The 72,089-nt window shown below is 39.7% G+C and overlaps 1 long non-coding RNA gene across 1 annotated transcript; it reads left to right on the forward strand.

The window, feature by feature from the left end:
* The first annotated feature begins 42,925 nt into the window (after positions 1-42,925).
* Positions 42,926-51,490, forward strand: LOC142180668 (uncharacterized). The gene is made up of 3 exons (XR_012709297.1): positions 42,926-43,309; positions 44,240-44,331; positions 51,239-51,490. It is a non-coding gene; the product is annotated as an uncharacterized LOC142180668 (long non-coding RNA).
* Positions 51,491-72,089: the final 20,599 nt, after the last annotated feature.

Raw genomic sequence — 72,089 nt, forward strand, 5'->3', positions numbered from 1 at the left:
CCGACCCTCATTTGGAGAGACTAAAACTAAGAGAAAGGAGAGTGTGACCGAGCCCTGGTATCTAAGCTGCCTACATATCCTTGGCTATAAAGGAATCAAGCCACGTGTAGTTTAGAGGTTAGTGAAATGATGGAGTATGCCAATGTGGAGAGCTGGTCGAGCTGCCGTTCCGTCGAGGTTTCGGTCCGCAGTCCTGTTATTACATCAAAAATCAAAACATGAAAAAGACTAGCTAAGCCTATCAACTACGAGTTACAAGATTCCTATCTATAAGTCTTATGAAGCTTGATCTTGAGTCTTGAATGGTTCTTCATGCAGACTTTAGATTTGGACCTTGGCGCTTGTTAGCTGCAGGTGCTAGCTCGTTCTTTTTCAGCTTTTTGGGTCAAGACCAGACCTGTAGTGCTTGTGACTTCCACCATGTCTTAAGCAGTTCACATCCTCCATCAACTTCTGCATTTGGATTGACTTGTTGCCTTTCTCTCTTTTTCCTTTATTGTGGCAAACCTCGGTTGATCATCTGGGACTGCTGACTCGCATTCTTGACGCGAGCTTCTTCTGTTAGTGACCTGTATTGCATTCTGAATTGAATTCCCATTTTTCCCATGTGGGCGCCTGACTGCTGAACTTGAACCGTCTTCTCTTGTTACTTGACACTGTTTTCCCTTGCACCTTGAACCATTTTCCCCTGAAATTTGAACTGTCTTCCTTCGAAACTGCTTTCCCTTGAAAGTCGAGTCGTCTTCCCTTGACACTGCTTTCCCTAGAAACTTGAGTTGTCTCCCCTTGTTCTCCAGGTGGGCACCTGATTACAACAAAATAGACAAAACAAAGAAATCTTTTTGCCCCAGTTTTTACTAAGAAGATTTGTGAGTTGTTAGCAAAATTGTAAGCCACTTGTACTATTGATGCAATGATGAAAGTAAACTAAAGAATAGACTAGGAAAACTATAAACTGAGCTTGACTAAAGTAAAAACTAACCCTATTCTCCAGGCGGGCCCCCCTGACTGCTAACTTGAAATGTATTCCCTGCTCTCCAGGCGGGCTCCTGACTGCTGAACTTGAAATGTATTCCCTACTCTCCAGGCGGGCTTCTGACTGCTAAACTTGAATGTATTCCCTGCTCTCCAGGCGGGCTCCTGACTGCTAACTTGAAATGTATTCCATGCTCTCCAGGCGGGCTCCTAACTGCTAAACTTGAATGTATTCCCTGCTCTCCAGGCGGGCTCCTGACTGCTAACTTGAAATGTATTCCCTGCTCTCCAAGCGGGCTCCTGACTTCAACAAAATAGACAAAACAAAGAAAATTTTCTGCCCCGGTTCGGTGGCTGGGCATAGATGTAAGTGTAAAATGGATCACATTACCAAATATCAATAAAAACTTGAAAGCTAAAACTTGAATTGTACTCCCTTGTTCTCCAGGCGGGCTCCTGATTGCTGACTTGAAAGTATTCCCTACTTTCCAGGCGGGATCCTAACTTCAACTTGAAAGTGCTCCCTGTTCTCCAGGCGGGCTCCTGACTTCAAGATAGACAAAACAAAGAATTTGAAAGCTAAAATTTAAATTGTACTCCCTTGTTCTCCAGGTGGGCTCCTGACTGCTACACTTGAAAGTATTCCCTGCTCTCCAGGCGGGCTCCTGACTTCAACTTGAAATGTATTGCCTGCTCTCCAGGCAGGCTCCTGACTTCAACATAGAATTTAAAAGCTAAAATTTAAATTGTACTCCCTTGTTCTCCAGGCGGGCTCCTGACTGCTACGCTTGAAAGTATTCCCTGCTCTTCAGGCGGGCTCTTGACTTCAAAATAAACAAAACAAAAAAAAAATTCTGCCCCAGTTTGGTGGCTGGGCACAAATGTGAGTGTAAAGCTAAATCATATTACCAAGTATTACTAAGAATTGAAAGCTAGATCCCATTATTCAGGAGGTCCTGACAACTTTTAACTAAATGACAATTTTTAAAATCTAAGTTATGTCTTCTACAGGTGTGATTTCTGCTAAATCTTGTTATCCAAGAGGGTCTTAAACTACTCCCCATTATCCAGGAGGATCCTGAAAAATCAAACATCAAGTCTTATCTTAAGAGTGACAACTTTTACGGCTGAATTATACTACCCTACAACAGAACTTACGCTAAATGTTATTATCTAATCAAAATTTCAAAGCTAAGTCCCATTATTCAGGAGGGTCTTGGAAACTCCTAATTGAATCCTATCTTGAACATGCAAACTTCCAAGCTAACTTATATTCTTTTGGGATGCATTTATGCTAGATTATGCTATTTCTGAACTTTAAACTAGGTCCCATTTTCCAGGCTAAAAATCAAAAATCAAACCTGTTTGGTGACTACCTTTTCCACGGAGGGTTTCTTCGGAACAACCGAAATTTTCTGCCCCTGTTTCAAATTAAAGAAAAATCTTGTCAGTTTGAAAATATGGTGGTTGGTTTGTGGCCTTGACTTTGAGGGCGATTGCTCCTTCACTTCCCATGATAACTGATTTCCACTCGAGGACCTTGCTTGCTTATGGACTACCCACTTTCTCTGTCATCTTTATCATAGAAAATACCCCTTCTCCATTCAGACCCAATTCCCTTTATCTGTTGCATTGCTCATGAACTGACATTTACCAACCTTTGTGTTTCACCGAAAATACCTTTGATCCGTCCACCTAACACCCTCCACCTGTTGCATCGTGCTCTTGTGTTGATGTGTACTGCACCTTTGTGTTTCTCATGAATTCCAAAGCACGTTAATTTCCATCCACTCAGTGCGCATGCTATTTTTTCCTGACTTAAATCACTGGCCTTGGCCTTGAAGTCTACTGTTCCCTCACTTGTCACGATAACTTTGATTTCTGCTTGGAAGATCTCGCTTGTCACTACTTAACCACTTTCTTTGTCTCATCACAGAGAATACCTTTGACCCGTTCACCCAACATCCTCTATCTGTTGCACTGTTCACGAATTGAAATATACCAAATCTTTGTGTTTCTGATGGACCCCAAAGCATGTTGATTGTTACCAACTCAGTGCGCTTGTTGTTCTTTCCTAACTTATGACACTGATGTGCTGGCTAGATCCCGTTTTGTGCAATTGGGAAGCTGCTGGCGAATTTTGAAATCATTTCTCACTTATTTTGACCAAACAGACTCAGGAAGAGGAAGTAAACAAGAGTAAAGGAACAGAGTAAAGGACAAAGGAAATAGATGATTCCTAACAAGAAAACTACAAAGTAGAAACCTATCAGATATGGATACTAACTCTAATGACCATGACATGCACCTGTGGCCTATTCTGTTGAGCAAGTCTGATGTTCAACTCTTGTTATACCCTCTTAAACCGTGAAATTGGGCTTCAATGCTCCAATTATCCAATATGATTCACAATCCTTATTCGACTTGTAATGCCCGAAGGGTTTTCACCATCAAGCCTCTCTCATTTTGTTCTTTCTCTCAACTTACTATCGTCTTACGGTGCCCGCGAGGGTTTTCACCAATAAGACTCTCTCATTTTTTATTTCTCTCAGCTCCCGTCGCCTTACGGTACCCGTGAAGGTTTTCACCAATAAGACTCTCTCATTTTTGATTTTTCTGCTTGAATCAGAGTGTTGCCCCTGACATGAATTACTTTTACCTGCTTGACTTGGCATTTCTCAAAGACCGATCAGAAGGTCTTTCTTTGGACCGCAACGTGGGCTTTTGGATGGGGTTAGAAAGAAAGGGTATAAAAGGCTCAAAACAATTCAAATGGGTTAAAATTACAACTTTCGGAATCAGATTTCTCACAACAACCACAACTTCTGCCCAGTTTCTTGCTTGGGGATTTTTGGATTTTATTTTGATGGGACCGAACCGTGAGGCTGCCTACGTATCCTTAAAAGGAATCAGGTCGAACGTAGTTCATGATATAGGAATTGCTCTGTTGTTGTGATTTTTCTTTTCTTTTTCTTCTTTTCTTTTCTTTTCTTTCTTCCTTTTTCTCTTTTTGTTGTTTTGTTGTTTTTTCTTTCTTCTTTTTCCTCTTTTTTTTTCTTTTTCTTCTTTTCTCTTCTTTTTTTTGTTCAATTTTCATTTTTCTTCTCTCCCTTTTTGTTCTATTCTTTTCTCCTTTTCCTTTACTTATCTTTCACGCTTGTGTTTCTGATCTTTGCTACTGATCCCAAAAGAGGGGTATGAAAGAAAATAAACAAAGCTCAAAGGGGTAACGAAGGATAAAGTGTTTAGATAGCAGAACAAAATGCATTCTCATTCCAATCTTCAAAACATGCCAAGTACAAACAACCCAATTAAACAAACCAAAGAAAACATTCGTAACATCTTTTGATTGCGCCAGACTTGATGACCATATCCACACATTCGCCTTCTACATCTGTTACATACAAAGAACCATTGGACAACACTCTCACTCTCATTACCACGAACGGCTCCTGTCAATTTGGGCAAACTTGCCTTTAGCTTCAATCCGATGCGGCATGACACATTTCAATAAGGTTTCTTTATGCTCTATCTGCCCCAGTTTCACACAATACGGGCTTGAAGTGATCTCAAAATGCCTTTACTTATTTCCCTCAAATGTCCCTACATCTTCAACATTGTTTCATTGCTTCATGATTAAACTAACTTTTAAAACCAGGTCGAGAATTACACGTGCATGTCATGTCACTAGAGTCAATCAGGAAAAGAACTATAAAAAGAAAAGAGAACTAAATGAAAATGATTAGAAATTACAGAAAACAGAAAATTGCATTAGACAGATGATGAAAGGGCTTGAACAAAACAAACAAACTAAATTGGGGTCACAAACCTAGACAACACTAGACGGGCTACTATGACTAAACAAACTAGGCAAGATAAAAGGGTAGAAGAGTTTGAGCCACGAGACAATATCCGGATTACAACCCTGAAATAACCCGGACAACAGAAATGAAAACAACATAAACCACCAAAAACTCCTCCCTAGCTAACCAAGAAAGGAGCGTCTTTCCAATTGCCAAGCTCGGCATCTTAGCCACTGAATTCTGCATCAACATTACTAGGACCGTCACAAACTTCTATCACATTGCTCTTAACAAATTGCTTTTGGGTTCCCTTTGCTGGCTCGTTCTTAAGATCGACCTCTGATAGCACTGAAAACTTTGCAGCGCGTGGACCTTCGAGGATCTCAGAAGAATTCTCATATTCTTTTTCAAAACAAATCATACTCACCATATGCGTCTCATTATGAACAGGCGATGGACTTTGGCTAGTGTCTGCTGCATCTGGATTTTGCACGATAATGTCACCTGCATCAATAAGCTTCTGAATTGCTTTCTTCAAATTCCAACACTTCTCTATGTCATGACCCAAGGCATCTGAGCAATATGCGCACCTTTGAGAAAAATCCAACTTCTTTGATAGAGGGTTTGACATTTTTATGTGAATCGACTTCAACATGTCCAATTGCTTCAACTTTTGGAACAAACTGGCATATGATTCTCTAATAGGGGTGAAAACCTTTTCTTTTTTCAGCAACCTCTCATTCTTAAATGCTTGATTGGGCCGGAAACCTGATCCAGGGGGTTTTCGGTAGGCTCGTGGGGGTGGATAGGCATTTCGTGGAGCTGGGTACTGGGAAAATGACATACGACTTTGGGAGTTCTGTGGAGAGAAGTGGTAATGGGGAGGATCATCTAGTGCACAGGGATATCCATGGGGATGATGTCGAGGTTGGAAGTGTTGATCGGGAAATCCCATCGGATCATTTTTTCTGTTTTTCTTTCTTCCACCCAAGCTTACTGGGATGTTCTGAATGTCTTTCGAACAACTCATGATTTTACCTGACTTGATTCCCTCTTCTACTAGCTCCCCCAAGGCCGGGATCAAATGACTGAAGTAGGTGGGCCCTTGGGCTCGTAGGAAAATCTCAACCATTTCTTCTTCACCAATTGGGGTATTGACTCGAGAAGCCTATTCCCTCCATCTGAGCCCAAACTCTCTAAAGCTTTCCTCCGGGCTTCTTTTCCATTCTATATAGGGAGGAGCGGTTTGGGGTAACGCCTGATCTATACTGAAAGTATCGAACAAAATCTTGAGCCATGTCACCCAATGTAAGCCACTTACCGACATCTTGACGAATATACCAGTCCAAAGCTGCCCCAGTCAGGCTTTTACTGAAATATGCCATCAACAGGTCATCTTTCTCTCAAACGCTTCTCATTTCACCGCAATAGACCCTCAGGTGGGCTACCGGATCTCCACACCCATCATACAAGTTAAATTTTGGCACTTTGAACCCCGCAGGTAGGCGAACGTCAGGGGACACAGACAGTTCTTTGTAAGTCATGCTACCTTGGTCTTCTCTTCCTTGTTTGTTTTTCAAGGATTGTTCTATGCCTTTCAGCCTCCTGGGTATCCCATCTTTCCCTTCTCTTCCTGTGAACCTTTCATTTTCAACATGAAACTTATCCCGAGGGCCCTGCTTGTATGAGTTGGGAACCTTGTGGGCAACCTCTGAGGGGTAATATTGGGCATCATGAGCTTTGAGTGGGTGTTCATTGTTGGGGATGGTGGATAAGTCAGGAGGGCAATTTTTGGGAAAGGTAATTGGAAGATGAGTGACGGAGCTACTGGGGTAGTTGGGAAAGCCATGGTAAGCGGGTGAATCTGGAGAGTATGGGGGATCATCTGGCATTGTGACCGGTGTTTGGGTTAGGGAAGCATTTAGGAAGCTAGGTAGTGGCGGGGGTGGTGCCTTCCCAGTCATCCAGGCCTGATACATGTCCACCATGTGTTGTCTTATCATCTTTACCTCTTCAACCAACCCATTGTCCTGTTCGACCAATTGCCTTTGGGCACCTGTATCAACCAACTCAGTTTTGTTGTTGTCTGCCATTGCCTTTTGACTTTATGTTGTGGAGAGGAGTTACTACTTCGAGAACCACAAACCAACCACCTTTCTGTTTGAAGATATCAAAAGAACGAAATGGGGTCATCCCGTTAGCATTAGGGCATTTAACAACAAAAAATATCACATTGCGTGCAATACGCCTAGCAACAATTAATGGTTCTAGAATGACTTCGAGGGTCATAAGGTCACTTGGCATCATCCCAATTTCTCCATTTGAATCTTCTATTTTCTTTTCTAACACTTCTTGGCTTGCTCATTTTCCTTCCTCTTCTCCTCTTTTTTTTTAACCATCACTTTTTTCCTTTTCTCATCCCATAATTTCATCTTTTTTTTTCTCTTTTTTTTCTTTTTTTTTCTAAAAAAATGATTCGATCGAACCCTATGTAGGTTGCCTACGTATCATGACGCCGCATGAATCAAATCTTAGCGTAGTTCTGGAAGATCGTAAATAAAGTGACCAAACTAACATTTTCATTCTCTTTTCTTTTTATTTTTTATATTTTTTTTTAAAACAGATATTCTATGAGAAATTATCAAGGAAAAACCCTAAAAGAGAAAAATATTTTTTGATTCTTTCTCTTTTTTTTTGTGAAGGAAATCTAATGAATAAAAGCACAGAAAAACATTTTGAATCTTCATTTGATATCCTGACGCAAGATTTCGAAACAAGCAATAAACAAAATAAAATAAAATATTTTTGGATTTCAATTTTGATTACCTAAAAAGAAATTCTAATGATAAACAAAAGATAAAGTATTTTTTCCCATGTACAATATCCTAAAGTTCTAATAAAAGATTTTTTTTTCATTTTTCATTAATTTCCCAAAGAAACATCTCAAAGAGAATCTTTTTGGATTTTGGAATTAACACCTTAAAGAAAGCTTTTAAAGAAGTACTAAAAGAAAATTCTCTTTTGAATAAAAACAATTCATTTAAGTCCTAGATATTAATTGCCTAAGAAAAAAGAGAAAAAAAAACCTCAACATTTTTTCATTTCTAGAATTAGTATTCTAAAGAAAATTTATAACGAAATATATAATGCAACATCTCTTTTTTTTTTTTGGATTTTGAGTTATAGCATATTTTTTCAAATATAAAGCAGAAAATACAATAACAAAAGGTTTGACATTACTGTACAAAACTAGAAAGTAAAAGACGACATAAAATGAAGAACAGACTCAAAATATAAAAATAAAACAAATCTCCTTAAACAACTCCTGCCTGAGCGATCCTGACCGGATGTTCACGGGGTGTCTGTCATGCTCAAATTTCGGTAAATAAATCCACACCTGTATGAGAAAACTTTAAACCAACACTATATGAGACAATAACATTCCCTAAGACACATGCAAGACACGATTGAGGCTATTTTTGCAAAATGGCTTATTTGGCCAAAAGGTGGCTAGAAGTACAAAATTTGGCTAAGACCCCGCAAAGCCAAGAACCTAAGATTTACTAAAAAGACCAGACCCTATGTGGGTTGCCTACGTATCACGCCCCGAAAGACGAGAATCGGGTATGCATAGTTCGGGCAGATTGGATACGGACGAGAATAATAAATAAAAAAAAACAACTAACATATAGAAAACACATTTTTTTTTTCGAAAAATGATAAAACATATAAAATCTTTTTGGAGTTTCTTTTCTTTTTTTGGTTTTTTTTTATTTTTGAAAAATGATAAAAAGTGCAAAATCTTTTGAAGCTTCCATGCTCTTTTTCTTAATAAAACGTAACAAAAATATAATTGGGCCCTACTCCCTTCATCCTCACACTTCAACCTCTCTCTTTTTCTTTTTTTTTTCTTCTTTCTTTTTTTCATTGTTTTTTTTTCATTTCTTCATCTACCCTCAGCTATCATTGGTCCGCTAAATGACCCTTCTACCCTTGAATAAATGCAACATGTAGCACATAAGATGCATCAGGATGGTCTTTTATTTTTTGGGGTATACCTGTCCTAGACGGACCCAACCCCTGTGTTGAGTCCCCAAAGTCAAATGCACATGATGCAAACAAACGTGCCTACTAGGGATCCAGCATGAGGCTGAGTTATTCTAGGTTCAAAACCTGGGTTTATTGTTCTAGACCTGACTTACCCGAGCGGACAGCTCGAACCGAGGGGGGCAGCGTACCAGGAATACAGAAGCTTCGCCGGCTTTGCAACTTGTCCGAACCTCGTTCTAAATTTGGGATATGACTCTAACAGAAAAGAAGTCACATGAAGTGCACACTTTTTAATGATTTAGAAGACTCAGAGAGAAGAGGGATTTCGCAACAGTTTATATACAGTTCATGGAATATCAAAGCGGTAAAAACAATCAATTAGCACATTAGGCCCAAATCATGTAACAAAATCAGATAATGGATAAAACCAACTATAATAATTATTCTAAGCTCGAATTCTTGAACCCTGAACTAGAGATTCTGGGTTCGATCCCCAGCGGAGTCGCCAGAGCTGTCACACCTCCTTTTTACCTACACCCCGTGAAGGGCATGAATATAAGGGAGTTTTTTCAATTAAAGGACAATCGAAACGGGATTTATTGTTTTAAAAAATTCAGAGTCGCCACTTGGGATAATTTTATGGTGTCACAAGTCACCGGTTGAAATCCCGAATCGAGGAAAGAATGACTCTGTATTACAGTCCGCGAACCAGAAATCCAAGTAAGGAATTCTGTTAACCCGGGAGAAGGTGTTAGGCATTCCCGGATTCCGTGGTTCTAGCACGATCGTTCAACTGTTATAATTGGCTTAATTATCTGATTTTAAACATTTTTGAACCTATGTGCAATTTTAACTTTAAACCGCTTTCATTTGATTTTAAGAAAAATTCAACGTCATATAAAACGCGTTTTGAACCACGTCACATAAATGCACCCGCAGTTCTCAACACATTTTATATAACATTGTCGAGATTTGGATTTGGGTCACATAAATGCGCACCCGAGTTTAGGAAGGTAATATTATTAAAAATAACGCGCCTAAAGCAACTAACGCGTTGTTAACTTTACGAGGGCCATAAAAATTCGCTAAATGGCAAACCTCGATTTCTAATTTCAAAGGATTTTATTATTCGAGGGCCTTAACTAAGCTTATTTAACATGGCACGCCTCCAACTATTTCAAAAGATTGTACTCAACTAAAGTCACCTACGGATACTCCTATCTAATCCAATTTCTGATTTTCAAAGTCAAACAAACATCTCCACTGCCTTGACTAACAGGCCATGGCCCAGAAATGCAGTACAACTATTTATTCAATTAAATTAGACCAAGTGACCATACAACCCACGTAAATTAGCAAATAATGGTCTAACTATTATTTTGACTCAAGTCGTATCATTCCATCTGTGAATAAGAACCAAGTCTAAAACGTGAGAACCAACAGGGTAGAAGAAAACTAAAATGCATCAGGACTTAACGATGAGCATTCATATTATTCCAAAAAATTCCAAGCCTGTCATGATTGATTAAACTCTACGGATGCTGCATTTTAATGCCACTAATGAATCAACAACATGAACAATATGAAGCACATTAATAACACCATTTAATTTCAAACCAAACAGATTATAGGAATTTAACCATCCAAGCAAAACGATAAAGAAGAAAACAACAGACCTTTGAAGCCTCTCAATATATTAAAGACCTTTCAATGGGTTACAAGAAGAATATAGCACGATGGCTGAGCACGAACAGATCCTCGGCAAGCAACGGACTGATCGAGTTTCGCCGGAAGAATTCGAATCTGACAGTAGCTCGGACGGAACACTGACTCGGCGACCTCGAACGGGACGATGACTGGAAACTTCTCACGTTTCTATCACTGTTTTTGTTGCATTTCCGGCCAGTTATGGTAGCGGCAGATGTGGGAGGGTGGAATGGTAGCAGTGTGTGTATGTTAATGTTGTACCTTGGGCCGGGCCCGGGCCTAAATGGGCCAAACGGGCCTGGGCCTAGCGGTACCGGGCCTCACGGTCCCGGGCTTCGTGGGCTCAACGGGTGGAACCAGCCCGTGACGGGCCTAAGCCCATATGGTCCTAGGCTAAATGGGTCGGGCTCGTGGGCTTAGCGGGCCTAACGGGCTTTTTGATTTCCGGGTTTTTTTTAAGGTAATTTCTTGTAAACCATATCATGGCTATATAAATAATATATATGTAGAAATCAAATTATTAAAGTGCTTCAATACATAGAAATCAAATCATTTTTGTAAATTGGAAAAAATGGCTATTTGTGCAATATGGCCGTTGGTGGTCATTAGAGGTGGGACCCTCATTTTGAATTTTGAAAAATCTTGTCTTATATATTTTCTTGTAGTATATATTGTATGTTATGTATATATATTCCCTTATATATTTTCTAATAGTATATATTGTATGTTATGTATATATATTACCTTATATATTTTCTTGTAGTATATATTGTATGTTATGTGTATATATTACCTTATATATTTTCTTGTAGTATATATTGTATGTTATGTGTATATATTACCTTATATATTTTCTTGTAGTATATATTGTATGTTATGTGTATATATTACCTTATATATTTTCTTGTAGTATATATTGTATGTTATGTGTATATATTCCCTTATATATTTTCTTGTAGTATATATTGTATGTTATGTATATATATTATAACTTATAAATAATTGCAAGTTAAAGACCAAACAAATATTGCAAAAAGATATTCAAGGGCATGTCTTATAATTTTTATTACCAAAAATGGCATATCTTTCTTAGTCTTCCTCCCCCCAATGGAATGAGCACAACAAGGTACTAATACCACCATTAAAAGGGAAAAAAACTAAAAGAAGATATGCCAAAGTACAAGGTACACCATAATCTACATTGTATCTCTAACAAATTTCATAAATCCTTCAAGGTTCGGAGGAGGTTGCGTTGGTGGTGGTGGAAAAGAAGCTTGTTCATCACCACTTCCGGGCGAAGCAGCATCCTCCGCAATTTCCGCCATCATTTCTTCATAAGCTTCATCTATCGCCGGTTGTGATTCCGCAATTCCAAAGTTCCTTCTTTCCGAGCGGATCCAATCTGTAAACAGTACAGATTTTTCCAAGCTCTCCCTCATTGACGCTCTATGATCACCTATTTGAAGTCTTGCTTGACTGAAAGCGCTCTCTGATGCAACAGTTGAAGCTTGAATAGATAAAATATCCCGAGCCATCCTTGCAAGAACCGGGAAATGTTTTTCCCTTGCCTTCCACCATTCCAAAAGATCAAAAATGCCGTCTGGATTTTCCTTTTCAAGTCCCTACGACAAATAAACTTGAAGCTCATTTAGATGTGAAGTTTCATCATAATTATTACCTTGAGAACCCCTGAACTCCGTTCAAGATTTAAGTGCTTTTAAGCCCGCAGCTCTTTTAGACGATTGTGAACTAGACGAAGTAGGGGTTGGAACATTTGGCCTAGCATGTTCTAAGGCAAGTTGATAATCATTATAAATTGTTTGAGCATTAATTTTAATTGAGGCTTTTGCATCTGCAAGTGTAGCAAATTCCTCATTTGAAAGATCTAAAACCTTATAAATATTTGAGTACCAAAAATGAGGACCTCCTAATTTCATTGTAGGATTTAACATTGCAGCAACACCATAAATAGGAGGGATAGGGAAAAAATATTTTTTAAACTTTTCTTTCATTGCATTTATAGCAAGTTGATAAATTTCCCCACCCTCCGAAAATTCAACAAACAAATCACATAGTGCTGCAATATAAACTAAACAGTTTGAAATAGTAGGATAATATTGCCCAGAAAATGCATTTGTAGCAATTTGAAAATGTTATAAAAAATCTATAAGAATTTCAACATTCTTCCAATCTTGAGTAGTAAGCATTTCATTATCATCTTCACCACCTACCCGAGCATTAAACGTTGCATTAATTGGGTTTCTATATTCATATGCAACTACTAAACTTTGGTACATATAATTCCATCTAGTCGGGCAAGGTTTAGGAACCTTTTTTTCTCTAAGGCCATATTCATCACATTTTTTAAAATATTCTCTTAGTCTACTTCTACTGTTTGAATAAAAAAGCCAATTAAGAGCCATTCTAACCTTTTCAATTTCTAAATTTAAAATTCGCATACCATCACCAGCAATTAAATGATAAATATGACAAATACATCTAACATGAAATATATTTCTAAATGCGGGATTTAGTGTTGTTGTAAGTATGCCTATAGCACTAGTGTTACTAGAAGCATTATCCATAGAAATTGACATTATTTTATCTCTAAAGCAAAAATATCTACAAATATCTGCAACAGTGTTAGCTATAAACTTACCTGTGTGACATGAATTAATTATTCTATACGCAATAATGCGTTTTTGCATTGTCCACTCCTCATCTATCCAATGACTCGTAACAGTTAGATAATCACAATCATTACCACTTCTACCAATATCAGTAGTAATAGAAATCCGATTACTTATATGAGTAAATAAATACCGCAAATATTATTCATATTCATGTTTATATTTATAAATATCGCTCTTAACTGTTGCGCGAGGCCAACCTTTATAAGTAGGATTAAAAACTCTTCTAATATAATGAATCCAATTAGGATTAGAAGCAAAAGTATAAGGTAGGCACATAACGGTAATCATCTTTGCTAATTCTTCACGATCTCTATTAGGATCGTAATATAAAATACCTCCGGTCATAGTGTTAATTCCGGGTTGAACTAGATTTGAACCTGTACTAGGGTTAAGCGTAGAATCTACACTTGTCCCCTCTAGCTGTGCTTTCATTTGTAAAAATCTAGCTTTATCTCTAGGGTGTGTTTTTATATGCCTAGTCAAACTACCCGTGCCGCTACGGTCTCCAGTATATTTATGCGCCATTAATTTCCCACAAGTTTTACACTTAGCCTTATTTTGTTCTCTTACTTGAGTAAAAAAATTCCAAACTAATGATGTTTCTAGGCGTTTAGCAGGTTCTCTATAAAAAGTAAGAGTTTCTACAGGTGGGTCAGCCGGTGCATCAGTTGGGTTATTAACAGGACTAGTAGGTGTATCATCTAAATCCGGTGATTGGGTTTCATCATCATCCTCATTTTCCTCATTATTTTCTGAGATAGTTTCATTAGGATAAAGAGCATTCATAATTTCATCATCTAATCTTTCACCTGGTGCAACATTATGGCAAAATTCACTATCGGTAAATTGAAAACAAGGGTGATCACTATCAAGAATTACGGGAGGAGGAGGACGTCTAGGTTGGCGACTACTTTCAACTTGCTTATCTTTTCTAGGTCGGGGAGCCGGGGGAAGGGTAGTTGGTTAGCCACTACTTTCACCGGTTTTATCTTTTCCTTTACCAAATATTTGTTTCAAAGAAAATGCCATATTAATTACAATTATGCAAACTAAAACACACAAAAATATATTCTTAAAACTTAAGAGTTGAAACGAGTTTACCGGATTGCCGAACAACTTCTTGAAAATTGAAAATCGTTGAAGATTTGAAGACTTCAATTCACTAACTTCACAATTTTTTATGAAGTTTCAACAATAAAATAAGCAATTCTAGTAGAGAGATTGAGAGAGATTGATGAATTGGTGAGTAAAAATGAAAGAATTAGGGGGTGTTTATAATTGAGAAATGAGGAAAAGTATAATTATATAAAGTTTGGGGGTCAAATGGCTATTTTATAAACTACCAAACGGTAAAAAAAAGCCCCAAAAGGCTACTTTTTAAATATGGCCGTTGGGCTATTTTTTTTTAATTTTTTTTTTAAATTATAGCCGTTAGGCCCGCTGGGCCCGGACCAGGCCCGCCAGCCGATCCCGGGCTAACCGGTCCCGGGCTCGTGGGCTTAACATAGAAGACCAGCCCGCCTCGGGCTTTAAGGGACCGTTAGGACCGGCTCACCAGGCCCGTTAGGCCCGTTAGGACCGCAGGCCCGGTTCGGTCCGGCCCACAGTGCAGCACTAGTGTGTGTGTGTTTTCGCCGGCTTCAATGGTGGTCACCGGTGACGTCGTGCGTCTGGTTTCTGACGAACAACGGCTGGTTTAAGTTGTTTGGTCGCTCGTTGGTGTTGTCACTTGCCGGTGATCAATTCCGGTGAAGCAACAACTCAAGCGAAGGAGATGGCAGAAGGGTCAGGTCATGTTTATGGGGTGGTCGACCGGTGGTTGACGACGGAGATGGGGTGCTATATACTGAAGGAGAGGATGAAGAAGGGTCGGCTGGTTCGTTGTTAATGGGAAGAAGCAAAAACACGATGGTTATGGCTGCTACGCTCAGGCGTCAGAGAAGATGAAGAATGGGGACGGGGGTCGGTCGTCTGGTTCGCTGGGAAAATGACAAAAGGTGGGGAGGGATTGAAGCAGATGACGTGTGCGGGGGGGTCCTATCAAAGCTGCGCAGCTTTTTTTCGTTTCAGCTTTTCTATTTTTTAGCGTTCCTCCCTTTATTTTTAGTCTTAGCCTTGTTTTTATATTGTAGAGTCTAGGTTTTTGGTAGGGTTTTTAGGTTAAGGGGTATGGGCCTAGGAATTATGGGCTTGAAAATTATGGGCTAGGTCCAAAATTAGGCCTAAAAATGGGTTGCTCGAGCCCAAGTTCTATTCTTTCCGAGATTAAAAATATGGGCCCATTTATTAATTAATCCTACTATTCAAATAATTATTAAAATAAAACTAACCATTAAAACAAATCTATTTTTGGTATTTTCAAATATCATATTAAAATAAAAATACGATACTATTTTTTTTTAAGATTAAAAATGACTACAAAACATTAATGAACCTATTTTTGTAATTTTTGTTTTCTTGTAATAAAATAAAGTAAAAGAGTCAAAATTACTTAAAATATCTATATTATGCCTAAATTAAATATTTTACGCTAATATATAAAAAATCTTGGGGAGGGTCAAAAATTACATGTCTACAGGGACCACGGAACGGGATTCCGGTAGATCCCCGCGCACTATGAGTTGGACTACAGGACGGGATCCCGGGAGATCCACTGGACATTTATAGATGGAACTACAGGACGGTATCTTGGGAGATCCCTGATTTTTATTATTGGTGCTGAGTTGTATTTCCTTTCCATGTTTACCTTATTTCTGTGTAGTTGTTGTTGTCCTGTACATCCTGTGTTATTTTACTGCCGTACTTATTTATACTGTTCTGTTCTTTACTGTTGATCTTTACATTTTATTTAACCTCAGTAGGGCCCTGACCTTCCTTGTCACTACCCAACCGAGGTTAGGCTTGGCACTTACTGAGTACCGCTGTGGTGTACTCATTCCCCTTCTATGCATGTTTTTCATGTGCAGATCCAAGTACTGTTACTCAAGCCTATCATCCTTGAGGAGGCGACTGCTCTAGAGACTTCGAGGTACATCTGTCGCGTCCGCAGACCGAGAAGTCCCTTTCTATTCCTGCTTTTAGTATTTAGCCCTTCTGTACTTTCCTGTTCTTATTAGACATTCCGGAGTTGGAGCTATGTAGTATTTTTCTCAGCTTGTGGATCCGTGAGTTTCTGGGTTTTGGGATAGTGTATCAGATTTTGAGAAGTTATGTGTATATGTCGAGCGACATTTAAATATTGTTTCCTTCGGTTGTTTTCAGCTTTTGATTGTTTATTCCGCAAGTTTAGTTTATTTTCCGCACTTGTTAGGCTTACCTAGTCATAGAGACTAGGTGTCATTACAACAGTTCACGAAGGGCGAACTGGGGTCGTGACACCGAGCTAGGACTTGCCTTATTTAAAGGCGTTAGGATTTGGTTTCCTGCCTAAATAGATTGTTAGGTCTAACTATTTTTGATAGACTTAATAAGAGAGGACAATGGTCTAAATGGGTTCTAGGAAGATGATTGATCGTAGAGTTGGGGTGCATACTAAGCCACGAGGGATTTGCATAGAAGCTGTCTAATCTTTAAAGAATTAGATTTTTCCTAGTGCTTCTTAGGTTTAACCATGTGAATCGTGAGCCGGTGAAACCTAGGTCAACCATGTTGATATTATGGAGGCAATCTATTAGTGCATTGGCCCAATTATTATTAATAGGATTTCCCCCAAATTTATCTGTGGCGGATGTAATTTCATTAAATTCCCTACAAATAATCCAGGGTTTTGCATGAGATGCTGGGATTTGCTCTAGATTGTCCCATAACATTTTCCTATTAATAAACTAGTACTAGCACAGACTAGAGATAGAATCCAGGGCTAGCTTGAGGAACTTACCTGAACGTTTGCATGTATTTCCTGGTTTGTGGCGGCGATGGGCTCCACTTATGCAACTTCATGTTCCCTTCACAGCATGATTATTCCGCCTGAGTAACCAATAACATCCACGTGTAGCATGTTGGTAAAACCTAATTCCACCATTAGATCCTTGTGTGTAGCTTCTTTCATTTTTGTTTCTGTGAGACATGCCATAGTGGGGTTGTTCCATGATAGGACTGCTCTGTTGTACCTCTTGAAATTCACCACATTATCTCCCCTACAGTTCCATAATAATATCTTCATTAGAGGAGTGTTTTTGGGTTGATCTCTCTTGATGGGCCCTCGTGGGGGTCAGAGCAAGAGACAGTCGTTGGTAGTTGAATTCTTCTTGAAGGGGTGCTTGCTCCCTCATAGTTGGAACCATCCCAATGGAGTAAGATAGTGGGTCTACGGGGTAGATCCTCATGTTTATGGTCATTTTCATCGCCAAAGGTGACACACTGACAAGAAATTTTCTTTCTGAGTTTTGAGGCATGGAGAGCATCAGGGGCTCCGTTATTAAGATGTTCTAGAGAACTTAATCGAGGATGCTTGCCTATAATAGGCCTGTATTTGATGTCACTGGTGGTGGTGGTGGGGGTCCAAGCACTGTAGCTCTTCGAGAAGGAACTATGGTAAGAGTAGTACAACATGTTCTTCTTCCTAGGGAGCTGGAGAATCTTGATGGGGAGCCATAGTTGGTGATGAGCTCCATGAGTTGGGTAGTGGGGGTGTACTCCAGCGCATTGGTGTCTCCATTGCCTGTTGAGTCATGGTTGCTGCTTGCATGTCTAAAATCTAGTTGCTTAGTTCTAGGGAAATTGTTTCTTGGACTTGCAATAGTTGGTGCATGTTGCATCCTCATATTGGAATGCAGTCCCTGTGATACATAATGTGACAGCGTTATTGTGTTCTCCATCAATAGGGTTACCTGTTGTACCATTTATTCATAGTTCCAGTTGCGTGAGAGTGGTTCTTGTGTCTGCATTTGTGGTGTCCCTTCTTCCTATAGCTGTGGAGATGGTGCATGTTGCGTGTGACTGTGGTACTGTTGGTGGTGCAAATATAGGTTGTTCTCATACACCAAAGGGAACTGGTAGGGGTTGTAGAACTCGTTTAAGGGGTACCTGAACCCCATCGGAGCAGACGATGCTTGGAGGTAGAAAGTTTGGCTCACTGAGTGGATTTGTGTGTCAGTTATTCTCGGTAGGTGGTGAGTTGGGAAGGGTGGTCGTTGGTAACGAGTATCGTTGCCCATGGCTCTTCTGCTTGGTTCCCCGTAGTTACAGTAAGCATTGTTTCTCAGTGGCAATCGAGGAATGTTTGAGGTCTAATGGTTGTGAAAGTTGTTGTTTGGGTTGTGAGGTAATAGAGCTTGAGGTAGAGTGGGTATAAAGAAGTTGGGGCAATGGTATTGAGGTAGGGTTTCGTAGAGGGCAATCATTACAATGGAGGTTAGGATGTGACTTCCAGGTAGTGGATTTCTCTAAATCCATTTCTCCAGGAGCTAGATTTTGTGTATCTTCGCTCAGATGTGCATTCAATGCACTGATCTATGAAATGATTTGTACTTGAGTAGGGGTTGTGGTAGTATTTTTTAGGGTTTTTTTTCTATTGTGTGATATATCCGATTTGGATATATTGGAGACTTTTCGTTCTGCGTTTGGTAGATTTTTTGGCATGAGAGTTGTTTTCACTATGGGTATTTGTGTTTTTATTACTTTAAGTGGTGTAGTAATAGTAGTGGGGCTCTTTTGGAATTTATTATTGGGAAGGTCCTTTTTGGACTATTTTGGCGTATTTATTTCAGATGTTGTGGGGAAAATAATAGGGTTATTTTGGGGTTGTTTGTTGGAAAAATTGTTTTTGGATTTTAGGGGGGCAAATGTGGAGTGGCTATTTGGGGAAGAGTAGGTATGCAGGTAATTATTGCCTGATTTGGTAGTTTCATAGGTGTGGTGTAGGCTAGTGTCAGGTTGCAAGGTCTTTAATAAGACTGCGAAGGGGTTGTGTATGTGTATATGTGATATGGTTAGAGGGTTTGTGGGTTTTTCTCCACATTATATTGGTGGGGCATCCTCCTCCATGTCAGATGTAGTCATGTCATTTTACTCGCACTGAAGATTTGTTGTCCAATTTGTGGAGTAGTATGAGCCACATTGTTTAGCTGATTTAGGAATCGTGTCTCGATTTTCTCGAGTGGGTGGGTTGGTGACTAGGTGTTTTGGATACTGGAATGGATTTTTGGAGACAATGCTTGATTGATTGTTGAGTAGTCAAATCCGTTGGAGTGACATCGTCTATCTTGAGTTGGCATAGAGCTCTCTTCTTTGCAGTTTTGGTAGTATTTGTAGGGTCGCAGATCTTTGATAAGCCTCGCTTCCCATCAGTTGTGTTGCTTGCCTTTGTGTTGACGTATGAAATTGTGCTTGATTGGGGACTGGCATGCTTTTTGCCTTTTCATTTTGGATATACTACTATTTTTCAAGGTCCGTCGATTATTGGGTCTTGTTTTTGGCTATCGCCATTTTTTGGTGTATGGACATGTGGTCCTCTTTTAGTTGTGCATTGATTGTGTTTGTGTCCCAAACATCCACACAGAGTACATAGCGGATTTGTGCCTTTGTAATGGATTTGTTTGAGATGGGTTCCCAATAGCACTGATATTGGCAATGTTTTGCCTATTGTTGCTAGGATACCTAGTCTTGCATATCGCCCTCTACTAGCTTGAGCCATACAATTGTCTATTTTAAGGAGTGTCCCAAGCATTTGCCCAATACTTGTAAGGATGGATATGTAATAAAATTCAGTTGGTAGGTCTTGTAGTCTTATCCATATTGTTGCAGTGAGTGGTGTTGCTTCATATGGATTGAATTTTGGTTCCCATTGTCATATAGATAGATATTATGATCCAATTGTCACGACCCGGATTTTCCACCCTCGGGAGTCGTGATGACGCATACTAATACGAGCTAGGCAAGCCAATTATTTGTACAATTTACCTTTTTACCCATTTTATATTCATTAACAATTTCGAAATAATAACATTTAAACAGCGAAATTTAATATAAGCGGAAGAAAAATAAAGCAATAAGCTATCAGAACATGAATCCAATACATTTGTTTGAATCTCGACTACTCAGAACTGGTGTCACAGTTTCACAGACGATCTAAGAACACTACAAATAAAGGTCTGAAAGAAATAAATACAACACTATCTCTAGAAATGCATGAAACAAACATGAATAGTATATGGAAGGAGACGCCAAGGCCTGCGGATGCCTGCAGGGCTACCTCGGGTCGCCTGATAAACAAGAATCAACAATCCCACCGCGGTTCGAAGTCTACAATACTGGGGTCTGCACAAAAAAGTGAAGAGTGTAGTATCAGCACAACCAACCCCATATGCTGGTAAGTACCTAGCCTAACCTCAGCGAAGTAGTGATAAGGCTAGGACCAGACTACCAAATAAACCTGTGTAGTATATAATGTACATCGGAAAATAAAACAGAAATGAAAAAGTAAGGATGGGAGGGGATATATGCTATATGGGTATAATAGTATTAACAGTAAATCAAGAGTAATAGTCTAAGGGCAGCTTAGAATTCACAGCAAAACAAAAGAAACTGATATCCAAGCTAAACACACTTGTATCAATAATTGTTGCGGCGCGCAACCTGATCCCAATATATAACAACACTGTTGCGGTGTGCAACCCAATCCATATCATTTATCATTGTTGCGGCGTGCAACCCGATCCACATATATCTTTGTTGCGGCGTGCAACCCGATCCATAACATTTATCATTGTTGCAACGTGCAACCCGATCCACATATATCATTGTTGTGGCATGCAACCCGATCCAATCATATATCACTTGTTGCGGCATGCAACCCGATCCACATATATCATTATTGCGGCGTGCAACCCGATCTACATATATAGTATTGTTGCGGCGTGCAACCCGATCCACATATAATATTTACAATTATAACAAGAGTCTCAACAAGGGATTAATAAGGTCTACACTATCCCGGTAATGGATCTGACAACATAAGTTACGTCCCGGCAATGGAGAAACAACTATAACCAAACTTGTTACAACATCTTACTACCTCAGCTATAATCAAACTTGTTATAACATCTAACTACCTCAGCTATAACCAAACTTATTACAACATCTAACTACCTCAACTATAATCAAACTTGTAACAACATCTAACTACCTCAGCTATAACCAAACTTGTTCCCCGAGAATAACCATAATCCATACCCAACGCAAAGAATCATCAACCTAAGCATCTGTAATATCAACTAAGAACACATTGCAAGGGAACCACAACCCAACAATAATCCGGCAAGGGGGCAACATAATAATCTCTTCTCTTTCTCACCTTTACTTCACAATTCACTTCACAACTCGAGCCAATGCTCTAGAGGTTCAATTATCACTTATACTTTTCACAATTCGTTATACAACTTGAGCCAATTCTCCTCAATGTTCATAGGTCACAATTCTTTCCACAAACTTTACACAACAATAGAAACCTTCACCAAGGCATGAATAACACAACGAAGTCATGAAAATCACAATATAAGACTCATGGTCATGCTCGACACCAACGTATAGATACTCGTCACCATGCCTATACGTCGTACTCAACAAGAAACAAATAGCAAATAAGACACAACTCCTAATCCCTCAATCTAAGGTTAGACCAAACACTTACCTCGATGCCACAAACACAATTCAAGCCCCAACTATAGATTTACCTCGTGATTCCACCACCAATTCGCTCGTATCTAGTCACAAGTTACTTAATTACATCAATAAACGCTAAATGAATCAATTTGAATGCATGAAAATGAGTTTTCCAAAGTTTTGCCCAAAAAGTCAAAAATCGCCCCCGAACCCACATGGTCAATACCCGAGGTTCAAACCAAACGCGTTTACCCATTCCCCCACGAACCTAAATATATAATTTGTTTTTAAATCGGACCTCAAATCGAGGTCCAAATCCCCAATTTTTGAAAAACCTAGGTTCTACCCAAAACACCCAATTTCCCCCCATGAAAATCATTGATTTTAAGTTGAAATCATGCTAAAAGATATTAATGATTGAAGAAAATAAGTTAAAAACGACTTACAATTGATTTGGAGAAGAATAAGCCTTTGAAAAATCGCTCTAGTGTGTTTATGTTTTGAGAGGATATGAAAAATGGGTTTAAAATCGTCTAAGTATAAAAGTTGCAGGTATCAGATGTGGGAATTGCGAACCTCCACCTCTGCTGGCTTGAAAATTGCGAAGGAAAGCTCACATTTGCGAACCCTTAGGAAATCGGGATTTTCGCATTTGCGAAAGGGATCCTCGCATTTGCGAGGTCGGAATTGCGGAGCACAACTCGCATTTGCGAGATAAGGCAGGCCTGGGCTAGTTCGCATTTGCGACCAAGCCCTCGCATTTGCGATAGCATTTGCGAGCCAGGTTTTGCAAATGCGAAGCTTGCAGGCCTGATCACACCAGCAAAAATCCTGCAATTTTTCTAAGTTCAAAATGCACCCCGTGGCCTATCCAAAACTCACCCGAGCCCTCGGGGCTCCAAACCAAATATACACATAGCCTCAAAAACATCCTACAGACTTATTCGTGTACTCAAATCACTAAAATAACATCATGAACATCAAATTAAACCTCAAGATCAATGAAATTTTCTCAAAACTTCTTTAAACATCAAATTTGAATTTAAGGTCCGAATCACGTCAAACGAATTTCGTTTCTCACCAAACTTCATAGAATTATCTTAAATCCCATATAAGACATGTACCGGGTGCCATAACCAAAATACGGGCCTGATACCAACATGTTCTAATCAAGATTCATTTCCAAATCCTTTAAACAATTTCAGAAAATAATTTTCTTTAAAAATTCATTTCTCGGGCTTGGGACCTCGGAATTTGATTCCGGGCATACACCAAGTCCCATATTTTCCTTTGGACCCTCCGAGATCGTCAAATCACGGGTCCGGATCCGTTTACGTAAAACGTTGACCGAGGTCAAATTAATTCATTTTATAGTTAAAATTTATCATTTTTCACAGATTTTCACATTTAGGCTTTCCAGCTATGCTCTCGGACTGCGCACACAAATCGAGGTGATGATAAAAGAGGTTTTTAAAGCCTTGAAATGCAGAATTCTTGTTAAAAACAAGTGATGACCTCTTGGATAATCACATTCTCCACCTCTAAAACAACCGTTCGTCCTCGAACGGACAGGAGAAGGAAGTACCTGAGTTAGGGAAAAGATGGGGATAACGGCTCCGCATATCAGACTCGGACTCCCAGGTCAATGCCTCAAGAGGCTGACCTCTCCACTGAACACGAACAGAATAGCTACCGGCTCCTCATCATAAGACAAGTCCTTGTCCAACTGGACAGTGCTGAAATCTAACACGTGGGATGGATTGTCGTGATACTTCTAAAGCATAGACACATGGAACACTAGATGCACGGCTGCTAAGCTCGGCGGCAACGTAAGTCTATAAGCCACCTCTCCCACTCGGTCAAGAATCTCAAACAGGCCAATGAACCTAGGTCTAAGCTTGCTCTTCTTCCCAAATATCATCACGCCCTTCATAGGCGACACTCGAAGCAATACCCGTTTATCGACCATGAATGCCAAATCATGAACCTTGTGGTCGGCATAACTCTTTTGCCTGGCCTCCTAAACCTGATCTGTACCTTGTCTAAGGCCTCCTGAACCTGATCTGTACCTAATAACCGAGCCTCTCCCAGCTCAAACCATCCAACCGGAGATAGACACCGCCTACCATATAAAGCCTCATACAGAGACATCTGAATACTCGACTGGTAGTTGTTGTTGTAGGCAAACTCTGCTAAAGGCAAAAACTGATCCAATGAGCCTCCAAAGTCAATGACACAAGCTTGGAGCATATCCTCCAAAATCTGAATAGTCCGCTCGGACTGTCCGTCTGTCTGAGGATGAAACACTATGCTCAACTCAACCCGTGTGCCCAATCCTCGCTGAACTGCTCTCCAGAAATGGGAGGTAAACTGCGTACCTCAATCCAAAATGATAGGCTTGAGCACACCATGAATACGAACAACCTCCCGGATATAGATCTCAGCTAACCTCTCAGAAGAATAGGAGACTGCCACAGGAATGAAATGCGCTGACTTGGTCAGCCTATCAATAATAACCCACACTGCATCGAACTTCCTCTAAGTTCGTGGGAGACCAACAACGAAGTCCATAGTGATACACTCCCACTTCCACTCAGGAATCTCAATCTTCTGAAATGAACCACCGGGCCTCTGATGCTCGTACTTAACCTGCTGACATTCAAAGACCGAGCCACATATGTAACGATATCCTTCTTCATTCTCCGCCACCAATAATGCTACCGCAAATCCTGATACATCTTCGTGGCGCCCGGATGAATAGAGTACCGGGAGCTATGGGCCTCCTCTAAAATCAACTCTCGGAGCCCATCCACATTAGGCACACAAACTCGACCCTGCAATCTCACAACTCCATCATCACCTAAGGTAACCTGCTTGGAACCTCTGTGCTACACCGTGTCTCTAAGGACACACAAATGGGGATCATCATACTGCCGATCACGGATACGCTCCAATAAAGAAGAACGAGCGACCGTGCAAGCTAACACCCGGCTGGGCTCAGAAACATCCAACCTCATGAACTGATTGGCCAAGGCCTGAACATCCAAAGCAAGTGGTCTCTCACCGATCAGAATATAAGCAAGACTGCCCATACTAACTGACTTCCTACTCAAAGCATCAGCCACCACATTGGCCTTTCCCGGATGATATAAGATGCTGATATCATAGTCTTTCAACAACTTCAACCACCTTCTCTACCTCAAATTCAACTCCTTTTGCTTGAACAAGTACTGCAGACCCTTGTAATTCGTAGACATCTCACATGCCACACCATATCGATAGTGCCTCCAAATCTTCAACGCGTGAACAATGGATGCCAACTTCAAATCATGAACCGGATAGTTCTTCTCATGAATCTTCAATTTCCGCGAAGCATAGGCAATGACCTTGCCATCCTGCATCAACACTGCGCCAAGTCCAATACGAGATGTATCACAATAAACTGTATAAGGCCCTGAACCTGTGGACAAAACCAACACTGGTGCCGTAGTTAGAGCTGTCTTGAGCTTCTGAAAGCTCGCCTCACACTCGTCCGACCATCTGAACTAGGCACCCTTCTAGGTCAACCTGGTCATCGGGGTTGTGATAGATGAGAACCCCTCCACGAACCGATGATAGTAGCTTGCCAATCCCAAGAAACTCCGAATCTCTGTAGCTGATGCTGGTCTAGTCTAGTTCTTGACTGCCTCAATCATCTTCGGATCAACCTGAATACCCCCTACTAATACAACATGACCCATAAATGCAACTGAACTCAACCAGAACTCACACTTCGAGAACTTAACATATATCTGACTATCCCTTAAGGTCTGAAGAACCACTCTAAGATGTTGCTCGTGCTCCTCCCGACTGCAGGAATATATCAAAATATCATCAATGAAGACTATCACGAATGAATCTAAGTAAGGTTTGAACACTCGGTTCATCAAATCCATAAAAGTTGTTGGGGCATTTGTCAACCCGAATGACATCACCAAGAAATCATAATGCTCGTACCGAGTGCGGAAAGTTGTCTTAGGGATATCGGATGCCCTAACCCTCAATGGATGGTAGCCAGATCTCAAGTCAATCTTCGAAAATACCTTGTCACCCTGAAGCTAATCAAAAAAATCATCAATACTCGGAAATGGATATTTATTCTTGATTGTAACCTTGTTCAACTGCCGATAATCAATACACATTCTCATCAATCCGTCCTTCTTCTTAACGAACAACACCGGCGCACCCCAAGGCGAAACACTCGGCCTAATGAAACCCTTCTCAAGCAAGTCTTGCAACTGCTCCTTCAACCCTTTCAACTCAAGCGGGGCCATACGATATGGCGGGATAGAAATGGGTTGAGTGTCCGGAGCCAAATCAATGCAGAAATCAATATCCCTGTCGGGTGGCATACCCGACAGGTCTGAAGGGAATACCTCAGGAAACTCACAAACAATGGGCATAGAATCAATAGAAGGAACCTCAGCACTAGAATCACGAACATATGCCAAATAGTCCAAACATCCATTCTCTACCATACGCCGAGCCTTCACATAAGAGACAACACTACGGGTAGAATGACCAGGAGTCCCTCTCCACTCTAAACAAGGTAAACCCGGTAAGGCTAAGGTCACAGTCTTGGCATGACAGTCCAAGATAGCATGGTAAGGTGATAACTAGTCCATCCCTAATATGACATCAAAATCGACCATGTCCAAAAGAAGCAAATCTACACGAGTCTTAAGACCTCCAATCACAACTATACATGAACAATGGACTAGATCTACCACAATAGAATCACCCATCGGTGTAGACACATAAACATGGTCACTCAAAGAATTACTAGGCATGACCAGATACGGTGCAAAATAAGAGGACACATACAAGTACGTAGACCCTGGATCAAACAACACTGAAGCATCTCTATCACAAACCAGAACCATACTTGTAATAACTGCATCAGAAGCCTCAGCCTCAGGCCTGGCTGGAAGAGCATAACATCGAGGCCGATCCCTACCACCCTAAACTACATCTCTGGGATGGCCTACTACTGTCTGGCCTTCACCCCTAGCGGTTTGAGCTCCACCTCTAACACATCTACCTCCACCTCTAGCACCTTTACCCCCACCTCTAACTAGTTGGGCGGGCTGTGGAACACTCTGTGCCTGAACCATGGCACGAGAACCCTACTGCTGAGAACTACTCAGTGCTCGAGGTCAATACCTAGCAATGTGTCTCGTGTTTCCACAAGTAAAACAAGACCTCGACTGCTAGGGCTGACGACCCTGGAAACTCTAAAGTAGCAGTGCATTGATAGGAGCTGCTGGTGCACTGTAGGACTGCTGATCAGAATACTACATCTGAGAACTACGGCCACCTGAAGTACCATGAGAAACCTGAAGTGCTGACTGAAATGGCCTAGGAGGATGGCCTCTACCATATGAATTCCTACCTCCAGACGAAGTATCACTAAATCTGCCTGAATGACGGGGCCTCTTGTCCGACCCATGACCACCTCCTTGCGATAGAACCATCTCCACTCTCCTGGCCATATTGGCCGCCTCCTGAAAAGATATCTCACTCCCAGTCTCCCTAGCCATCTGAAGACGAATCGGCTGAATAAGTCCATCAATGAACCTCCTCACCCTCTCTCTCTCGGTGGGAGGTATGATAAGAGCATGACGAGCTAGGTCGATGAATCTGGTCTCATACTGGGTAACAGTAATAGAACCCTATTGGAGACGCTCAAACTACCTCTGATAGGCCTCTCTCTGAGTGATGGGAAGGAACTTCTCTAGAAATAGCTGAGTAAACTGCTCCCAAGTCAAAGCTGATGATTCGGCTGGTCTAGCCAAACAGAAATCCCTCCACTATGTCTTGGCGGATCCAGACAAGTGAAAAGTGGAAAAATTGATCCCATTGGTCTCAACTATCCCCATGTCCCTAAGAACATCATGACAGCTATCTAGATAATCATGGGGATCCTCAGTAGATGCACCGCTGAAAGTAGTAGTGAAGAGCTTGGTGAACCTATCCAACCTCCACAAAGCCTTCGAAGACGTAGCTCACCTATCACCGGTCTAAGCTGTTGTTCGGCTGAAGAAGCGGTATGTGACCTCGCCATGCGCGAAAGGACACTAGTAGAGGTTTCAATTTAGCACTGAGAGAACAAAATTTCACAACAGGAAAGAATGAATGTGAAGTTTTTCCTAACTCTGTAGCCGCAGGGGGATAAATACATCCGTCTCCGTACTAATCCCTCAGACTCTAATAAGCTTGTCTATGAACTGTAAGACCTATGTAACCTAGAGATCTGATACCAACTTGTCACGAGCTGAATTTCCCACCCTCGGGAGTCGTGATGATGCCTACTAATATGAGCTAGGCAAGCCAATTATTTGCACAATTTACCTTTTTACCCATTTTATATTCATTAACAATTTCGAATTAATAACATTTAAACGGCGGAATTTAATATAAGCGGAAGAAAAAAAAAGCAATAATCTATCAAAACATGAATCCAATACATTTGTTTGAATCTCGACTACCTAGAACTGGTGTCACAGTTTCACAGATGGTCTAAGAACACTACAAATAAAGGTCTAAAAGAAATAAATACAACACTGTATTTGGAAATGCATAAAAGAAAAAGGAATAGTAGATGGAAGGAGACGACAAGGTCTGCGGACGCCTGCGGGCTACCTCGGGTCACCTGATGAACAAGAATTAGCAATCCCACCGCAGTCCGAAGTCTACAACACTGGGGTCTGCACAAAAGAGTGCAGAATGTAGTATCAGCACAACCAACCCCATGTGTTGGTAAGTGCCTAGCCTAACCTCAGCGAAGTAGTGACGAGGCTAGGACAAGACTACCAAATAAACTTGTGCAGTATATAATGTACATCGGAAAATAAAACAGAAATGAACAAGTATGGATGGGAAATGATACATGCTACGAGGGTATACCAGTATTAAAAGTAAATCAAGAGTAACAGTCGAAGGGCAGCTTAGAATTCACAGCAAAACAAAAGAAACTGATATCCAAGCTAAACGCACTTGTATTAATAATTGTTGCGGCACGCAACCCGAACCCAATATATAACAACATTGTTGCGGTGTGAAACCCGATCCATATCATTTATTATTGTTGCGGCGTGCAACCCGATCCATATATATCTTTGTTGCGGCATGGAACCCGATCCATAATATTTATCATTGTTGCGGCGTGCAACCCAATCCACATATATCATTGTTGCGGCATGCAACCCGATCCATAACATTTATCATTATTGCTGTGTGCAACCCGATCCACATATAATATTGTTGTGGTATGCAACCCAATCCACATATAATATTGTTGCGACATGCCACCCGATCCACATATAATATTTACAATTATAACGAGAGTCCCGACAAGGGATCAATAAGGTCTACACTATCCCGGCAAGGGATCCGATAGCATAAGTAATTACATTCCGGCAATGGAGAAACAACTATAACCAAACTTGTTACAACATCTAACTACCTCAGCTATAATCAAACTTGTTACAACATCTAACTACCTCAGCTATAACCAAACTTGTTACAACATCTAACAACCTCAGCTATGGTCAAACTTGTTACAACATCTAACTACCTCAGCTATAACCAAACTTGTTCCCCCAGAATAACCATAATCCTTACCCAACTCAAAGAATCATCAACCTAAGCATCTGTAATATCAACTAAGAACACAATGCAATGGAACCACAACTCAACAATAGCCCGGCAAGGGGGCAACATAATGATCTCTTTTCTTTCTCACCTTTACTTCACAATTTACTTCATAACTCGAGCCAATACTCTAGAGGTTCAATTATCACTTATACTTTCACAATTCGTTATACAACTTGAGCCAACGCTCCTCAATGTTCATAGGTCACAATTCTTTCCACAACTTTACACAACAATAGAAACCTTCACCAAGGCATGAATAACAAACGAAGTCATGAAAATCACAATATAAGACTCATGGTCATGCTCGAAACCAATGTATAGATACACGCCACCATGCCTATACGTCGTACTCAACAAGAAACAAATAGCAAATAGGACACAACTCCTAATTCCTCAAGCTAAGGTTAGACCAAACACATACCTCGATGCCACGAACATAATTCAAGCCCCAACTATAGCTTTACCTCGTGATTCCACCACCAATTCGCTTATATCTAGTCACAAGTTACGTAATTACATCAATAAACGCTAAATGAATCAATTTGAATGCATGAAAATGAGTTTTTCAAAGTTTTGCCCTAAAAGTCAAAAATCGCCCCCAGGTCCACATGGTCAAAACCCGAGGTTCGAACCAAAACCCGATTACTCATTCCCCAACGAACCCAAATATATAATTTATTTTGAAACCGGAACTCAAATCGAGGTCCAAATCCCCAATTTTTGAAAAATCTAAGTTCTACGCAAAACACCCAATTTCTCCCATGAAAATCATTGATTTTAAGTTGAAATCATGTTAAAGTATGTTAATGATTGAAGAAAATGAGTTAAAAATAACTTACAATTGATTTGGAGAAGAAGAAGCCTTTGAAAAATTACTCTAGTGTGTTTATGTTTTGAGAGGATATGAAAAATGGGTTTAAAATCGTCTAAGTATAAAAGTTGCAGATCTCAGATGTGGAAATTGCGAACAGGGGTTCGCAATTACGAACCCCGACCTCTGCTGGCTTGAAAATTGCAAAGGGAATCTCGCATTTGTGAACTCTTAGGAAATCAAGATTTTTCGCATTTGCGAAAGGGACCCTCGCATTTGTGAGGTCTAAATTGCGGAGCCAACTCGCATTTGCGAGATAAGGCAGGTCTGGGCTGGTTTGCATTTGCGACCAAACCCTCGCATTTGCGAGCCAGACTTTGCAAATGCGAAGCCTGCAGACCTGATCACACCAGCAAAAATCCTACAATTTTTCTAAGTTCAAAATGCACCTCGTGGCCTATCCAAAACCCACTCGAGCCCTTGGGGCTCCAAACTAAATATACACACAACCTCAAAAACATCCTACGGACTTATTTGTGTACTCAAATCACCAAAATATATCATGAACATCGAATTAAACCTCAAGATCGATAACTTCTTTAAACATCAAATTTGTATTTAAGGTCCGAATCACGTCAAATGGATTTGTTTCTCACCAAACTTCACAGAATTATCTTAAATCATATATAAGACTTGTATCGGACGTCGGAACCAAACTACGGGCCCGATACCAACATGTTCTAATCAAGATTCATATCCAAATCCTTTAAACAATTTTAAAAAATAATTTTCTTTAAAAATTCATTTCTCGGGCTTGGGACCTCGGAATTCGATTCCGGGCATATGCCCAAGTCCCATATTTTCCTACGGACCCTCCGGGACTGTCAAATTATGGGTCCAGATCCGTTTACCCAAAACGTTTACCGAGGTCAAATTAATTCATTTTATAGTCAAAATTTATCATTTTTCATAGATTTTTACATATAGGCTTTCCGACTATGTGCCCGGACTACACACACAAATCAAGGTGATGCTAAAAGAGGTTTTTAAAGCCTTGGAACACAAAATTCCTGTTAAAAACAAATGATGACCTCTTGGGTCATCACACCAATGAACCATGGCCCCTGATGTAATGCTTTATTGTAATTGTCTTGTGAGATAAATTTGATTAGATAAAAATCATTGCTCAGATCTATTAGATTCAGGGCTTCCGACGATCTCCATAATCGATGAATCTTTTCCCTTAGTTGGGTGTATCCTAATCTTTTCCCAAGTAGCTTGATGATGATATATTGTTTCCATGGCTTGTAAAGTCTTTCTTTGTCTTGTACTGTGATGAGGATAAAATTTTGGTGATTTTCTTGGTTTGTGTTTTTATCTTTAAGAAAGATGTTGCCGAAGGACTTGCATTCAAAATCGAGATGTTGATGTATTTCAGAGGAAATTAGTTTCTCTTTGAAACTATCTTTCCCGATTGTATTATTTTTTTTCCCGTTTCTGCTTCGTAGTAGTTCATATGCTTCTTTTTCGTTCATGACTTTGTCATTTGATTCTTCAATTTCTGGTTGAAGTTGTCTAGTTTGATTCGTGTGTGGCTATTTTCTCTGTCTTATTTTTAGAGAGAAGGTGGAGCATTTCTCTCCCGATATTGGGATAAGATAAGTGAGTTTTGATTTCTTAGTATTCAATAAGAAATAAAATAATACAAAGGGATAGGCTTGTACAGTTTGATAGCGGCAGGCAAAAACTCATTACCCGCTTCGGGTATTATTATTTGGTATGCAATTTCAATTTGATCAAGTAATAGTGATAGCTAAAAATGAAAGAATTACAAGAAAATACACATGACTTCACACCATAACAAAAAATGACCTATGTTTTTAAGTTTTACCCAAACTAGCCCATATTGTACATACTTTTAAAAGCACTAGCAAATTCAAAACTTGTGTTCTTACAACCATGCTTCAAAAAGCTATGGAATTAAATATGTGTTCTCACAACCATTGCTATCACTCTCTCTTATTCTCACATTTCTTCTCAATGGTGGTATTAGCACCTTATTGTGCTCATTCCATAGGGGGAAAGAAGACTAAGAACGATAGTGTCATATTTTGTTAATGTTATAATAAAAACTATAATGCATTGCCTTAGATATTTTTATTACCATTTTTTTCTAACTTCTATAAAATTTAAAAAAATAGAAAGTTTATCTGTTGGGCCCACTTAGGCCCGGCCCACTTGCCAGCCCTAGGTTCATAGGTAGTCATCTTTTGTTGCAAAACTGCCCATATTTCTACTAAAGTAACTCATGTATGGTTGATGAATCCAAAAGTGGGAAGTTTCCCAATCCAACTTCTGCATTTTCCTTGCGTGTGTCTCTACCATGATCTTCCTTAGAACGAATTGCATCTTCTATTGCAAAGTGTATTGCCTTGTAATTCCATTGTTATTCTATTTTCATATTGTAATTATCTTTGTCTTGGTCAGTCCAGCTCCGCAGCATTTGATGTTCCTCTTGATGTCTATGATCTCCCATCATGTCGTAATAGTCCAACAATTCCAACGTGCGCACTCTATATCGATGGTACCATAGGCCGTCCCTCGCCAGGTTCTTAGTGAGAAGGAACTGACGTAATACCTCACGTTGCATGAGTATATATCTCGCTCTTAGTCCAACTGGGCGTAGTCTGTAACAGTGGAAAATAGTGTGTATCGCCAGCTCCCTAGAGAGAAGGAGCGGGTGTAATTCCTCACGTCGCCTGGTCATTGTTCTCGCTCCTGGTCCATCTTGGCAAGCTCTATAGCGAGGAAGAGTAGGCCATAGAATGTGCGTCGCCAGGCCCATAGCGAGGAGGAGCTGGCGAAATCCTTGGCATCGCATGTGTCTTGATCTCGCTAATTGTCGAGCTAGGCAAGGTCTAAAGCGTGCTAAAAAGCTCGCTAAGCCTGTTGCTTGTTGCACCACTAAGTCTAATGCCTGGGATAATAGGTGACATTGCCATGTTTGTTGCTTGTTTTTAAAATTCCTTTTGCCTCCTTAATTCCATGCTTGTGCATGCCATCTTTCCTCCTTCAAGAGAATGAGCACATAGTGCTAATACCACCCATAGAAGTCGTAATAAATGGCAAGGCATGAATACAATAACATCTCCTGCAAAAAGAACACAAGGTTAGTAGAAAAAATGATCACCATGTACTCCTCCCAAAGAATTTGTACATGATGACCTAATGAATTCTCCAGCTCTCTACTCCACCTTTCCTCTTTACTCCATAATTCTTTGCAACTTTCACCCTTAAATATGGACATTGGAGCTTATCATCATTCACTATCCTCCTTCCTTATACATCCAGTTGTGCAAAACATTCAGCTTTAATATTGCCATGATCAAGTGTGTAATTAGCAAGGTGGTCTCCTATCTTGTTGCCTTCACTAAAATATATGGAGGTGCGAGGAATTAGCAAGGTGATCTGCCATCTTGTTGCCATAATCACGTGCGTAATTATCAAGGTGGAAGTTGAGGATCAAGGTTGAAGTTTGGTGTTAACGAGAATGTCACCAGCTCGGACGATCAGCGAGAAAGGATTCAAATGGTTAGAGTAAGCTGGTATTGTCTTTAGCGTCACCTGAGACCGGTGCCCTGTGTAAGAGGCTTTGTGTACTAATTGCAGATTCTTGATTTGCCTTACAGCATTAGTGTGGCCGGTGGTATGGACGTGTAGACTTATTACCTGGTGCGGAAGGTCATGAGAGCATATCTCATGGTAAGATTGTATAAGTGTGATATGTAGTCACTTGATTGATTGAAGATTGAAACCAAGTATGGAGATTGCGGTACTATCATTAATGTGAGAATTTATGCCTTAAGGGTGCTCAGTTCATTGGGTTGTGGACTATGGAAGTTTGTTCCGGATTTAATGGATGTTCTTGTGTGTCATGGGAAAAATGGTTATGTGGATCCTTGAAAGGTTATTGGCCCAGCGTGGTACGATCAGAATCGGCTTGAGGCCCGTGGATGGATTTAAAAATATGAATGTGGGATCTATATCAGATCGGATGTGTTCACTTCAGCATATCGCTCCTTATGGAGGAGTATTTGGACGTTGGATGTTATTTCATCATCGGCTAATTCATGTAATACTATATTGTGTTGTGTGGGTTATGAAACAGCTTGATTAATTGCATATGTGCTAAGGTTCCGCGTAGCGATGGTGTTATGTGAGCAAGATGGCTCTCGAAACGCAGATCATATATCGCACCTTAGTCGTGCTTGGGATTTGTAGCGTATGGCGCTATCTGTCTCCCCAGGAATTGCATTATGCACTTCGCATGCTTGTGGCCGATATTCGGATATTTCGTAGTTATGAGCATTTTAGCTCGGTAAAGTACTTCCTTATAGGTTATCATGTGTGGATCGAGTGGCACGCCACCATGGGGTATATTGCGGGTGGCACGCCACTACGGGTATCATGGTTGGATCGAGTTGCATGCCACAACGGTATTATGTGCGGATCGGGTTGCATGCCGCAACAGTATGATGTTAAGTAACAATTTTCCTATATCTATTATTGTGTGTTTTGCTTCTCATTTTATGAGGAAGGTTCATAACACTTTTTCGGTTGTTTCAATTAGTTACGTGGGTTGAGTAGTTCTTTCCAGAGTTCATTTCTTTATGTATCACATTCGAGTTGTAGCTTGTTGGTACACTGCAGCATTATATGAGATTTTTGGTAGTATTTGAGGTGGCTTATTGCCTGGGCAGCTTATACTGGGTGAGACAAGATTATTGGACCCGAGATTAGTGCAATCGGGTTTATATGAAGTATATTAAAGAGCAATTGTCGTTGCGTGGTTCAGAATGAGGTGATGGTTATTGTCAGGAGAATAGACTCAATGATTTGTTGATTCGGTAGTTGGTTATGAGTTTCTACACATCTCTTCCATCGTGGCAGTATTGCAAGAGTTGGAACATGACTTATATGTGTCATGAGGTATGTTGTGAGCATCAAATTCGGGGAATTTCGGCTATTGTTATCAGAGGATATTATTATGGTCATGTGAATTATGCAGTGCATGGTATGGATTTAGCAAAGGTATGCAGTCATGTATAGGTGCATCGTGTATTAATTAATACAGTTTCAGATGATGGGAACATTCCTAGCAAAAAATTCCGGATGTTGGAATTTGGCTCTAAGGCTAATATGACTAAATGAAAGGGGGATCTTAAAATTTTCTCAAAAAAATGTGCTCAACTGAGTTGTGGTAGCACGGGTAGGTGCAAGAGGTGTTAAACAATGATTTCAGACAACTCCAGCGCAGTTCTTAACAGGTTTGAGGACGAACGTATGTTTAAGTGGGAATGTAACAACCCGACCAGTCGTTTTGAGCTCTAATGCATCATTAGGCAGTTTGAGGCCATGAGCAGCTTCACTTCAGGTATTATGACTTGTACGCGTGGTCGGAATTGAAATTCGGAAAGTTCGGAGATGAGTTGGAAAGAAAGTTCTCATTTTGAAATCTTTAAGTTGGAAGAATTGACTAAGGTTGGATTCTTGAGTAAACCACCTCGGAATCGGAATTTAAAGGTTCCAGCAGGTTCGTATGATGATTTCGGACTTGGGCGTATTTTCAGATTGGGTTTGAATGACCCAGGAGCGTTTCAGCGCCTATTGTGGAAGTCAGTATTTTGGAAGAATTTCATAAATGTGGGTTGAAGTGCATTTCAATGTTATCGACGTTAGTTTGGGATTCCGAGTCAGAGAATAGCTCTGTATGGTAATTTTGGTACTGGGAGCATGCCCAGATATGGATTTGGAGGTCCGTAGGTCATTTCCGGGTCATTTGGCGAAAGTTAGAAATTTGAAGGTTTTTGAGAAGTTTGATTGGGTATGGACTTTTTGATATCGGGGTCGGATTCTGATTCCAGAAGTTGTAGTAGGTCCGTAATGTCGAATATGGCTTGTGTGCAAAATTTGAGGTCAATCGGACGTGATTTGATAGGTTTCGGAATCAAATGTAGAAGTTAGAAGTTCTAAAGTTCATTAAGCTCGAACTGGGGTGTGATACGTGATTTTAGCATTGTTTGATGTGCTTTGAGTCTTCGAGAAATTTCGTGTCATGTTTTGGGACGTGTTGGTATAAATGGTTGAGGTCCCGAGGGCCTCGGCTGGATCCCGGATGGTTAAAGTGTTGGTTTTTGGACTTTAGAATTTTTGAAGCTTAAGGCTTCTGGTGTAATCGTACCTGCGTGAACAGGTGCGAGACCGCAGGTGTGGCGTGTTGGTCGCAAAAGTGAGACCGCAGGAACGGTCAGGGCACCGCAGAAGTGAGACCGTAGGAGCGGATTTTGTTCGCAGATGCGATCCTGGCTGAGCTTAGGGCAGATTGTTTTAAAGACGGGACTTGGCCCATTTTTCTTCCATTTTTCACTTGGTGAAAGCAAATTTGGAGAGCTTCAAGGAGGGATTTTCATCAAGCTACACAAGGTAAGTGATTTCCATCTATTGCAAGTTAAAAACATGGATTCAATAACGATTTGAGGATGGACATTTGTAGAAATTGTGGGGTTTTGATAGAAAATCTAAAATTTGGTACAATTTGAGTTTGACCACAAAATTGGACATGGAATTGGGAATAAGTTATATATTTGAGTTCGTGGTGTTATGGATAAAGTTTATTTTCAAACAATTTCGGAATCCGGGCACGTGGGCCCGAGAGTATTTCTATCGACTTTTCAAATGGAGTTGAAAATTGTTGTAAATAGGATTATAATGAGTATTAAAGTATATATTTATGGATTTGCTCATTTATTGACTAGTTTTGGAGTGTTGGGCATCGATTTGAGTCGTTTGAATGGCTTGGGAGCCAACTATGGAACTTCGGAGCGAGGTAAGTCTCCTTTCTAATCTTGTAAGAGCGAATTAACCTCATAGGTGAACTAAATTAATACATGTTTCTCTTTGTGGGGGATATGTATACACGAAATGACGAGGGTCCGTACGTAGCTACTAATTATGTCTATGTCCGGGTAGTTCTAGGTTTACACAATGATTTGTTGATGTCGTTATTTGATCTTGTTTATTACTTGCCTTTAAAGGAATTTAGATAGAGTATGCTTATAAAATGCCTTGAAAAGAGTTGAAATTGAGGATATCGGGACATGAAAGTTTTTATTTGGATTTTATATGTCAAAAAGAATTAAAGAATATTATAATAATAATTATTTGAGAAATTCTATGTGCAACCGCGTCGCAAATATATTTTTGCGAGAGGGGTAAATTTTTACTACTCTCATGGGAGCGGGCCGTTCGTCTCAACTGGTTAAATAGATGCATCTATAGTTCGTGTCATTCGACCCTCGGTAGTGCACAGTTTATATTTATATGGTGGTTCGTGTCGTTCGACCCTCGGCAATGCACGATTTAAAAATTTATTTTGGATAAGGTCGTACGACCTCGGCATGACTTGCACATGAATGAATTGATTTCTTTGGAATTTATAATAAATGATATTGCCTCATTGGCCTGAGATAAATTGTTAAACGATGAGAAATAAATTTGGAGATTTCTTAATTATAAAAGAATTGCTTACTTACTTCAAAATAATGAGCTTACAACCGTTTTATATAACTCATGTTTAAATCATATCATTGGAATTTTATTTATAGCTCATAGTAAGTGTCGGAGTCGACCCCTCGTCACTACTTCTTCGAGGTTAGACGTGATACTTACTGGGTACGCATTATTTTTGTACTCATACTACACTTGTTGTACCTTTTTTTGTACAGGCACATGTATGTCTAGTGGCCTTGTGGGCGCAGTGGCGTGGTTGATACGAGGATTTAGGTGAGCTGCATCTTATGTTACAATCCGCAGCCAACAGAGTCTCCTTCAGAGTATTTATATTTCTCTCTCTCCTGTCCAAGTTGTATTCTGGACAGATGGTGTATTTTATTTTATTTTTCCTAGTTGATGTTCATGCACTTGTGACACCGGGTTTTGGGATGATATTGAGTTACCAAGAATTGAGATTGTGAAAAATATTATTATGTACTCTGAATCTTTTTCACCTTCTACTATTTAATTGAAGTAATACTATGATTTCAACAATATTAAAAGGGACCTAAATTAAGTATTTAATTGTTGGCTTGCTAGACAACAGTGTCCGGTGTTATCACGACCTTTAATGGATTTTGGGTCATTACAGAAGAGGGGGGAAATGCAGTTCTTAGGTGCATTATTAAAAATGAATCTTTGAGCCTCATGAATTCTGTGTAGTTGCTTAGCAAGTCGAGTCACTATAATAAAAAATAAAAAATATGGATTTGTGGAAATGCGAGTTATATTTAAAGCTTGTTTGGATGGTTGTTACTTATTATATTGTATTATATTGTTACTTTAAATACAATGGTTGTTACGTAGCATAATTTTTTTAAATTAAAAAAAAATTAGATATTACATGTATAATGCAATTCAATCTCATTATAAATCATAAAAAGAAAACAAATTCATCTCTATTGTAAAACCTATAGTAATTGTGGATGTCCACTACTCCCACTACTTTCATCCATGATGTAAATAACCTCCCACTACCCATCACTATTATGATTGTAACTCTTACACCTCCATAACCCCTCCCCATGATCTTCTCCCATGATCTTCTCCCATGATCTCAATTGTTAATGCCATGTTTAAGACAATCCCTTTGTAACCTTCTATGTAATTGTATAAATAAAGGCATGAAATGTCATATGGGACACACTTGAACACTTGATGAAATAAGAAAGTGTCATGACCCAAAAATCGACCCGGTCGTGATAGCACCTATCGTAAAACTAGGCCAGCCGACACAATTTCTGAATCAACCATTATTCAATAAAAGTCATTTTTATATCATTTATTAATCAATAATCTCATGATGTAAGTCTAATGAACAGTGCGGAATAAATACACAAGCCCGACATCGGGTGTCACTAGTCATGAGCATCTACTATAACTGTCTAACAACATAAAGATCAACATGGCCGGAAAAATCATAAGAATACATTAAGGAAGAATAAGGAGGGAGAAAAGCAGGGGCGATCGCCAGGTAGCTACCTTGCTAACTCCGATAAACCTGCCACCGAGCTCAGAAATACCTGAATCTGCACACAATGTGCAGGGAGCAATGTAAGTACGCCAACTCAGTAAGTAATAAAAGTAAATAAAGACTGAGCAGTAAGAAATCACGTAAACCAAGTCATAGCACCACAATGGTTATAGTATGTTCCCAAAACAGGGTACCATTCAAATTATTTCAATAAATTTCCAACTTTAGTAAAATCCTTTAGAAAATATCTTTCTAACCTTTTCAATAGAGGTTTAATGAAATATATATATAGTGAAATATATATATAATGAAATATATACATAGTTCGTATACAGCCCCTCGGCAAATAGAAATTCATAACCATTTCATAACTTAAAAATCTCGGAAGGAGTAACAAAGCCAAATCAGTGACTAAATTCCGAACACCTCGTAAAAATTTCAGTTTAAATAAAAGTTGTTTAAAGCATTTGTACAACATTTTCAATAGAGGCTCAGTCTAAAGATGAGTGAAAGCAGTAATTTAATCAACATATTCAACAGAAACACACTTTAAGGAGGAGTGAAAAACAGTAAGTCATAACAAGCCCCCCAGGCAAATCATCACTCGTAATGTGTATATATATAGCCTCTCGGGCAAGCCACTCAGTCACTCATGACTCAACTCTCAGCAATCAGCGCTCACACTCAGCACTCACGCTCAATAGGTACCTTATCATAACCGCTGCGGCGTGCAGCCCGATCCATATATCGCTGCGGTGTGTAGCCCAATCCATACATATAGTCGACTGCGCTTACTGGGGGTGTGCAGACTCCGGAGGGGCTCCTACAGCCCAAGTGCTATATCACTGCGGCGTGCAGCCCGATCCACACACACACACACACACACACACACACACACACACACACACACACACACACACACACACACACACACACACACACACACACACACACACACACATATATATATATATATATATATATATATATATATATATATATATATATATATATATATATATATATATATATATATATATATATATATATATATATATATATATAGTGCAGCCCGATCCATAAATATATAATCCTCACAACCAGGCTCTCGGCCTCTCTCAGTCATTAACCTCACAATCAGACCCTCGATCTATCTCAGTCATTAATCTCACCATCAGGCCTTCGGTCGCTCTCAGTCATCAACCTCACAAGCCACTCGGACTATCAATAAAACAGGGCGTTCAGCTCAAAATATCATCTACAGTATTAAAATTTAGTAAATAAGGCTGAGTTAAGAAATCAATAAAATACAGCATGACTGAGTACAATTAGTAAGTCAAACAGTAAGGAACATTAGTTAAAAAAAAACCATAAGGGTCCAAAACAGTTGGCACGAAACCCAAATATGGCATTCCACCCAAAACATAGCAATACTTTTCGAACACAATGATATCAAATAGTTTTCAATCAAATACGTGACTTAACAGTCGTACGGGACGGACCAAGTCACAATCCACAATGGTGCACGACTCCACGCTCGTCATCTAGTGTGTGACTCACCTCAAAGTAGCACAACGATGTGAAATCTTGGGTTTCATACCCTCAGGACAGCATTTACAATCATTACTTACCTCTATCCGATCCAAATTCTAGTTCGCGATGCCTTTACTTATCGTATTGGCCTCTGGATGCTCCAAATCCAACCAAAATCAGTACATAACCATCAAAATATGCTAAGGGAACAAAGCCCACTCGAAAGAAATCAAATTACAACACCAATCCTGAAATTGGCCACACCCGGCCCCTGGTCCCACATCTCGGAATCCAATAAAAATTACATCAATAGAATCCTCATCCTCCCACGAGTATATACATACCAAGAACATCAAAATCGAACCTCAAATGACCCCTCAAATCCCCAATTCAACTCTCCAATTTTTCTTCCAATTTTCATTCCAAATTCCCAAATTAAATGATAAAAATTAAGACAAAATCATGGTATTTAACCAAATTTGGGTGAAGACACTTACCCCAATCAATCCTCTGAAAATCCACTCCAAAATTGTCTTCTCTCGAGCTCCATAGCTCCAAAAATGCAAAAATGACCGAAATCCTCGAAATAGAGTACTTTATAAAGCTGCCCAGGCTTCCTTTTTCGCGAACGCGGGACGACTATCGCGTTCACAATATAGAAAAATATCGGCTCCAAAAATGCTCTATGTTTTCGCGGCACAAGCCTCGCGAACGAGATACCTACTGGAGACATAACTACGGGAACGCGACATCCAAAGCACGAACGCGAAGAACACAACATCAATACATCACGAACGCGACACCCAAAGCACGAACGTGAATAATTGAATTCACCGCCTCAGAGAACACCCTTCACAAATGCAATTCCCTGACCGCGAACGCGAAGAACAAATTGTCTGCAACAAAAACCAGCAAAACTGTCAAGTGCAAAGTCCAAAAATTGATCCATTTACCATCCGAAACTCACCCGAGGCCCTCGCTGTTACACCCCATATTTTCGTACATCAAAATACGCCATAAATAAATTAATGAGAGCCCGAAAGTGAGGTGTCACGTCCCGCAGTATTATATTACGGTGATATCACGTTTTGCAGTGTTAAGTTACGATGATGTTGCACCCTAAAGTATTGCACGTTAAAATTTTATTTTCAGTTAATCGATGTAAGACTCGGGGATGAGATCATCTTGATGTTAACGTACTTGCGCTATTTATAGCAAGCAATAAATAAGTGTTATGAAGAATAAGGGGGTACACAGATTAAAGAAAATAAGTTTCGTTGAAAGTGGTCAATTTGGAATAGAATATGGGTCGAGCAATAATACACGATAATTATGAAATACTACCATGTAAGGTACCACATGACCATGATAGTAAAGTATATAAAGTGTATTAAAAGTGAGTAGTATTTTAACTAATTTGAGATAATTGGTTAATTATTCATTTAAGTGGGTAAGTGTAGGAATTGTCTTGTCCACGTGGGAAAATGACAACTAAACTAAACTATGACTAATATGTGTGCTACGTTGGTGTCATACTTTGGGAGAAAGAAGTCTTGCTAAACATTAATTATAAATGGGGCCTACCAACCAAGACACTTAAAGAATGCATTTTGAAACTAGAGAAATCATTTTTGAAACTCAAGCCTTTGGATTTAGGCTTGCTAAGAATGGTGGAACTCACCATTTTTCAAAGACCTCTTTATCTTAGAACTTTTTCATGCGAGATATCATATGACCACGGTAGTATAATATATAAAGTATATATGAAGTATTTTAAAACAATAAATAGAATTTTAATTAATTTGTGATAATTTTTAAATTATACGGGTAATGGATTAATTACCGGGTAACAAAATATTACCCGGTTAACTAATAAGTGGATAAGATTAAATTCCTTCCCCTAAGAAAACGTGGCAGAAGGCCACTACTTAAGAAAATGACTCATATTGATTATGAGTAGGTGGCTGCCATACATCAATTAATTGTTAACAAGGCAAGACTTGGTAAATGTCTTGGTTCCATGTTCTTTTGGAGGAGTCAGAACGTTCTTTAAGTTCCAAATATACATCATATGTCAAAGTCTCCATTTTTCATTTTGAAAAAGGATTAACGTACTCATTCCTCAAAGAAAGGCAAGAAAATCAAGAAGCTTGAAGCTTGAAATTGGAGTTGCATTCTTTCGTTTAGTGCTTCAAGAATCCAGAAGCTTAGAAATTTTGTTCAAAAATATTCAAAGAGGCAGAAGCAGTTTCGTTCAAGAATTTTAAAAGCAGAAGCTTAATTAGATTTTTGGGTTCTAAATTCAATCCACGAAGGTTTCCAATGGGATAATTATACGGAGTTGTTCCTACTCCAGGTATGTTAAGGCTATCCCTTCTTTCTTTTGGCATGATCAATACGATATGAATGAAACGTGCAAATGCACAAATTCCATAAGTGAATCTACTCATAGAAGTAATAGAAATATCTATGTTCTTTAATTCCCATGTGTCATAATATTTTATCATCTGTTCATGGGTCTTAGAAAAATATGAAAGTTGAAAAGAGTTTACTTTATGATATTACTCAGAGGCAAAATGGTCTTATGACGTTCCGAATAATTTTATTGACGTACTTTTTATGCACTGCATTCATGTGCACTAACTCATGACCAGATGGCGTTATATACGCATATATATGTAAATATATGTATATGGGATATGGGAAAAGGTTATGGCATTATATACGCACCACCACCTGGTCAGCTGGTATATGATGATGTTGTTGCCCACAGTGGCTGAAATATGATTCAAACAGCGTTATATACGCATATATGGGTATGTATTCAAACAGCGTTATATACGCATATATGGGTATGTATTCAAATGGCGTTATATACGCATATATATGTATGTATTCAAATGGCGTTATATACGCGTATATATGTAGATATATATATATATATATGGGATATAGGAAAGGTTATGGCGTTATATACGCACCACCACCTGATCAGCTGGTATACGATGATGATTTTGCCCACAGTGGCTGATATGATATGATGGGATGCCCTCAGAGGCTGATGATGTTATGAAACATATACTTATGCACGACATGACATTCATACGCATATGCATGACGCTGAAAGTAATTTATGATTTACAAAGTTATTCAGACGTACGGGTTGAGTCATGTACTCCATGTGTCTTACATGTCTCCTAGTATTTATTTATGTGTCTTACATACTCGGTACATTATTCGTACTGACGTCCCTTTTGCCTGGGGACACTGCGTTTCATGCCCGCAGGTCCTGATAGATAGATCGAAAGACTTCCAAGTAGGCTATCAGTTCAGCGGAAGATGTTGGTGCGCTCCATTTGCTTCGGAGCTGTGTATTTGGTTAGTATGATTTAGACGTCTATTGTTTGGTATGGCGGGACTCTGTTCCGATCTTTGTGACACTTATGTATTCTTAGAGGCTTGTAGACATATGTCTTATATGGGAAGGATTTTACGGCCTTGTCGGCCTATATTTTGAGTTTATAAATGATTATGTTGGCCTATTAGGACCGTATGTTACGTGTATATGATGATGTAATAAGAAAGATACGTTACATTGGTACTCGGTTGAGTAAGGTACCGGGTGCCCGTCGTGGCCCATCGGTTTGGGTTGTGACACTCGCGACCTCAACCAAACATGCTAACATATCCCATATAATCATTCAAACTTGGTCCAGCCTTCGGAACGCTCAAAAAAACATCAAAACATCAAATCATCATCTAATTCAAGCCTAAGAATTCCAAAAACTTCCAAATTTTGCTTTCGATCAAAAGTCTATCAAATCTCGTTCGAATGACCTGAAATTTTGCGCACACATCACAAATGACACAATGGACCTACTCCAACTTCCAGAATTCCATTCTGACCCCTATATTAAAATCTCATTTATCAACCGGAAAACGTCAAAATTCCAATTTCGCCAATTCAAGCCTAAACCTTCCATGGATATCCAAAATACTTTCCGAGCATGCTCCTAAGTCTCAAATCACCTAACGGAGCTAACCAAATCATAAAAATTCCAATCCGAGATCATATACTAACAAGTCAAAACTTGGTCAAACCTTTTAAATTTTAAGCTTCAAATTGAGAACTGTTCTTCCAAATTCGTTCCGATTACCTTGAAAACCAAAACCGACGATTTACATAAGTCATAATACATCACACGGGGATAGTTATGTCCGAGAACTAGCGAGCGAAGTGCAAAAGATCAAAACGATCGGTCGGATCGTTACATCCCCCACTTAAACATACGTTCGTCCTCGAACGTGCCCTGAGTTGTTCCGAAAGCCATCAATCACTGAGTAACCTTACCATGCACATACTTAGGGGTGATCCCACGTCACCCTATCTCATATAGGTCTGATAACACAATGTAACTGAAATTTCTCAATCCAACCTAGCCCATAAACCTTAGAACCACATTTCCACTTCTGAAATCATCTACAAGATTAGAACCTCACATCTATACTTTGAATAAGCCCGAACAAGCTATAACAAACCATACCTATAGTCTCAGATGCAATTACATGATATACCATATAGATCAAACTCCCGTAGCGATAACTTCTGATCACAGCAGTTGCTAAGCACAACCGAATACTGATAATAAACCTCTTATCAAATAAAGCCCCATTACAACACTTTCGTATAATTCCAATTATAAATGAAACACGTAGAAAGTCATAACCATTCCTCAGATCAACCATTCGTAAAGTCACTTCTGCTTTGGCAAGGACCATAGCAAATTTCTAAGCCGAACCTCGACATTATCCTTCCAACATGTTGAAATTGAATCTGTTTGCATTCATTATAGATCCCAATAATCTCATCTAATCCAACACAACTACTCTGGTGACATGACACATCAATACAAGCTAAAGCCATAACTCGTGCAATTCGCGCACCAATAAGCAACAATCCAAACATACTTGAATCATGAAAATGACTCAAATGAGAGAAATGTACCGCAAGCTCACCAGTACCACCAAAACACAATGCTGAGAACCCATCACACATCGTAGAACCAGAACACATGAATCTAACCTAAAGGATCATACCTCGACATAACTTCGCCGCAATGCGCGATCCTATCCAAAAATTGGTTCGCATTAGACGCCTCAAATCACCATGCTCAAAATCATCTACCAAACGTAATTTGATGCCTAGCACCCAAAAGTGAATCACTATAACCATGGAGAAGCAAATGACGTAATGTCATATCAGTCCGAAAGAACATACCCAATGCGCAACAAATCATGAAATGCCCAATTACCCGTCTCGCATTCTACTATAAAGCTCAAATGGAATTGCAACATATGCAAATATAACCAACAAATCACAACTCCACGTAACACAGAAGCATAACTCATAGATCACTCCAGAACACGGATAAGTTCAACAACAATCAAATGGCACATCTCTCAACAATAATAGTTCAGGGCCCGGTGCAGAACACACATCCATGTTGGGCCTACCAATGAACCACACATCAACTCTGGTCACCCACAACAGATAAATAACCCTCAGAAGGTTCACAATGACTGAATCATAGCACATACTATCATCTGACTAGCTTGTCCACATCTTTATAGTCCACAATCGTGAAATAACCTATTTATGAGGACTCCCAGTCTCCAAATCCATAAAGCACACGAATCACCATATTTGATCCCAACTTTACCACCTAAATATTTAACACATCCCTAATACTCGATCATCCCACGAGAGGTACTCCTATAATTCTTCTGTGCCATCAAGAAAACTCGAATATCAGCAGTCGATCCAACAAGAGAGTGCTACAATACTAATGAAGTATCAACAACTCAATTACATTGCCTTTTTCTGAAATGTATACCCTCATCAAGCCACACCAATTAGTGATCTCATCTACCTAGTCACCTGAAGCTGCCCATGCTGCCTTAGAATTTGTGACCTTCCGTTCAAAATTGAACTGTGACCTTACACATGTAAATCTCAACCCCACACAACATACCGCGTATACCACACCATCCTACGATAAATGTGAGAACTTCATAATCCACTCCGATCTTCAAGCAACTATGTACTCAGCCAGCCAAGAACTTTTCCATTTGGTCCCATCTAGGAGAAAGTCATTGTACATACCATGCTCTTCATGCCAGTAGAAAATATACATCTCAAACCGTGGTAGAAACCATCAAGAACTCTCTGAATTCCATTTGCACAAGACCAAACTATTAGAACTAAATTTCTCTAACTCAATCCAGCTACGCAGGCCATCAAAACCTAAGAGCATTGCCACAAAACACCTGTAGAAACCCAATGCATCATAGGCACCCAAGAACCGATCATATCTGTTACCATGCTGATCCAACCTACTACCAAGCTGTCCAAATTGTCTGAGTTCTTTCTGAATTACCTTCAAATTGATATATTTCCTTGCTAGTACACCACTATCCTTAACAAAAACTTTCCCCACGAACTTTAGCTAAAAATCACATTGCCCTGAGGCTCATAAACCCTCGCATTCCTCTGAAGCACCCCTAAACGTACCACAGTCGAGATACCCGCTGTGAAAAGACCTTCTGGAAATCTAAAGTCATTACCTTCAACTTTCTGATACTCATGTGTAGGATCCATAAATGGTATAGAAATACCACAAGTCTTGACACCCTCCAATGCAAACCTCAATTTCTAGCCAAATATACAACCTGAAAATCTCCAATTATTACATGAAAAATCGTGAACCCATTAGGGCCATTTTCGAGAATCATCCACTCTGCTTAAAACTCACTTAGATTGAACAAACAGACCGAATGACCTGTGCTCCATTAGCACTCCAATATCGTAGAATATAACCTCACCTTAATGCAACCAAGCAACTTCTTGTCCCATGCACTGTACATCCTTTACCAATAACAACTTAAGTCATTCCATGATTCTCATACACATATAAAGCATAACCTAACCTTTAGTGAAATTTCCTTTACTCGAGCCATCCTTGGTCTCAACCTCCGCGAGCCATAACTGATTCACCAGTACGCCTCAAACTGGAACCAACATAGCATATAATCGTGCAATCAACTAATCAATAGCAGACTCCACCACTTGGCTAAAATTCATAGATTCAAACACGCAATAACTCATAATGCATATACTACATTACTGCCATAATACCATAGCGAGGTTAAACTCAATCCTTCATAAGCTCATGCAACACAAACCATTTAGTATTTCCAATCATCCGCAAATCTCGCATTCGCCCTCGTAATAGTTAAGACAACTCTTCCACATGATCCAAACTCAAACTGCAGCACGTATAATCCATTGGTAAAAGAGGACTTATGACAAACATCATCGGGACCACATAACTTCAGAACATTCCGCAGGAGATAACCCACCTGCTTCGCCTCAAACTAACATCTCTTTATACCCTTCTACTATTATAAGCTTCACGCACTCACTAAATCTTACTGAGTCTGAACTCATATCATAACAGGAAATCTACCTCACTTCCCAACTAGACAACATGAAAAGATCCTTCAACACACCCACAACTTGGGCTATACATCAAATCACATTGGAAATCAAGCACCAGATAGTTCTTACTACCCCCAAGCAGACCCTTCTCGCCTCATCAAATCATATGAACACATCTCGCAGTCACATCATACTCATCACATGGCTATCCAGCCATCCATTCCCCTACTAGGGACACTTATCGATCATATAAATCCAAAAACATGCATTCACAAATCAATAGCTCAGGGCTCAAGCTATAGGCAAAACTCAGCCTCAAATCCTCCAGACTAGCCCAACATCAACATACAAAAATCATATCTAGCCCCTTTATCGGGGAATCACAAGCCATTGATGCACATCTGATACTGAGCGCTCATGCGTGCATATGAACGCGTGGAAGGAATTTCAAGAGTTACATTTTAAGCTGAATCAACGACGCATGACAAGAATTCAAGAATGTGAAGTTTTTCCTAAAGGTTCTGCAGCCTCTTGAGGATAAGTACGGACGTCTTCGTACCGATCCGCGAGACTCTACTAAACATGTTCATGACACGTGAGACCTATTGTTACAACCCATATCCACATGTGTTAGTTCATGCCATATATTAGTTAACATAAATCCAAGAAGGAATTATCCTTGAGATGATAAGAAGTCAATCCTATTGGTCTTAAGTGATACAAGAGTGTATAAGGGTGATTAACCAGTATTAGAAGTTAAACGAATCAAGGATGTTGTAACTCGTATTTTCAAGTAATCTAGCGGTGCTTAATACACTCAAGAGGTCATTTATTAAGGTATTTTAATCATATAATATCCGTATCATAAGTATTGAAGTCAAATGAGTTATGAAACAAAAGTCGACAAAAATTGTCGCAACTTAGGTTCATAATTTTACTTAAACATTAGGTCAAATATTTCTAATATTTTCTCATGATTTACAAGGAATTATGGGATGATCTACCCACAAAATTAAATATCTATGAGTCTAGCTTCCAACGCATTAAACCGTTCATCGATACGATCTCGGAGTATAGAGATATTCGCATTTTCGCGAAACTGCGCCAAGCACCTCTCTATGGGGCCCACTAAGTCGGTTTAAGATATTTGGACCTATATAGGATGACTACAACCCGTTTTTAGTCATTTCTTTTCACTATTTTCAGACCTTAGAACCCTAGGAACATCCTCTCAAGGTTCTCTCAAGATTCAAGACCCAAAAAAAGGGCAAACAACACAAATCAAGTGTCGGGAATTCCGTGGCGCTAGTAAGTTTCTTGTTCTTCTTGTTGTTGCTCATTTTTGTGTCGTTCCAGCCCGTGTGGGAGGTTGTTTTAAAGGGTTTATGTTCTGTAAATACTCCCTCATGTTCTTAATATCAATCCTAGGTGATTTCAATCCTTCTAAAGTGATTCTAGTGCCGAAAAACACTAATTGATCGCTAGTTTCGCTCTTTTGTTGTTGTGGCAGCATTGGAGGGATATTTCATGGAAATTTAAGGTCAAATTGGAGTTGTTCTTTCTGTATAAAGGTAAGGAACCTCTTACTCTATATGTATTTAAGATTATCCAAGTTGCGGCTAAGCCATTGAAGCTAGAACTTGTGAGATATATATCGAAAGGTTTGGTAGTAGTGTTATTGTTTTGTGGACTGTTTTGCGTTGTTGTTGGGCTGCGTATTTTACTACTATCTTGTGGAGTTTTGGAGGAGGAAGGGTGTAGAGAAACACCATATATATGTAGGGTTATGGGCTAATAGTTATTTGTAACATTTCCAGGTTGTTTGACACGACTACGGTGGTCGTCGTATGTATGGAGTGATTAGGCTGTGTGTGGACTATTTTGGGAGGCTCAATATGTTTATTATTGATGTTGTTTGGGCTGTTTGGTGACTGTTTTAAATAGTGTGAGGTCATATATATAGGGGAGGTGCTGTCCGTTTCATCGTAAAATAGGTTGTGGTCGATACATAATAGTTATGACGCTTAAATGATAACGATAGTATCGTTTCTCTTATTGTAGACTAAGAAGTTTTGACAATTGCATAGCTTGAGATTGGGGCAGTATATACAAGGTATGTGAGGCTATCCCTTTCCTTCTTTTGCATGACTCCGATTGTACATAATGTAATGAACGAGCTTCCAAGATACTCTACTCTTAGAAGCTAGCAGTACTTACATTGTTTTCCCTCTTATGGAACGATTGATGTTAATGTTACTTCTCTTATTCTTATGTTATCAATGTTGTTCGTACTTCCTAAATCTTATAAGGTTCATAGTGAAGAGTTAGTCCTAATAATGTGTATAGAGGATACCGACCTTACGTCACTCCGAAAGGTTTAGAATGTGATTCCATGAGTCGAGCATGCATTATATATATGTATCTATTTTACTCTACTGAGCCACGCTATAGTTGGCCGGGTACGGCACCTATTGTGCAACCACTGATCAGTTGGGTTTTACCGAGCTCCACGTGGCCGGGTACGATTCTACCGAGCCTATTATGGCCGGGTACGATATGCTGATGATGATGCCCACAGAGGCGAATGCTTTAAAGGTTTATGTATTTATACATATGTATCATGCATTTCATGTAAGTAGCCCTCAGAGGTACTAAGATGTTACAGGTGGTATATTCTTTATCCTTGCTTACATTACTGATCGTATTTATGGTTCCTTGCCTTACATACTCAGTACTTTATTCGTACTGACGTCCTTTTATTTGTGGACGCTGCATGTCGTGCTGCAGGTCCTGATAGACAGACAGGTGTAGCTCCCCCACCACAGTAGACTGTCCAGTTCAGCGGTGATTGGCGAGATCACTTCTCCGGACTTGCCTTGGTCTTGGTATGCAATTTTTGTTATAGACATTATGGGTATGTCGGGGCCCTGTTCCGGCTATGTTGCAACACTTATGTTCTTTTAGAGGCTCATAGACAGGTGTCGGCTCATGTATAGTTTGGTATGCCTTGTCGGCTAGTTTTTGTTGTATAGTCTTTCATAGTAGCGTGGTAGCTCATACCTTATATGTAGTTTCTTGATTGTCTGGTCATCCCCTGCTATGTATATTCATGCCATCATATTTTATTGCTGGTTGTCCATGATCTAGGTCTACCATTTATATTGATCTCGTCAGCCTTAAAAGATAATAATGAAGGTTAGATGAAATGTACGTTGGTGCTCGGCAAGTGTGGTCGGGTGCTAGTCATGGCCCTTCAGTTTGGGTCGTGACAAACTTGGTATCAGAGCAAGTCTATCCTAGGGGTTGTCTATGAGCCGTGTCTAGTAGAGTCTTGATTATGGATGTGTAGCGCGCCACATTTATAATCAGGAGGCTACATGACATCTAGGGTTGTTACCTTCTTCCTGAATCTAGATCGTGCGTAGAGTTGAGTCGTAAGTGTTCGTCTCTAATATTCACCTTTTTTTTCCAGTGATGCCTTCGACTAGGAAGCAAACGATTAGTAGACGGCTTGATACAGCAGCGGGAGAGGGTACCAGTCTACTCATCTAGTGAGATTCAAAGTGAGATGCCCTCTCATACCTCATCTACTCCATCTCCTCCAGAGGATATTAGAAGGCACCCAGCGCCTCCAGTTCCTCCGTCTGACACTCCAGACCAGGATATGCGGAGTGCTTTGCAGTTATTGACTAGCTTGGTAGCTGCTCAGGCTCAGAGGCAGAATACAGGTGCTGCTGAGAAACCAGTTAGTACAAGAGTTCGTGATTTTATTAATTTAGACCCTCCAGTGTTTACCGGATCAGACCCCAAGGAGGACCCACAGACTTTTATTGACCAGGTTCATCGTACACTTCGGGTTATGCATGTTAGTGATACAGAGGCAGTAGACTTGGCTTCTTATCGGTTATGGGATTTAGCGGTTCTCTGGTATGATAGTTGGGAGAGATCCAGGGGTCCGAACCCTCATCCAGCTGTGTGGAAGGAATTTTCTGAGGCCTTTCTTTGTCACTACTTGCCAGTTGAGATACGACGAGCTAGAGCTGATAAGTTCTTGAACCTTAGACAAGGTAATATGAGTGTGCGAGAGTACAGTATGCAGTTTGATTCTTTGGCAAGGTATGCTCCCCATATGGTGGCCGAGATGAGTGATAGGGTGCATATGTTCGTGAATGGGTTGGGACCACATCTGATAAATGAGTGTACGACAGCCTCCTTGGTGGAGGGCATGGATATTTCCCGTATTCAAGCTTATGCCCAGACCCTAGAGGATCGTAAGTGCCAGCAGAGGGCAGTTAGGGAGCAGGATAGAGGCCAGCATAAGAGGGCGAGATTTGCAGGGTATTCTGATGACTTCAGAGGCCGCATCAGGCCACAGTTTTCGAGGAGTTCGGCGCCACCTGTAGCTAGTGCTCCTCCACAGTTTCAGAGGCCTCGATATGATCGATCCTATTCTGGTCCAGGTCAGAGTTCGCGGGCATCTGGCTCGCAACATCCCAGGGATACTAGTCAGATGAGACCCCCAACACCACATTGTGATCAGTGCGGCAAGGCCCACTTTGGACTGTGTCGTCGAGGTTCTGATGCATGCTATTCGTGCGGGCAGCCTGGCCATATGATGCGGGATTGTCCTAATAGAGGAGGTGATGGTATGGCTCAGCCGACTGGATCTGTGTCTGGTTCTTCCTCATCAGTTCGACCTCCAGCACGGGGTTTTCCGCAGTCGACAAGTCGTGGTAGGGGTAGAGGTGCAGTGCCGAGTTCGAGTGGTGCTCAAAATCGAACCTATGCTCTAGTAGGTCGACAGGATCTCGAGTCGTCTCCAGATGTTGTTACAGGTATTATATCTGTGTTTTCTTATGATGTATATGCACTGATTGATCCGGGATCTACATTATCATATGTTACACCCTTTGTGGCTAATAAGTTTGGCATTGAACCTGAATTGATAAGTAAACCCCTCGCGGTATCTACTCCGATAGGAGATTCTGTGATTGCTAGAAGGGTATATAGAGGTTGCACTGTGATGATTTGTAGTCGTCAAACCTCAGCAAATTTATTTGAGTTAGAAATGGTTGATTTTGATGTGATAATGGGAATGGACTGGTTGGCCTCATGCTATGCAAATGTTGACTGTCGTACGAAGATGGTTAGGTTCCAATTTCTGGGTGAACCCGTCATTGAATGGGAAGGGAACATTGCTACACAAAAAGGTAGGTTTATTTCCTATCTTAAGGCAAGGAAAATGATCTCAAAAGGTTACATTTATCATCTCGTTCACGTTAGGGATGCGGAGGCGAAACCACCTACTTTACAATCAATCCCTGTGGTCAACGAATTCCCAGATGTTTTCCCAGATGAACTCCCAGGCCTTCCTCCTGAAAGGGAGGTTGAGTTTAGCATTGATGTGTTCCCTGACACTCAACCGATCTCTATTCCTCCATACAGAATGGCCCCGGCAGAGTTGCGAGAGTTGAAGGTGCAGTTGAAGGACTTGCTGGATAAGGGCTTTATTAGGCCTAGCACTTCACCTTGGGGTGCACCAGTCCTATTCGTGCGGAAGAAAGACGGGTCGTTACGGATGTGTATCGACTATCGACAGTTGAATAAGTCTACTATAAAGAACAAGTATCCACTTCCAAGAATTGATGACCTGTTTGACCAACTCCAGGGTGCCAAGTATTTCTCTAAGATTGATTTACGTTCAGGGTATCATCAAGTGAGGGTTAGGGAGAAGGATATTCCAAAGACGGCCTTCCAGACAAGATATGGGCACTTTGAGTTCTTGGTGATGTCGTTCGGGCTAACAAATGCCCCAGCAGCTTTTATGGATCTCATGAATACTATATTCAGGCCCTATCTTGATGTGTTCGTGATTGTATTCATTGATGACATTCTAGTGTATTCTCGTTCGGAGGTGGAACATGCGGGCCACTTGCGGATAGTATTACAGACGCTTCAGGATCGTAAGTTATATGCTAAGCTCTCCAAATGTGAATTCTGGCTGAACTTAGTAGCATTCCTTGGCCATGTGATATCTGATGAGGGTATTAGTGTCGACACTCAGAAGATCGATGCAGTAAAGAATTGGCCGAGACCTACAACACCATCAGAAGTCCGCAGCTTCCTAGGACTAGCAGGATATTATAGGCGGTTTGTAGAAGGATTTTCCTCTATATCATCACCATTGACTAAGTTAACACAAAAAGCTACCAAATTCCAGTGGTCTGACACTTGTGAACGTAGTTTTCAGGAGCTAAAGAATCGATTGACATCTGCACCAGTGCTCACTCTTCCTGAAGGAACAGAAGGTTATGTGGTATATTGTGATGCCTCAGGTATAGGTTTGGGGTGCGTATTGATGCAGCGTGGGAATGTGATTGCTTATGCATCAAGACAATTGAAGAAGCATGAAAAGAATTATCCAACCCATGATTTGGAATTGGCTGCAGTAATATATGCTTTGAAGATATGGCGGCACTACTTATACGGCGTCCATGTTGACATCTACACAGATCACAAGAGTTTACAATACATCTTCAAGCAGAAAGAGTTGAATTTGAGGCAGCGTAAGTGGCTTGAATTATTGAAAGACTACGACGTCGAGATATTGTATCATCCCGGTAAAGCCAATGTTGTGGCAGACGCTCTCAGCCGTAAATCAATGGGAAGCTTAGTACATATTGAGGCAGGTAGATGGGGGTTGATTAAAGAGCTTCATCAGCTAGCCAATATGAGAATCAGATTGTTAGACTCTGATGACGGAGGTGTTACTGTACAGAATACATCAGAATCATCTTTGGTAGCCGAGGTAAAAGCACGACAATATGAAGATCCTATCTTAGTACGATTAAGAGAAAGCATTCAACAGTGTAAAAGTATGGCTTTTAGGATCGGAAAAGATGGGGCACTGAGATACCAGAGCCGATTGTGTGTGCCTAATGTGGCAGGGTTGCGAGAGAAGATTATGAATGAGATTCATCAATACCGATATTCCATCCATCCCGGCTCGACAAAGATGTATCATGATGTCAAGGAGCAATATTGGTGGGATAATATGAAGAAGTCTATTGCTGAATTTGTAGCCCAGTGTCCCAATTGTCAACAAGTAAAGATAGAACATCAGAAACCCGGTGGATTGCTTCAAAATATAGAGATTCCGACCTGGAAGTGGGAGGTGATTAATATGGACTTCATTATTGGATTACCTCTCTCTTATCATAAGTTTGACTCCATCTGGGTGATAATTGATCGACTTACAAAATGTGCCCATTTTCTGCCAGTGAAGACAACTTACGCGGCTGAAGATTATGCAAAGTTGTATATCAAGGAGATTGTTAGGCTTCATGGTGTGCCCATATCTATTATATCAGACCGAGGAGCTCAATTTACGGCTAACTTTTGGAGGTCTTTCCAGAAGGGTTTAGGCACACAGGTAAATCTCAGCACTGCATTTCATCCGCAGACTGACGGACAGGCTGAACGTACCATTCAGACACTGGAAGATATGCTACGAGCATGTGTTCTAGATTTTAAGGGGAATTGGGATGATCATCTTCCACTCATAGAATTCGCCTATAACAATAGCTACCATTCCAGTATTAAAATGGCCCCATACGAGGCACTATATGGGAGGAGATGTAGATCACCAGTTGGATGGTTCGAAGTCGGTGAAACGGAATTATATGGGCCAGATTTGATTCACCAAGCTATTGAGAAGGTGAAAGTGATACAGGAGCGATTGAGGACGGCACAAAGCAGGCAAAAATCTTATTCTTATGTCCGACGTCGTGATCTAGAGTTTGAGGTTGGTGATTGGGTTTTCCTGAGGATCTCACCAATAAAGGGTATTATGCGTTTTGGGAAGAAAGGTAAGCTGAGTCCAAGGTATATCGGGCCGTATAAAATTCTTCGACGGATTGGACAGGTTGCTTATGAGTTAGAATTGTCATCCGAATTGGAATTTGTCCACCCGGTATTCCATGTATCTATGTTGAGAAAATGTATTGGAGACCCTTCTCGAGTCGTCCCTATCAAAGATGTACAAGTTACAGAGGACCTATCATATGAAGAAGTGCCAGTGGCGATATTAGATCGGCAAGTCCGCAAGCTGAGAACAAAAGATGTAGCTTCCGTCAAAGTATTGTGGAGGAACAAAAATATGGAAGAAATGACATGGGAAGCAGAAAAGGAGATGAAGTCAAAATACCCTTACTTATTCCATAATGAAGATAACAAGGATGCTGGTGGAAGACAGGATACATTGGAAGAAGAAACGGCTCTATGAGGTAAGCAATAATTTGAGAATACTCCTCCTTAATACAAAATGGTGATATGTAGATAATGTAAATACGCATAATGCTTTGTGTAGACTTGTGAAACCATATGTTGGGCTTAATTACTTGCAAGTTTTGCTAGTGACCATTTTATAGGGGAAAATTGATCGGAAATTTCCATTGGAATCCACGATGATTTAAACTCCCCATAAACCCTTACATTCGAGGACGAATGTTCCTAAGGGGGGAGGGTGTTACAACCCATATCCACATGTGTTAGTTCATGCCATATATTAGTTAACATAAATCCAAGAAGGAATTATCTTTGAGATGATAATAAGTCAATCCTATTGGTCTTAAGTGATACAAGAGTGTATAAGGGTGATTAACCAGTATTAGAAGTTAAACGAATCAAGGATGTTGTAACTCGTATTTTCAGGTAATCTAGCGGTGCTTAATACACTCAAGAGGTCATTTATTAAGTTATTTTAATCATATAATATCCGTATCATAAGTCTTGAAGTCAAACGAGTTATGAAACAAAAGTCGACAAAAGTTGTCGCAACTTAGGTTCATAATTTTACTTAAACATTAGGTCAAATATTTCTAATATTTTCTCATGATTTACAAGGAATTACGGGGTGATCTACCCACAAAATTAAAGATCTATGAGTCTAGTTTCCAACTCATTAAACCGTTCATCGATACGATCTCGGAGTAGAGAGATATTCGCGTTTTCGCGAGACTGCGCCAAGCACCTCTCTATGGGGCCCACTAAGTCGGTTTAAGATATTTGGACCTATATAGGATGACTACAACCCGTTTTTAGTCATTTCTTTTCACTATTTTCAGACCTTAGAACCCTAGGAACATCCTCTCAAGGTTCTCTCAAGATTCAAGACCCAAAAAAGGGCAAACAACACAAATCAAGTGTCGGGAATTCCGTGGCGCTAGTAAGTTTCTTGTTCTTCTTGTTGTTGCTCATTTTTGTGTCGTTCCAGCCCGTGTGGGAGGTTGTTTTAAAGGGTTTATGTTCTGTAAATACTCCCTCATGTTCTTAATATCAATCCTAGGTGATTTCAAGCCTTCTAAAGTGATTCTAGTGCCGAAAAACACTAATTGATCGCTAGTTTCGCTCTTTTGTTGTTGTGGCAGCATTGGAGGGATATTTCATGGAAATTTAAGGTCAAATTGGAGTTGTTCTTTCTGTATAAAGGTAAGGAACCTCTTACTCTATATGTATTTAAGATTATCCAAGTTGCGGCTAAGCCATTGAAGCTAGAACTTGTGAGATATATATCGAAAGGTTTGGTAGTAGTGTTATTGTTTTGTGGACTGTTTTGCGTTGTTGTTGGGCTGCGTATTTTACTACTATCTTGTGGAGTTTTGGAGGAGGAAGGGTGTAGAGAAACACCATATATATGTAGGGTTATGGGCTGATAGTTATTTGTAACATTTCCAGGTTGTTAGACACGACTACGGTGGTCGTCGTATATATGGAGTGATTAGGCTGTGTGTGGACTATTTTGGGAGGCTCAATATGTTTATTATTGATGTTGTTTGGGCTGTTTTGTGACTGTTTTGAATAGTGTGAGGTCATATATATAGGGGAGGTGCTGTCCGTTTCATCGTAAAATAGGTTGTGGTCGATACATAATAGTTATGACGCTTAAATGATAACGATAGTATCGTTTCTCTTATTGTAGACTAAGAAGTTTTGACAATTGCATAGCTTGAGATTGGGGCAGTATATACAAGGTATGTAAGGATATCCCTTTCCTTCTTTTGCACGACTCCGATTGTACATAATGTAATGAACGAGCTTCCAAGATACTCTACTCTTAGAAGCTAGCAGTACTTACATTGTTTTCCCTCTTATGGAACGATTGATATTAATGTTACTTCTCTTATTCTTATGTTATCAATGTTGTTCGTACTTCCTAAATCTTATAAGGTTCATAGTGAAGAGTTAGTCCTAATAACGTGTATAGAGGATACCGACCTTACGTCACTCCGAAAGGTTTAGAATGTGATTCCATGAGTCAAGCATGCATTATATATATGTATCTATTTTACTCTACCGAGCCACGCTATAGTTGGCCGGGTACGGCACCTATTGTGCAACCACTGATCAGTTGGGTTTTACCGAGCTCCACGTGGCCGGGTACGATTCTACCGAGCCTATTATGGTCGGGTACGATATGCTGATGATGATGCCCACAGAGGAGAATGCTTTAAAGGTTTATGTATTTATACATATGTATCATGCATTTCATGTAAGTAGCCCTCAGAGGTACTAAGATGTTACAGGTGGTATATTCTTTATCCTTGCTTACATTACTGATCGTATTTATGGTTCCTTGCCTTACATACTCAGTACTTTATTCGTACTAACGTCCTTTTATTTGTGGACGTTGCATGTCGTGCTGCAGGTCCTGATAGACAGACAGGTGCAGCTCCCCACCACAGTAGACTGTCCAGTTCAGCGGTGATTGGCGAGATCCCTTCTCCGGACTTGCCTTGGTCTTGGTATGCAATTTTTGTTATAGACATTATGGGTATGTCGGGGCCCTGTTCCGGCTATGTTGCAACACTTATGTTCTTTTAGAGGCTCATAGACAGGTGTCGGCTCATGTATAGTTTGGTATGCCTTGTCGGCTAGTTTTTGTTGTATAGTCTTTCATAGTAGCGTGGTAGCTCATACCTTATATGTAGTTTCTTGATTGTCTGGTCATCCCCTGCTATGTATATTCATGCCATCATATTTTATTGCTGGTTGTCCATGATCTAGGTCTACCATTTATATTGATCTCGTCAGCCTTAAAAGATAATAATGAAGGTTAGATGAAATGTACGTTGGTGCTCGGCAAGTGTGGTCGGGTGCTAGTCATGGCCCTTCAGTTTGGGTCGTGACACCTATGTAACCTAGGCTCTAATACTAACTTGTCACGACCCAAAAACTAACCCGGTTGTGATGGCACCTATCCTGAAACTAGGCCAACTGACACAATTACCGAATCAACCATTATTCAATAAAAATCATTTTATACCATTTATTAATCAATAATCATATGTTGTAAGTCTAAATGAACAGCGCGAAATAAATGCACAAGCCCGATATCGGGGCGTTACTAATCATGAGCATCTACTACAACTGTCTAACAACATAAAGACCAACATGGCCAGGAAAATCACAAGAATACATTAAGGAAGAATAAGGAGGGAGAAAAGCAGGGCTATGATCGCCAGACACCTACCTTGCTAACTCCGATGAATCTGCCACCGAGCTCAAAAATACCTGAATTTATACACAAGGTGCATGGAGTAATGTGAGTACGTCAACTCAGTAAGTAATAAAAGTAAATGAAGACTGAGCAGTAAAAAATCACGTAAACCACGTCATAGCACCACAGTGGTTACAATATGTTCCCAAAATAGGATACCATTCAAATCATTTCGTTAAATTTCCAACTTCGGTAAAATCCTTTAGAAAAATATCTTTCTAACCTTTTAAATAGAGCTTTAATGAAATATATAGTGAAAGTAATATATATATATATATATATATATATATATATATATAGTGAAAGTGATAAAAATCATAATCGGCCCCTCGGGCAAAACATAGTTCGTATACAGCCCCTTGGCAAATAGAAATTCATAACCATTTCATAACTTAAAAATCTCGGAGGGAGTAACAAAGCCAAATCAGTGACTAAATTCCGAACACCTCGTAAAAACTTCAGTTTAAATGAAAGTTGTTTAAAGCATTTGTTTAACATTTTCAATAGAGGCTTAGTCTAAAGATGAGTGAAAGCGGTAATTTAATCAACATATTCAACAGAAACACACTTTAAGGAGGAATGAATAATAGTAAGTTCATAAACAGGCCCCTCATGTAAAGCATCACTCGTATATGTGTATATATATATATCCCCTCGGGCAAGCCACTCAGTTACTCATTACTCAAATTTCAGTAATCAGCACTCATACTCAGCACTCACGCTCAATAGGTACTTTATCATAACCGATGCGGTGTGCAGCCCGATCCATATATCATTGCGGCGTGCAGCCTGAACCACATACAACCCAACTAGACATATCTACAAACCTCTAATAAAAACATAACTGTCTAAAGACGGGACTGAGCACGTCATACCCATATACATACACACACACACACACACACACACACACACACACACACACACACACACACATATATATATATATATATATATATATATATATATATATATATATATATATATATATATATATATATATATATATATATATATATATATATATATATGTTGTGGCGTGCAGCCCAATCCATAACTATATAATCCTCACAACCAGGCTCTAGGCCTCTCTCAGTCATTAACCTCACAATCAGACCCTCGGTCTATCTTAGTCATCAACCTCACAATCAGGCCTTCGACCGCTCTCAGCCATCAACCTCACAAGCCACTCAGATTATCAGTAAAACAGGGCATCAGCTCAAAATACCATCTATAGTATCAAAATTTAGTAAATAAGGCTGAGTTAAGAAATCAATAAAACATAGCATGACTGAGTACAATTATTATGTCAAACAGTGAGGAATAATAGTTAAAAAAGCCCCATAAGGGTCCAAAACAGTTGGCGAGAGGCCCAAATATGGCATTCCGCCAAAACATAGCAATACTTTTCGAACACACTGATATCAAACCGTTTTCAATCAAATACATGACTTAACAGTCGTACGGGATGGACCAAGTCACAATCCCCAATGGTTCACAACTCCACGCTCGTCATCTAGTGTGTGACTCACCTCAAAGTAGCACAACGATGTGAAATTTGGGGTTTCATACCCTCAGGACAGCATTTACAATCATTACTTACCTCGGTCCAAACTCTAGTCTGCAATGCCTTTTCCTCTCGTATCGGCCTCCGGATGCTCCAAATCTAACCAAAATTAGTACATAACCATCAAAATATGCTAAGGGAACAAAGTCCACTCGAAAGAAATCAAATTACAACACCAATCCCGAAATTGACCACACTCGGCCCCCGGGCCCACATCTCGAATTCCGATAAAAATTATATCAATAGAATCCTCATCCTCCCACGATTCTATACATACCAAGAATATCAAAATCGGACCTCAAATGGCCCCTCAAATCCCCAGTTCAACTCTCCAATTTTTCTTCTAATTTTCATTCCAAATTCCCAAATTAAATGATAAAAATTAAGACAAAATCATGGTATTTAACCAAATTTGGGTGAAGAACACTTACCCCAATCAATCCTCTGAAAACTCCTCCAAAATCATCTCTTCCCGAGCTCCACAGCTCCAAAAATGCAGAAATGGCCGAAATCCTCAAAATAGAGTACTTTATAAAGTTGTCCAGGCTTCCTCTTTCGCGAACGCGAGATTACCATCACGTCCGCGATGAAGAAAAATATCGACTCCCAAAAATGCTCTACGCGTTCGCGGCACAAGCCTCGTAAACGCGATACCTACCAGAGACATAACTACGCGAACGCGACATCCAAAGCGCGAACGCGAAGAACACTGCATCAATACATCGCGAACGCGAAGAACTGAATTTACTGCCTCAAAGAACACCCTTCACGAACATGATTCCCTGACCGTGAACGCAAAGAACAAATCGTCTACAACAAAAACCAGCAAAATTGTCATGTCCAAAGTCCAAAAATTGATCCATTTACCATCCGAAACTCACCTGAGGCCCTCGGGACCTCAACAAAACATGCCAACATATCCCATATCATCATTCAAACTTGTTCCATCCTTTAGAACGTTCAAAACAACATCAAAACACCAAATCATCATCTAATTCAAGTCGAAGAATTCCAAAAAACTTTCTAATTTCACTTTCGATAAAAAAGTCTATCAAACCTCGTCTGAATGACCTGAAATTTCCCACACACAACACAACGGACCTACTCCAATTCCTGGAATTCCATTCCGACCCCTATATCAAAATCTTACCTATCAGCTGGAAAACGCAAAAATTCCAATTTCGCCAATTCAAGCCTAAACCTTCCACGGACCTCCAAAATACATTCCGAGCATGCTCCTAAGTCCCAAATCACCTAACGGAGCTAACCAAATCATAAAAATTCCAATCCGAGATCATATACTAACAAGTCAAAACTTGGTCAAATTTTAAGCTTCAAATTGAGAACTGTTCTTCCAAATTCATTCTAATTACCCTGAAAACCAAAATCGATGATTTACATAAGTAATAATACATCACATGAGGCTAGTAATGCCCGAAAAATGGCGATCAAAGTACAAAAGCTCAAAACGATCGATCGGATCATTACAGAACGTTATTGTCACGACCCAAACCAATTGGCCGTGACGGGCACCCGGTGCCTTACTCAACCGAGTACCAATGTGACGTATATTTCGTATCATACTATCATAGGTAAAAGGAAAGAAGGAATAGCCTTAATATATGTGAGCTAATTCTATTGACAATCCCTCTAACACACGCCAATCGTGACGTAACACGTAACGACGAGATCAAAATAGGAAAAATCCGTATGATATTCTGGAGAAAGATTACATCGTACTTCCTTAAAATTTCAAATCTCATGTTGCTATATTATTATGAAGTTTCATATGAATTACTTCGGAGGCTTCATCCGTTACTTAACAAACATGCACATCCCTCTTAAGTGATGTATGAAAATTTCTTATCTTTGAGGTTTGTGGGCCCCACTTTTGGGGATTATTTTGCCCAAAAATCTCTAAATATGCCACCTAATAATATACACCAAAGAGCCATTGATGCTTAAGTCCCCTTGCTGCCATGTTGAGGGTGATGTCCCTTTAAGCTTATCCACCAAAATCAATTACCTTGTTAACCTCCCACTAAAAATCAATATACTAATAATTTAAAATGAAATAGTATTCTTTTCTATGGAATTATCACTTTAATGTATATAGACCACAAATTTGATATTATATCTATTTTAAGATTCTTTACGCTATTATCCTAATGATTTCTAATTATTTATCTTCTTTGATAGTTTTTACTATGTCGAATTTGACTTGACATTTCTGGAAAGAATTACCTATCGTGAGTTCTCAATGCTGAGATTTACTTAGCTGCTGAAGGCCTCGGTAATACTATTACTCAGGGTAATGAGGCATCAATCCAGGACAAAATGAAGGCCATGATTTTCCTTCGTCATCATTTGGATAAAGGTTTGAAGGTTCAATATTTGATAGTGAAAGTTCCACTTAAATTGTGGACTGGCATGAAAAAAAGGTATGATCACCTTAAGGTGACGGTATTGCCAAGGGCTCGATATGAGTGGATGCACTTACGATTGCAAGATTTTAAGACAGTAAGTGAGTATAACTCTACTATATTTAGAATAACTTCCCAATTGAATGTATGTGAGGATATTATGAATGATGAGGATTTATTGGAAAAAACACTTACAACTTTCGCTCCTCAAATATGGTATTGCAACAGCAATACCATAAAAGGTGCTTTAAAAAGTATTCTGAATTGATCTCATGCCTTTTGGTGGCTGAGAAACATAATACCCTTTTGCTGAAAAATCATGAAGTCCATTCCACAGGGTCAGCTCCGCTTCCTAAAGCGAATATAATAGCAAGACGTGATAAGTCTGAAAAAAAAATAGAATAATTATCATGGCCATATGAATGTACGTGGGCATGGAAATGGAAAGAGACGATATAATAATCGTCATCGTGGTAATCATGGCACGAGAGAACAATATGGGTTCTCAAAACAATCCTTCAAGAGACAAAAGCGGTAACTGCCCCACTGTGAATTGAAAGATCATTGGAAAATTGATTGTCGTTCACTTGAGCATTTTGTCAGGCTTTATCAAAACTCCAACAAAAGAAAGGAAAATAATATTGGAGCATCTTCTGCTAATGCCCCAATGGAGTTTCACTTGACCTTTAAAAATGATTTTGAGGCAGGGGCTTCAAACAAAGAGATGATAATGCCGAGGCAAATCTTTCTTTGAATGATGATGATTTTGAAAGCTTCGATGATCATACTTATTTGAAAGTTGAAGACTTCTTTGGAGATCAAAACTAAAGTTTGATCATTTTACTGGGGAATGCAATTATGTTATTTTTATTTTCAAGTGGTACTTAAGTTGTCTTATGTTGTTGTAGGTGTTGTTAGTTTTTTCGTATTTCCATGGTGTACTTATATGTATTTTTTTTATGAAGAAATTAAAATTCCCCAGTCTTCAATTGGATCCAAGATGAGTAATGAAGATTTATGTCTTTTGGATAGTGCTACAACTCACACAATATTAAGAGAAAAGAAATTTTTTTCTTATTTGGTTATGAAAAAGGCCTATGTTAATACAATATCTGGAAGTACAAAGTTAATTGAAGGCTCTGGAAGAGCGGCCTTATTACTACCTGGAGGAACGATATTAACTATTAGTAATGCATTGTATTGTAGTAAGTTTCAAAGAAACTTGTTGAGTTTCAAAGTTGTTCGCCAAAATGGCTACCATGTTGAGATCTCTAATGAAGAAATGTTGGATACCTTTATATTACTACAATAAAAGCGGAAAAAATGTGTGCACGAAAAATTACCCGCATTTGTTTCTAGGTTGTACCACACAAACATTGGTGTGGTTGAATCACATGCCATAGTAAACAAAAGGTTTACTATTTCTAATGATTTTATCATTTGGCATGACCGATTGGGCCATCTCTGTTTTAACATGATGCGCAGAATAATAGAGAATTCAAATGGGCACACATTGAAGAACAAGAAGATTCTTTAATTTAAGGATTTCTCTTGTGATGCTTGTTCTCAAGGAAAAGTTGTAATTAAACCATCATCAGCTAAAGTTGGGATTGAATCTCCGGCATTTTGCAACATATACATGATGATATATGTAGGCCTATACACCCTTCATGAACCATTCAAGTATTTTATGGTCTTGATAGACGCATCTACAAGATGGTCACATGTGTGCTTATTGTCAACTCGTAATATGACATTTGCGAGATTGTTGGCCCAAACAATAAGGTTAAAAGCACAATTTCTAGATTATACAATTAAGACAATTCGTCTTGATAATGCGGGTGAAATTTACATCTCAAGCCTTTACTGATTATTGTATGGCCACTGGAATGAAAGTTGAACATCCGGTTGCTCATGTTCATACTCAAAATGGTCTAGCAAAATCATTGATTAAACGACTCCAACTAATAGCTAGAACATTGCTAATGAGGACAAAACGTCCCCTTTCAGTGTGGGGACATGCTATTTTGCATGCAGCGGCACTTGTGCGCATAAGGCCAACCAATTACCATGAGTCTCTCCATTACAATTGGCTTTTGGCTAGGAGTTAAATATTTTCCATCTATGAATTTTTAGATGTGCGGTATATGTTCCAATTGCTCCACCACAACGCACAAATATAGGTCCCTAAAGAAGGTTGGGAATATATGTAACGACCCGACCGATTGTTTTGAGCTTTTGCACTTTGCTCGCCAGTTCTCAGGCATAGCTAGACCCGTGTGGTGTATTATGACTTATGTAAATCATTTGTTTTGGTTTTTAGGGTAATCGGAATGAATTTGAAAGAACAGTTCTCAGTTTGAAGCTTAAAATTTGAAAGGTTTGACCAAGTTTTGACTTGTTAGTATTTGATCTCGGATTGAAATTTTTATGATTTGGTTAGCTCCGTTAGGTGATTTGGGACTTAGGAGTGTGATCAGAATGTATTTTGGAGGTCAGTGGAAGGTTTAGACTGGAATTTTGGCATTTTTCGGTTGATAAGTGAGATTTTTATATAGGGGCGGAATGAAATTCCGGAAGTTGGAGTAGGTCTATTGTGTCATTTATGATGTGTGTGCAAAATTTTAGGTCATTCAGACGAGGTTTGATAGATTTTTTGATCGAAAGCGGAATTTGGAAGTTTTTGAAATTCTTAGGCTTGAATCCAATGCAAATTTGGTGTTTTAACGTTGTTTTAAGCATTCCGAAGGTTGGAAAAAGTTTGAATGATGTTATGGGATATGTTGGCATATTTGGTTGAGGTCCCGAGGGCCTCGGGTGTGTTTCAGGTGGTTAACGGATCAATTTTTGGACTTTGGACTTGGCAGATTTTCTGGTATTTTGTTGCAGAGAAATCCTTCTTCGCGTTTGCGAAGGGTTAATGAGAGGGAATTCAAGTTGCTCTTTGCGTTCGCGATGTAGGTCCCGTGTTCACGAGTGTGTATGAGTTTAAGGCTACACGTTCGCGATTGGTGTTTCGCATTCGCGTAGGGTCGAGACGTGTGGTCATCGCGTTCGCGTGTGGGCCCTTGCATTCGCGAAGGAGTGAATTTGGTCAGTGAAGCTTTGAGCTTCAAAAATGCGAGGGTGATGTTGTGTTCACAATGAAGAATACTTGGGCAGTCAGTTTATATTTTTAAAATCGAGGGTTTGGTCCATAATTTCGAAATTTCATTAGAGAGCTCGGGAGAAGGTGAACTTTGAGGATGTTTTTAGTGGAGCTATTAGGGTAAGTATTCTTCACTCATATTTGGTTTAATTTCATGATTTAGTCTTGAATTTCATCATTTAATTTGAGAAATTAGAGTGGAAACTGGGGGGAAATGGAAGAAAATATTGAGAATTCTTTTGGCGATTTGAATGACCATTTGATGTCGGATTTTGGTGTATTTGATATGTACAAACTCGTGAGAGTGTAATGATTCTATTGATGTGATTTTTATCGGATTTCGAGACGTGGTCCCGATGGCTGGGTTTGGCCAATTTCGAGATTTTTGGGATATATTGGTTATTTTCGAGTGGGCTTTGTTCCCTTAACATATTTTGATGGTATGAATCTGATTTTGGTTAGATTTGGAGCATCCAGAGGTCGGTACGAGAGGCAAAGGCATCGCGGTATAGAGTTTGGACCGGATTGAGGTAAGTAATAATTGTAAATATTTGTCCTGAGGGTATCAAACCCCGAATTTCACATCATTGTGCTACTTTGAGGTGACACAAATGCTAGATGACGAGCGTGAGGTCGTGCACCGTTGGGGATTGTGACTTAGTCTGTCCCGTATGATTGTTAAACCGCGTATTTGATTGAAAACTGTTTGATATCATTGTGTTTTGGAAAGTATTATCATGTTTTGGGCTGAATGCCATATTTGGGCCTCGTGCCAACTATTTTGGATCCTTAGGGGATTTTTACCATTATTCCTCTCTGTTTTGACTTTATATTTGTACTCAGTCATGCCTTTTTCTACTATTCTCATAACTCAGCCATATTTACTCCGTTTTGATGTTTTAAATGATATTTTTGGGTTGAGTATCATGTTTTACTGTTGCTCGAGTGACATGAGAGATTTCTGACTGAGTGACGCCGAAGGCCCGTGGTGTGAGGATATTATGGGATTGGGTTGCGCGCCGCATCGGTGTGGTACTGATTTATAATTATGAGGCCGAAGTCCTGATTGGTTATGCCACGAGGTGGCTTGATATGAGGCCGAGAGCCTATTTGATTATGCCATGAGATGGCTTGACATTGCGCTTGGGCTGTAAAGGGCCCCTCCCGTAGTCTGTACACCCCTAGTGAGCGCGGGTACCCTGAGTGAGTGATATATTGATTATGCCACGAGATGGCTTGTTATTGTGCTTGGGCCGTAAGGGGCCCCTCCCGAAGTCTGTACACCCTTAGTGAGCGCGGGTACCTAGTGTGAGATGTGATATAGCCCGAGGGGCTGATGTTGTTCCATTTTATTGCCCGAGGGGCGATTCTTGATCTATGTTATGCCCGAGGGGCTGATTTCGAGTGATTGTGAGGTAGCTCAAGGGGCTGGTTCTATTGATATTATGCTCGAGGGCGGTTTATGGTACATATTTTGCCCGAGGGGCTGTTTACATTTCTATCATGTTTACTCACTGTTTTATCACTTGTTTGAAACTATTGAAAATTGTTTAAAATGTTTTACTGAAACTGAGTTTGACTTACGAAGTAAATGATTTATGTACTATTTTGGAAGTGTACTATATTTGCTGTAGCGTCATGACGTGGCTTACGTGTTTTCTTACTGCTCAACTTTCATTTACTTTTATTACTTACTGAGTTGGCGTACTCACATTACTCCATACACTTTTTGTGCAGATTCAGGTTTTTCTGAACCCGGTAGCGGGTGTTAATTGCTTAGTGGTAGAGTCATCGGAGTTGGCAAGGTAGTTGCCCGGCGTTCGCAGCCCTGCTCTCCTCCCTCTTGTCTTCCTTAGATTGTTTTAGTATATTTTAGACTCTTCTTTATATCCATACCTTAGTAGATGCTCATGACTTGTGACACCCCGATGTCGGGCTTGTATATTTATTCTGCACTGTTCGTTTAGATTTATATTATGAGATATTGAATAATTAAAGGCTTAAAAATGATTCTTATTGATTAATGGTTAATTCGGGAGTGTGTTGGCTGGCCTAGTTTCACGATAGGCGCCATCACGACCGTCGGTTTTAGGGCCGTGACAAGTTGGTATCAAAGCCTAGGTTACATAGGTCTCATGAGTCATGAGCAGGTTGAGTAGAGTCTCACGGATCGGTATGGAGACGTCTGTGCTTATCCTCGGGAGGTGTCAGAACCTTTAGGAAAACTTCACATTCTTGAACTCTTATCGTGCGTCCTTGGTTCAGCGTGAAATATAACTCTTTGAATTCCTTCCACGCATTCGTATGCGTGCATGAGCACTCAGTATCAGATATGCGTCGATGGCTTATGGTTCCCTGATCGAGGGGCGAGATGTGATCTTAGTGTGTTGATGTTGGGACAGTCTGGAGGACTTGAGGCCAGGTTTTGCCTATAGATTGAGCACTGAAGCATTGATTGTGTGAGCACGTGCTTTTAGATTTGTATGTTCGATAGTGTCCCGATTAGTGGGAGTGATGATTGGATAGTTACATGATGAGTGTGATGTGACTGCAAGATATGTTCATATGAATTGAATGAGACGAGAAGGGTCTGCTTTGGGGTAGCAAGAACTATCTGGTGCTTGATTTCTATCGTGAGTTGATGTATAGCCTCGAGTTGTGGGTGTGTTGAAGGATATTTACATGTTGCCTAGTTGGGAAGTGAAGTAGATTTCACGTTGTGATATGAGTTCAGACTCAGGAAGATTAAGTTACTGCGTAATGTTTATGACACTGGAAGGGTATAAAGAAATGTTAGTTTGAGGTGAAGCAGGTGGGTTATCTCTTGCGGAGTGTTCTGAAGTTTGTGTGATCCTTATGTTGCTTGTTGGAAGATCTCTTTTATCAGTGAAATATATGTGTTGTAATTTGAATTTGGGTCGCTTAAGAGAGTGGGCTTGACTATTACGAGGGTGAATGCGGGATTTGTAGAAGATTTGAAGTACTAGATGGTCTATGTTGCACGAGCTTATGAAGGATTGAGTTTAATCTCACTATGGTATTATGGCAGTAATAGAGTATATACATTATGAGTTATTGTGTGTTTTGATTTATGGCTTTGCGCCAAGTGGGGGAGTCTGCTATTGATTAGTTGATTGCACAGTTATGTGCTATGCTGGTTCTAGTTGGAGGCGTGCTGGTGAATCAGTTATGGCTTACAGAGGTTGAGACCAAGGATGCTCGAGTAAAGGAAATTTCAATAAAGGTTATGTTATGCTTTATGGGTATATAAGAATCACAGAATGACTTGAGTTGTTATGAGTAAAGGGTGTATTGTGCATAGAACAGGACGTTGCTTGGTTGCATTAAGTTGAGGTTACGTTCTGCGGTTGTATTGAGTACCCCAATAGTTGTGAGATCGCTTGACATAAATAAATATCTATTTCGGCCTCAAGAAAATGACGAAGAACTCACTGGTGATCAAACTCCATATCTTAGTGCAATTGGGGCACTGATGTGTTTTGCTAACAATAGCCGACTAGATATTGCTTTTGCAGTAAGCTTATTAACAAGACTCAGTTCCTCCCCAACAAGAAGACATTGGAATGGTTTAAGCATATATTTAGATATCTTCGGGGAACTCCAAATATGAGATTGTTTTATTCTAATGAATTCAAGTCAGAAATGATTGGCTATGCTGATGCAAGTTATTTGTCTGATCCACATAAAGCCCGATCTCAAATAGGCTATTTGTTTACATATGGAGGTACAACTATATCATGGCGTTCAATGAAATAAACAATAGCTGCCACATTTTCAAATCATGCTGAGATAATAGCCATTCATGAAGCTAGTCGGGAATATGTTTGGTTGAGATCAATGACTCAACATATTCAGGAAATGTGTGGTTTTCTTATGAAAAAAGATAATCGAATTACACTATATGAAAACAATGCTGCTTGCATTGCTCAACTGAAAGGAGGATACATCAAAAGAGACAGAACAAATCACATTTCACCAAAGTTCTTTTTAATGCATGATCTTCAACAAAATGGTAAAATTAATGTTCAACATATTCGTTCGTGTGAAAATTTGGCTGGTCTGTTCACTAAGGCATTACCAACTTCAACATTTGAGAAGTTGAGATAGAAGATTGGAATGCACCGTCTTCGAGAAATAAAGTGATGTTTTCATGAGGGGGAGTAGATACGCGCTGTACTCTTTTTCCGTTAGCCTAGGTTTTGTCCCATTGGGTTTTTCTGGTAAGGTTTTTAACGAGGCAACAAGTAAAGCATATTACAGATATGTGTACTCTTTTTCCTTAACTAAGTAGGCGTTTGGACATGAATTCCAAAACTTTTTTTCCAATTTGGAATTTCACTAAAATTTGAATTGAAGATGAAGTCGTGTTTGATTATAATTTTTGCAACAAATTTGAATGTTTTTTTTATAAAATCATGAAACATGATTTATACCCCACAACTTGTAAAGAATATCAAAATCACCCCAATTTGATTATCCTACTTGAAATAAACAATCAAAATGCTATTGTTTAACTGTTATCATATTCTTCTTTACTGCAATACGCAGAAGATGCAAAATCAATATTACATTTTCTAATTCTGCTAACACACAGAAAAGGTGCAAAAGCAGGCATAGCTACATATTTTTCATAAGTCATAACCATATAATCAAACTTCCAGTTGGTGGAGTTCAAGTATCAACTAGGACTGATGTTCCACCATCAGTCGCCAAAGATGTATTTGCCAAAGATGAAAAATTGGTTGGGTCATTTTATAAATTTTAAAAATATAGGGTAAATTTATAAAATTAAAAATTAGCAAATTCTCATTTTCAAGTGAAAAAGGAAAAATTGGTAAGAATGGGATAACCAAACATTGTTTTCAAAAAAAAATTTGAAAAAAAGGAAAAAATTTGTATGTCCAAATGGGCTCTAAGATTTT

The sequence above is a fragment of the Nicotiana tabacum genome, chromosome 5, assembly GCF_000715075.1.
Source record: "Nicotiana tabacum cultivar K326 chromosome 5, ASM71507v2, whole genome shotgun sequence".
In the NCBI taxonomy this organism is placed as follows: Eukaryota; Viridiplantae; Streptophyta; class Magnoliopsida; order Solanales; family Solanaceae; genus Nicotiana; species Nicotiana tabacum.